General features: G+C 29.7%; 7 protein-coding genes and 1 pseudogene across 8 annotated transcripts; 4 read left to right on the top strand and 4 right to left on the bottom strand.

Moving 5' to 3' along the window:
* Positions 1 to 14,726: 14,726 nt before the first annotated feature.
* On the bottom strand, positions 14,727 to 16,635 carry LOC137822459 (uncharacterized). The gene is made up of 4 exons (XM_068627346.1): positions 16,401 to 16,635; positions 16,238 to 16,352; positions 14,824 to 16,096; positions 14,727 to 14,780 (listed from the first exon to the last, which is right to left on the bottom strand). Exons 1-4 carry the CDS (start codon positions 16,633 to 16,635, stop codon positions 14,727 to 14,729), a joined length of 1,677 nt encoding a protein of 558 aa, XP_068483447.1.
* On the top strand, positions 16,139 to 16,244 carry LOC137823228 (small nucleolar RNA R71; annotated as a pseudogene).
* Positions 16,636 to 19,742: 3,107 nt separating the features above from the next.
* Positions 19,743 to 21,085, top strand: LOC137822782 (uncharacterized). Its single transcript, XM_068627777.1, has one exon. It carries the CDS (start codon positions 19,897 to 19,899, stop codon positions 20,881 to 20,883), a length of 987 nt encoding a protein of 328 aa, XP_068483878.1. The 5' UTR covers positions 19,743 to 19,896; the 3' UTR covers positions 20,884 to 21,085.
* A 17,820-nt stretch (positions 21,086 to 38,905) lies between these two features.
* On the bottom strand, positions 38,906 to 40,731 carry LOC137821303 (phylloplanin-like). Its single transcript, XM_068625821.1, has 2 exons — positions 40,540 to 40,731; positions 38,906 to 39,257 (listed from the first exon to the last, which is right to left on the bottom strand). The coding sequence occupies exons 1-2, from the start codon at positions 40,718 to 40,720 to the stop codon at positions 38,974 to 38,976; spliced, it is 465 nt and encodes a 154-aa protein (XP_068481922.1). The 5' UTR covers positions 40,721 to 40,731; the 3' UTR covers positions 38,906 to 38,973.
* A 4,888-nt stretch (positions 40,732 to 45,619) lies between these two features.
* On the top strand, positions 45,620 to 48,223 carry LOC137821248 (pentatricopeptide repeat-containing protein At5g50990). The gene is made up of 2 exons (XM_068625750.1): positions 45,620 to 45,900; positions 46,020 to 48,223. The coding sequence occupies exons 1-2, from the start codon at positions 45,774 to 45,776 to the stop codon at positions 47,522 to 47,524; spliced, it is 1,632 nt and encodes a 543-aa protein (XP_068481851.1). The 5' UTR covers positions 45,620 to 45,773; the 3' UTR covers positions 47,525 to 48,223.
* Positions 48,041 to 51,261, top strand: LOC137821250 (probable 3-ketoacyl-CoA synthase 21). Its single transcript, XM_068625752.1, has 2 exons — positions 48,041 to 48,155; positions 49,904 to 51,261. Exons 1-2 carry the CDS (start codon positions 48,122 to 48,124, stop codon positions 51,181 to 51,183), a joined length of 1,314 nt encoding a protein of 437 aa, XP_068481853.1. The 5' UTR covers positions 48,041 to 48,121; the 3' UTR covers positions 51,184 to 51,261.
* A 254-nt stretch (positions 51,262 to 51,515) lies between these two features.
* LOC137821249 (protein pleiotropic regulatory locus 1) lies at positions 51,516 to 57,570 on the bottom strand. Its single transcript, XM_068625751.1, has 17 exons — positions 57,334 to 57,570; positions 57,229 to 57,253; positions 56,917 to 57,034; positions 56,075 to 56,156; positions 55,426 to 55,488; positions 55,084 to 55,168; positions 54,339 to 54,431; positions 53,876 to 53,939; positions 53,717 to 53,802; positions 53,510 to 53,611; positions 53,326 to 53,409; positions 52,989 to 53,049; positions 52,838 to 52,904; positions 52,647 to 52,724; positions 52,370 to 52,434; positions 52,113 to 52,190; positions 51,516 to 52,005 (listed from the first exon to the last, which is right to left on the bottom strand). The coding sequence occupies exons 1-17, from the start codon at positions 57,450 to 57,452 to the stop codon at positions 51,833 to 51,835; spliced, it is 1,443 nt and encodes a 480-aa protein (XP_068481852.1). The 5' UTR covers positions 57,453 to 57,570; the 3' UTR covers positions 51,516 to 51,832.
* Positions 57,571 to 58,999: 1,429 nt separating this feature from the next.
* LOC137821247 (putative E3 ubiquitin-protein ligase LIN-1) lies at positions 59,000 to 68,177 on the bottom strand. Of its 2 annotated transcripts, XM_068625749.1 has the most exons (17): positions 67,070 to 68,177; positions 66,327 to 66,399; positions 65,897 to 66,154; positions 65,688 to 65,767; positions 64,068 to 65,207; positions 63,750 to 63,891; positions 63,095 to 63,334; positions 62,692 to 62,986; positions 61,999 to 62,120; positions 61,471 to 61,590; positions 61,243 to 61,374; positions 61,016 to 61,138; positions 60,761 to 60,871; positions 60,543 to 60,689; positions 60,353 to 60,478; positions 59,408 to 59,524; positions 59,000 to 59,316 (listed from the first exon to the last, which is right to left on the bottom strand). In XM_068625749.1, the coding sequence occupies exons 1-17, from the start codon at positions 67,735 to 67,737 to the stop codon at positions 59,299 to 59,301; spliced, it is 3,912 nt and encodes a 1,303-aa protein (XP_068481850.1). In that variant the 5' UTR covers positions 67,738 to 68,177; the 3' UTR covers positions 59,000 to 59,298. The 2 variants fall into 2 exon arrangements, 1 of the variants encoding a protein (XP_068481850.1); XR_011082756.1 differs by lacking the exons at positions 59,000 to 59,316; positions 59,408 to 59,524; positions 60,353 to 60,478; positions 60,543 to 60,689 and having other exon boundaries at positions 61,016 to 61,154.
* Between the last annotated feature and the right edge of the window lie 2,458 nt (positions 68,178 to 70,635).

The raw sequence follows: 70,635 nt of genomic DNA, 5'->3' as shown, positions 1-70,635 counted from the left end.
ATAATTAGTTATTATTTTAATTAAATTAGATATTATTTTACAGACTAAAAATTATTGATATTTAAAAAATTATTAATATCTAATAAATTATTGATATCTAAATTAATTTTTATTATTAATAAAAAATTACAAACTTGTTATGCATCAGAGTGGCGCAGCGGAAGCGTGGTGGGCCCATAACCCACAGGTCCCTGGATCGAAACCAGACTCTGATAGAAAATAAATAGTTTTTACTTATTTATTGTTGGAAACTAAATATCTAATTAAATATCAATTTAGATTCTAATAGTTTTTTAGTTTATAAAATAATATCTATAATTAATAATATTTAATTATTATTTTTATTTAAAACTATTTTATATTTAACGATTTTTTATTATTAAACTACCACTATATATAAGTAAGTTTAAAGTAAATCCATTTTAAACAATAAAAAAAAATTAAAGAAACGAATTTGATGACTAAGTTGTTATTGAGAACTTTATAAACAAATAAATGAAAACAGCAATAAAGTCGTCAGTTTTTAATTAAGCACCAAAAAAATAATAATTGTTTTTGTTTTTTCCTACTTTTATTTGAAATAGGATGATTTTAAGCACAAATGATAACAAAAACTATACTATTACCCCATCATTTTGCTTTTACCGATCTCGTATTCATGATTAAGGAAGAACATGAATCATGAATGTTTAGATTCGTGTATATAAGAGAGTATATGAAGATAGAAAAGCTAATGAGAGATTATTTTTTTTCTTACCGCAAAAAGTAAAGTAAAATCACATAGATGAACAAACTTTTACTTTATTTTTTCTTGGTTAGCATTCATTTTTGTGTGCACACCTTACATGACATGACATGTGAGGATCAAAGAAAGCATTCATGGAAACATTCAAATTTGGAACTTGTTCGGTTAGAGTTCGACTTTCCTCGATCGAGTACAATTTTCCTCTTCGTCTCTTTTAATCTTTTTCGTCTCCTTTTTTCTCTTTCCAATCGACCTTTTATTCTCTCCTTCATGCCTACCTTCCCACGTTCTTTTCCCACTTCGCCTTCTCTTCCAACCCCCTCCTATCATGCCTTCGTGCCCCCTTTTCTAGCAGGATTCGTGACATAATTTTGACTTAGTCAGTTCGACATGGCTTGTCAGCCTCACATTTTGATTGATCAAGCCGATGTGGATTGTCAGGTCAGCCATTTGACCAGTCAAGCCGATGTGGATGGCTAGGTTAACCTTTGGAATGGTCATGTCGACGTGGATGGTCAGGTAAACTTCTGATCCCTGATACCTAATCATCCACTAATATCGGCCCCTTTGACCCTCATGACTTATTTGGACAATACAAAACCAATATTAAAACTTGGAACTAGGTGAACATGATCAATTATCATTTGTAATATACACAACCAATAATCGATTATGTCTTTTTTCAATGGATAATCAATTCTGGATGAATTACAACATGAAAGATAATTTATTAACTGATATATTTTTTAAGCTATAAGTAATTATATAAGACATTTATTCAAATAAAGATTTATCTAATTTTTTTTATGTGAAATTCAAAATTATAAAAATGTAGAAAATAAAGCATAATAGTTTAACAACATATTTTCACTCAATAATCTATTATATACCTTGTCTATAATCGATTATTTTTGTGCACAAACGTTGGAAGAGTTTTTGGTTATGGGTTTGAGGCAATCACTTTCATTGAAGCAAAGTGTGAGAGAGCAACACCAACCAATGGAACCATCAAAACCCTAAACATGTCAATACTTTTGTTGGTCTACAAAATTATTATTAATTGTAACGTTTATCTAATATAATATGTAATGATATTTTTATTTAATATGTTAATGTAGTTTATATCAATACATTAAATTGATTTTTTAATTTAATAGATAATTAAATTTCATAATATTATTAATCATCATATAAGTTAAACATGATAAATATAATATATAATATTAAACATTATAATAATGGTTTTTTTGACCATGATTGGTTATTTTTTTTTTTTTTACCAAAATGGAGTCCATTTAAAAAAAATTACAAATCTAGGCAAGTCGTGCCTAATTGGGACAACTTCATATGCGGAAGTCGTCCCAATTAGGCACGACTTCTGCCATGTCATACTAAAGTCGTGCCAATTTGGTACGACTAGACCCTATCATACTGAAGTCGTGCCAACTTGACACGACTTCTGCCCTGTCATACTAAAGTCGTGCCAACTTGGCATAACTTCTATCATGTCATAATTTTTTTTTTATTTTTTATTTTATTGTTTATATATTGGGTAGTAAGTTATGTAATGTTAAAAATTAATTTATTCTCATCATTACGTGTTCTGTAAAATCATTACTTCTCAAACTATTTATTTTGCAAATTCACAACAATAATTCTCTATTTATTTTCCAAATATAATAATTTTTTATTTATCTATTTATTTCCAAATTCAATAACAATTTTCTTCATTTTTTAATTAATCAAGTTATTGTATTACATTACCGTCAAACATGATCCATACACGATTATCCAATTTTTTGTTCCTTAAAACTAACACTCTTAGAAAATTATGTATCAAATTAATTTTTAACATTACATAACTTACTATCCAGTATATATACAATAAAATTTTTAAAAAATGACGTGGCAGAAGTCGTGCCAAGTTGGCACGACTTCTGTATGACAAGGCAGAAGTCGTGTCAAGTTGACACGACTTCAATATGACGGGGCAGAAGTCATGCCAAGTTGGCACGACTTCAGTATGACAGGGCAGAAGTCGTGCCGAATTGGCACGACTTACTTAAATTTGTAATTTTTTTGAAACGGACCTCATTTTGGTAAAAACAAAAAAAAATAACCCTATTATGGTCAAAAAACTTCTTATAATAATAAAATAAGTTATTAATATTAATAATATAAATATATTAAAAAGATTAAAAAATATAAATAATAATGTTGATTAAAATTATTTTTTTAAATAATAAAAAATTTAATTATAATTAAATAAATTGATTAAATAATATAATAATAACATTTTTTAATTTTATTCTTTTAACAAATATTTAATAATAATATCAATAAAATAATAAAAATCAAATTATAATATAACAAAAATAAATATAGTTATTTATATAAACAATATATAATAATAATATTAATTATAAAAATAATATTATTATTTAAATTTAAATTTAATTATTCAAATATTTCTAAAGATAAGTTTAAATATGTAAACTTAGACTTTTAACTTTTTAAAAACAAATTAAAAATCTGCTCACACAACTATCACATCACTCACAAATTTCAATAAAATTTCTTCACAAATTCATTATAACTTTAAATCGAAACAACTCCTCTTTTTACAATTTCCTTTCAAATCATTCTAAATTTTTTCCCTTAAATTCTTACAAATTTTCTCTTCAATCTAAATACATCCTAAAACATAGTTTGACAATGTATTTTTCTAGGACAATTTCTCCCTCACCTCCTCGTCTCTCATCCTCAAATAAAAAAATGAAATGATGACTTTGTTTTTTTATCCTTTTTATTGATATTCATATTTTTTTTAATTATAGAATTTAGAAAATAAAATTGAATTTCAAATTTTAGAGTTTAATATGTATTTTCTACTGAACTCTAAAATTCAGAAAAAAAAATTGTTTTGTCAATTTTAAAGTGTAGAAAATATTTTTTTTATTCTGAATTCTAGAGTTAGAAAATTCTACAATTTAGATTATAAAATTGTATTCTGATTTTTAAAGTTAGTAAGATCTATGGATTTATAATCTGGAAATTAAAAATAAACTCTACACCTTTTTGACGAAGGATAATTCTAGAATAAAAATATTTATTAAGGTGCAAGTCGAAACTATGGAGGTGGAGGAAGAAATTTCTTGTAGTTCTGAAGTTCAGTAGATTTTGGGCCAAACAATATAGGCCTTAGGGCTACATTTTTCAGGTATTTCAGGGTTCACATTCCATTTAGGACTAACAATATCTAAATTAATTTAAATTAATTCATCCATTATTTTCTCTATCTATGAATTTTTCTCAATTTCTCGACCAGATAAATATTATACAAACATCATTGCCCTGATAAATTTGTGCATAAAACAAAATTAAATACAAATATTCCATTAAATAGATGGTTCTCCAAATATGTGTATTCATTATATTAATCTATTAGATAAAAAAAACAATCGATCCAATTTCATATTTAAAAAAAAAATCTCTAGTTTCTTATATAAGAAATCGTTTTGAGAAACTTAAAACTAAAATATTCAATTGCCCTCACTCATAATTCAAAATTGGTTCAGATTATATCGATAACTTAAGTCAACTGGTATAATATGTGTCCTACTCATTGCACATTTTAAGTCCCTATATTACATCGATTGACTCGAATAATCGATGTAATACGGAAATACATATAACATCGATGAAGCAATCAATGTTATATGTAATTGACATTTTACAACATTCACATCTATACTGGTAATAAGATCGAAATAAAATACTTCATAGAATCAATGTAAAATGTCTTTTTTACACTAATATTTATAGCAAAAAGATAGGCTAATTATAAACTCTCATTAACTTCTTCATACATTTTAGAAATTCATTGTTTAAGTTTTTCTTTTATAAAAGTAATTTTATTATACATTTTTGGAAGCCACTTTTCTAAAACTTTTTCGTTTATCCACATCTTTCTTATATACATTTTATAAGTGTTATTTACTCCAAATTTTATATTGAAAGAAATACCACAACCACTTATATAAACTATGGTTTTGGGATCATGTACCCTATTATTAATATATTTTTTCTGATTATTTTTTTTTTATAAATTAATTATATACCATTTATCCCTTTAATATATCATTGATCGGATTATGTTTCTTTAAATAACATTATAAATTTCATTAAAATATAAAATTTCTAAAAAAATAACCAAATAATTTTTGTAATAAATATTGGACATTGATAAAACTTTTGCAATAATAATATGGTTATAAAGTGAAAAACATTACTTATCTTAAAATAATATAAAACATGAGAAGCAACATTTGAGGTGAAAGGACTTGGAATGTAGGGCACCCTTTCAATCAACTGTGTTCTAGATTTGAGATGGCAACATCTGAATCAGAAAAAGCAAACCCAAAACAACCCTAACTTTTCCAACTTTTGCTATGGCCCCATCACATTCTACCTTCACTATTTCACCACAAATCTCAAATAGGGATTAAAAAAAATCACTAAATAAAAAATATTTTAAAATAATAATAATTAATAATTAATAACTATATTAACTACATTACATATTAATTTAGATATTAGTTTATAAATTTAAAAATTATTTTATATATTAATAATTTTTTAATCTCTAAAATATTATCTAATTTAGTCAATAATTAATTATTATTTTTATCTAAAATTAATTTCCATTTAATAATTTTTTAATAATAATAAATATAACAAACTACCATTTTAATAATTGTGTCTTACATTTTTCTAATTTCATTTTATTCAATCTAAGACGGGGTTGGAAGAGAAAGTGTAAAAAAATGTGTTTATTTATGTGTATTATTTTAATTTTTTTTAAATAAAAGTTTTTATGATAGGCATCACTATGCAACTTAAGATCTCAATTAAGCTGACACATCAAATAACAACAATCATTTGTCATCACATGAAAAACGTATTATTAAAAAAGAAAAAAAATACAAAAAATACGGAGACTAGACCAAAACCCATATGTTAACAAAAACAATACATAGTTAGACTATACATATTCATAAAGAATTCTAAGAACAGACAAGATGTAAGTCTATTATACAAATGAAAAAATTCTCAATGAAAAGATTATAAGCATATTATTTTAATTTAATGTTATCAATATTCATATAAAATATATGGTTTTTTATCCTATGCATTGTTTGTGTTACGTGCCTTAATAATATATGGTAGCATGTTTAAAATTAGTTTTAAAATAATAATTTGATATTTAAGTCTAACCTAAGTTTAATAGTTTTGTAAGGTAAAAATTATTTTAATTTATATATATATATATATATTATCTTATTACTTATTTATGTTTTCTTTTCAATATAAATAAGATTATCACAATGTTAGGTAACGAATACTTCTTGTCCATTAGACAACATTCTTTTATTAATTGCTTAGTTTTTTCTTATGTATGATAAGTATTATAACATATAAAAAAGGAGTTCTTTAGGTACATTACATGTGTGTTGGATAAAACACTTTGTAATTAGAATTTTGTAGTTTATATTTTAATAATTTTATAAAAAAATAATTTATAAAGTTTTTATACATTTTTATATTTTTTGACGAGCGTGATTAATGTAAAAAAAAAAATTATTAAAGACAAAATTAGAAAATTCTCTATTTATAAGAAAAAAAAATGATCATGTACCAAATTTATATTCCGCGACAAGAAAACAGTTGTGTAATGAGAAAAGAAAATGTCTAGCAAAGTCAATGAGTGTGATACTGTAAAATAATTAAATTAATTTATATCTTTGATTTAAATATGTGAAGATTTTTTCTAAGTTGTTTTTCACAACTTGTTGTAAATAAAATTAAATACTTTAAAGCTATATTGTAAAATTAAAAATATTTAAACATTCCATAACATCACATGCATATTGCTGTTAGCAAATAATAATGTTTTATATGCAATATCTTTTCCAATAAAAGTATATGTACATACCCTTGATATATATAAATTAAAAGTTGTTAATACATTTTCTTTAAAAATTAAATTTGAAATATATCACTTAATTTTTATTCATAGCATTTAAAAACGATGTTAATTTTAATGTACAAGTATGGCTTGGAATTCATATTATGTTACCCTAATAATTTATATTTATTTTATATCAACTATATATTATGCCACTATGCGTTTTTTTTTTGCTTTATTTTATCAATTTTGTGTAATAATATATTTTTATTAAATTTTTAAATAAAAATACATATTTTAATGAATTTAATTTTACTATAAGAATATGTCTAAAAAAATATTAAAATTACATCTGGACAATAATTCGAAACAATAGGTGACACAAAGAAGAATGTGTTGGCTAAGGTTCATCAACTATTAAACTAAGATTAAAAGCGTATAAGTTGTAAAGAAATAAACATATGCTTACGTAAATGTTAGAATAAGTTCATTCTCGATATCTTTGCTCAATAATGTGATAATATAGATATTGGAAACTAAAATTTGGGAGTAAAATTAGTTTATTTCTCATGATATTTATATTAATTTCTTTAAAAATTTAATACAATTTAATTTCTTATATTTTAAAAGAATAATGTATGTTCTTAGTCTTTTTAAAAATAAAAATACAATACATTTTGTTGTTATAAAAAAATTAAGTGTCATGGGTTTTAGGAGAGTAAAAGATTCTTCTAAGTTTTAGGAGAGTAAAAGATTCTTCTAACAAGTAATGAACTCTAAAGAAATATATTTCAAAAATTGTAGGAGAATGGTAGAAGGAAAGGAATAAGAAGATCTTTAAGAGCAGTATAATCGATTATATTGAAGTCTTTACAATGGTGCAATTGAAGATATGGTTATGGTAACATCGAAAGTATGTTTAACGTATTTTTCTTACGCGGATTGGTGTCTTGAACCGTTGGTTTGTATCAATATCTATTAAAAAACTTTAGGTGCGACATTTGCAAGGGTTTGTTGTAGGTGGAGTTGTTGTGTGTTTTGTAGACTTGTGTTTATTACAAAGTGGACTTTAAGCCTAATTCAACCCCATAAAATCGACTCATGAGGTTAAGGTTTGCACCCACTTATATACAATGAAATGTTCTCATCTCTAGTCGATGTGGGATCTCCAACACATCCCCTCACGCCGAGAGTGACAGCTCGTGGGATAACATATTATGGGTGGTCTGATAACGGCCCGATAGCGGGTGACATGATAGGTCCAACAAACACTCATTAGAATAGGCTCGAAATGGTTCTGATACCATATAAGAAAATTTGTATGTAAGAAGAAAGAAGACATCAGTAACGAGTCCGATAGAAACCTCGTACAAGGCTTTACCGCCGAGCAAATTCAACAATTGGCAAAGGCTATTTACTCGCTCAATAATAACGGTAAAAGTGACACGTTTGTTAGCGCTGCAGGTCTGCTTGCCCATAACTCGTCTATTAATTCTGCTTTTACAAAACCATGGATTTTGGATAGCAGAGCAACCAATCATTTTGCATCTCATTCACAATTTTTCACACACACTTCATCATAATTTATTCCAAATGTTAATCTGTCCACAGACTCAACTGTGTCCATCTCATCTACAGACACAATTAAATTCAATGATAATATCACTCTCAAAGATGTTCTTTGCGTTCCTTCTTTTAATTTAAATCTCATGTCCGTTAGTAAGATAATCAGTTCACTAAATTGTTGTGTCGTCTCCACATGGTTGCGTTTTGCAGGACTTGGCTACGGGGAGGATGATTGGCTCGGGTAAACAACACACAGACTTATACTACATGTCCCCTCTTCCAAACCAAGCCCACACATCTCAAATTTCGATTGACCCTGATTTATGGCACAAGCGCTTCGGACATCCTTCTCCGATGTGTCTACAACTTGCATCTTCCTTACTACCTATCCCTATCAGTAAAAATCTCATTCTCCATTTAATATATTGCATTGTGACATTTGGGGTCCTCATAAAACCCCAACATCTCTTATACTAGATGTACTTGGTTATTTCTTATGAATCACAAGTTTGAAACCCAACATCTCTTATAATCATTCATTACTTTTGCACAAAATCAATTTTAAACATCTATTAAAACCATCCGCGTTGACAACGAATTGTAATTTATTTCTATGCGTAATTTTTTTCTCAAAAAAGGTATTGAATGTCAACGCAACACTCAACAAAATGGAGTAGTAGAACGCAAACATAGACACATTTTAAACACAACACGAGCCCTCCTATTTCAGTCTCATTTACCATTAGAATTTTGGGAGAATGCGTTTTAACCGTCACATATATCATTAATCTCTTGCTAACACCTTTACTAAAAAAAATAAGTCACCTTTTGAGATGCTATATAATCGTCCACCTTTTGTTATGCAACTGTTGTTTCACCTAAGCAAAAATTTAATTTGCACGCTAGACAGTGCATCTTCATTGGTTATCCTCTCAATAAAAAAACATACAAATTATTTGATATAGATGCCGACACTTTTTTTACAAGTCGGGATGTCATTTTCCATGAAAGTGTTTTCTCATTCTGCCAACAGTCTCAGACACAATCCTCACCTCCATTACAAGTTATTTTGCTCACTATTGACATTATCTTACCCACTCGTATCCAACATTCACTTAATCAACCTTCTTCTCCTACTCATCACAATGCACTTGAACCTCCATCAAACCAACATTTTTCTCCTACTCGTCACAATGCACCTGAACCTTCATCAAACCAACCTTCTTCTCCTACTCGTCACAATGCACCTGAACCTTCATCAAACCAACCTTCTTCTCCTAATCGTCATAATACAGCTGAACCTCTAGTAGACCAACCTTCTTCTCCCATGCCAAGAAGTTTAGCATCCATTACCAAACCTTCTCCAACCGACACCTTCCTGTTCGACGATCCAGTCGCACATCAACCCCACCTTCCTGGCTTCAAGACTGCGTAATGGGATCCCAAGCCAATCATTCGACCACTGTCCAAGATCGGCCAAATGGAACCATGTATTCTATGCATCATTTTCTTTCTAATTCACGATTTTCTTCACATAGTGCATATCTTGCTAACATCACAGCCACCAAAGAACCTCACACTTTGAGGTGTCTCCTCACCATTGCAGCAACCAGAAATTGGTTTACTCACCAGCTAGATGTGCAAAATGTCTTCTTACATGACACATTGCATGAAATTATTTATATGGACTTGCCACCCGAGCATCATCGACAGGGGGAGAACATTGTATATCGACTTAACAAATCCCTTTATGGTCTCAAACAGGCATACCGGACATGGTTTTCAACATTTTTTCACGTGATTAAATCTATAGGATTTCAACAGTCTAAGACATACTACTCTCTATTCACAAGACAAAATAACTCATCATTTACTGCCATTTTGATTTATGTGGATGATATTCTTTTGACAGGAAATGATTTGGCAGAAATTTAGCGTGTTAAAGATTGTCTATTACAACAATTTCGCATTAAAGATCTTGAAGACTTAAAATATTTTCTAGGGATTGATTTTTTCTGTTCCAAAGCTGGTATTTACATGTCACAAAGAAAATATGCGCTTGATATTTTGCAGGATACAGGACTCAGACAGGTGCTCGTCCAGACAAATCCAATGGAGCAATACCTAAAACTCACACTAGACGATGGAGAGTTATTAAAGGATCCAATCAAATATAGGTGACTCGTTGGACGACTGATATACCTCATGATTACTCGCCTTGACATAGCATTTTCGGTTCGGACCCTAAGTCAATATATACAGGATCCACAAAAAGCTCATTCGGATGCTGCAATTCGAGTCCTAAAGTACATCAAAGGATTGCTATTGCCATCCGGAAACAATCTGACATTGATAGTTTATTGCGACTCAGAGTGGGGAGGCTGTCAAAAAACTCGGAGATCAGTATCTGGGTATTGCATTTTTCTTGGTTCTTTTATTATCTCATGGAAGTAAAAAAAAAAAAAGACAAACGTATCAAGATCATCAGCGGGAGCAGAATACTGCGCGATTGTCAATACTTGTTTGGAGATAGTTTGGTTGCGATATCTGCCACATTGTGCGAGAAAAATTACAAGTCGGATAATCAGTCATTCATATGCATATGTACCGACACAGTACCATCTCGCAGATATTTTTACGAAGGCACTAGGCAAGGAACAATCTTTGACACTGCGATACAAGTTGGGTTCATGATCTTCACCTACCAACTTGAGGGAAGTATTAAGAAAATAATAATTATCAAACTATACGCAATTATTGTATGCAATATTGTACGATATGTACGATATTGTACCCAATTATATGCAATTAATTAATAATGATAGAATCTCATGATGAGTGGATCTCTGCCTAATGAGATTGTAATTTGGAGGGAGAAAGTCTCCCTACACTAATATATATGTGGGTACTATGATAGAGTAAGTTTTTGTAGATTATGCTATTTAGTTTTAGTTAGAAGGTGGTTTTTTTAGAGTTAGACTTAACTATGCCTTATTGTATAAGGGTTGGGTATCTCTGAAATATCTCTATTAATTTATTTATTTTTTGATAAAAAACTATGAAAAAAAATTATAATTTATTTGATTAATTCATACATCTTTTCAAACAACTCTTGCATGACATATACGAAGAAGCTAAGAATTATTTAATTGACACATTTACCTTTCTTACAAAATCTTTGTTTTTTTGAGATTATCCTTGCAAACTAACAACAAGTGTTTTAAAATTCCATTTGAAAGAAATGAAATATATTTGAGGAAAATATTTTTAATATTTTTTTTTAATCTTTAATCCATTTCTCTTGTCAATCCTTCTCTATATTCGTGATGTTATATATTAATCTTTTCTTCTTGATTTCTCCTCTTGTGTTATAGTTGCTCCATCTTCTTATAACATAAAAAAAACTTACTTAATTCAAAATTATAATCAATTATAATAAATTTATTATTTGTCATTTTATATTTCATGACCATAAATAAACAAATAATTATCATACACAAAAATATAATTTTAAAAAGGATTATATAAATATATATCCTTATAAACTAAAAATAATGATATATTATTTTTTTTCATTTATCTTATATATTTTTTAATAGAGGAATTGAAAAGGTAGAGTTGAGATGTATGAAGTTGTGAAAAATAAAAAGGATATGGATGTTGTAGGATAGGGGTGCATTGTTTATCTTGATGCTATTAACCATTTCTTGTTCCCTTCATTTATCACTTTATTGCATCAAACTCATAACCACAACATGTGATTATATGAATAAACTCCACACTTCACTCTCATGAACATGTTCTTGCATTTTTGTCTTTTGCTTTTGGATGCCTTTGCCAAATTAATGGTCACCAACAATTCAACCTTTGTTTTCTTTGGAATGGAAACTTTTGAACAATCACTCATTCTTATCAAAATAAAATAATTATCAAAATCAAAATAATTAGTTATTATTTAATTGAATTAGAGATCATTTTATAAACTAAAAAAACTATTGGTATCGAAAATAATTTCTATTATTAATAAAAATTTATAAAATAATTTTAAATTTGTATTTAACCATTAACTATTAAGATTTTAACTATCTATCTCTTTATATTCTAAATTAGTCTCTATTTGTCTTTTAGAGACTAATTTAAAATCTAAAATATTAGTCGCTAAAACTTAAGTAGCCAACTTATATACAAATTTAGAAACTATTTTATAAATTTTTATTAATAATATAAATCACTTTAAATATGAATATTTTTTAGTTTTTAAATTTATATATAATTTAGTTAATATAGTAACTATTTATTTCTATAAATTTATTACTAATTGATATTTTTTTAAATGAATGATATGACACATTTTTATACTTTAGGTTGAGTAGTCTAATGTATTTAGAGCATGTATTCCTTTAATGTTCTTATAAATTATTAGAGTTTTTAATTTTGGTATAAGGATTGAGATATTTTTAAAGTATTTATTTTATTTATTTTTGGTTGATAAAAAAAATGCACTATTCACTAGGTTGCTAATATAGATTTCTAAATAGTATGATTTCATATCACAAAGTTTATTCTCCAAATTATTTTATTATGATGTGTTACAAAATCATTATAAATAATCTATGATATAATTGATGACTTTTTACGGCAAGTGCACCGCGTTTGTCAAAAGTAATAATTGTCCCTAAGGACGGATATCGATCCCACAAAGAACAGTGAATTATTGAGTACAATAATCGCTAAATATAAAAACAGAACAATTAAAAGAGTTTTGAATTAATTGTGTTGGCACTGATCAATAAGAAAACAAACAAAGAATTAGTTGTTTCAATTGGAAAAATAAGGATTAGTTTCATCTCTCTCACTCTCAAGTATTTTGATTAGCATGTCAAATATAGATAATTATAGACACAATCAATTTCCAGGATCAAATCAAAACAAATAAATGACAATTCATCAAGGAATATCTTCTCATATTCTCACGGGTAAGTGTTTGTTTCTCTCTATTTTCACTGAATCATAACAAATCACAGTTGCTTTTCATTTCATCTTCAAATCACAAACATATTAGAAACATGAATCTTGAGGTCTTTTCCAGGGTTGTAATGAGGTTGGGCTTCCAAAAAATATTGGTTTTTCTTAGATAACAAAATGCACATATTAAAGAAGAAGAACATATCTACAATTCAATTATAGAGAATATATATGTTATCTAATTACCACTTTCTTTCGATGTCACCTTTTCCCTCATTTTCTTTTTGACTTTTCATGATTTTCATGAAATTTTTCTATCTTTCTTTTCTATTTATTTTTCTTCTTCTGTTCCTTTTTTTTTTCTTTTCAATAATAGGAAAAGATTCTTCCTATTTTCAACTTTTTGACTTTCACAATCAGAACCAACATTCCCTTTTCTATAAGTATTGCATTTATGTTCTCCTTCCTTAAACATGCTAAAGGGTAGGAAATTATATCAATAAAGGTTAAGGTGCAATATTAACAAAAAAATTCTTGGCCCAAAGGGGATAAAAAAAAATGGAATTCTAATATAAAGGTTGGCTTTTTGGCCCTGGCTCCTAATTAACACAAACAAATGCCTCAAACATCTTCATGCTCTTTTATAATGCAACAAAAATAAAAATTAAGCAACCACAACTGTCAATTCATCAGTAAAACTCTCAAACTGTTTAAGGTTCACACACTCACTTGGTTTAATTGGTCTAATTCCTTTTTGTCTTGTCATTATCTGTCCTAATCAATCATCCTGTTAAATTTATGTATCATACTTTTAACTACATTTGAATAAGGATTCAATCTAATTTTCTTTTCTAACCTGTGTCTAATTCATCTCACTATTTAATATTTAAACACAAGTTCTTTTTTCCACAATTCAAAATTAATATTCTAGTTCTTTTTTATTTGAGAAAAATAAACTAGAAAGCAAACAAATTAAAACTGGAAATTTATTCAAGAAAGAAAATTCAAAACCTAAAACTAACAAACTATAAAAAAAACAACAAATTTATTCAAAATACAAAATAAGCAATTAAAACAAACTAAAAAAAAGCAAATAAACAAAAAACAAAATAACCGAAAAATAAAATAAAATAAATAAAAACTAAACAGAAAATAAAATTTAAATAATTTAAAAGAAAAGAGAATTAGATAGATAAAACCATATTTTTGCTCAATCCTCTCTTCTTAAGAAGTCATCCAGCTTTTTGTTAAAATCTTTATCTATAATCTTGCTTCATTTGCTGGATCTGCCCCCTTGACTAATAGAACCTGTCCTCAGGTCAAAATACATAACCTGCAAAATGATTAGGAGGCATACAAGATTTTTTTTATTTTTATTTTTTTGAAAAATAAAATAAACAAAGATAACAACATAAAACTAAAATGTGGACTGGGTTGCCTCCCAGTAAGCGCTCGTTTAACGTCATCTAGCTTGACGCCTGTTTATTTCAAGATGGACAACTCTCTTTGTTGCATCATTCTGTACACATTCTTCTCCTGCATTAAAATTTTTATGACCATAAAAAAGATTTAAAGTTACCTCCTCATCTTGAGTTCTAACTTGAAGTTCTCCTTTGTCGACATCAACTATGATTCTAGCAGTCTTCATAAAGGGTCTTCCAAGTATCAAGGGAACCTCCTCATCTTCTTTCATGTCCATCACAACAAAATCCACAGGGAATGTGAATTTATCCACCTTGACGAGAACATCTTCAACCACACCATATGGATACTTGGTTACTTGATCAGCTAGCTTTAAAGTCATCTTGGTGGGTTTAATCTCCAAATCCCCTATTTTCTTCAGCATTGCCAAAGGAATTATATTTACGCTTGCTCCCAAATCCAATAAAGCATTGGCTACTAATAAAGCACCTATAGACACGGGAAGGTTAAAACTCCCTGGGTCCTTGAATTTTTTAGGCAAGCCTTTTTGAATAATGACATTGTATCCATCCTCCAGCTCTATATTTCTTTCTTCAATATAACTCCTATTCTTTCGAAATCTTTCAAATGTTGAATCTTGCTTCAAATTTCCTGCAAAATAATTTTTAGGGAGCAATTTATCAAAGAATTTTCTTTCCTTCTCTTTTTTTGAAGGAGAATGAGGATATGATAAATCTTTTTCAAGAACTCCTATCTCCTTATTTTCACTTTTCCTCTTTATTTTTTCCTCCTCACTTCTCTCTTTCTCATCTCTCTTCCCCTTTGTCTCATCTTTTTCTTCTTGTTCAGCAACTACATTATCGCAATGCTCTTTTGAATTGGTTTGGCTATTGACTGAAAACTGGCCATTTTGTTCCTCTGGAATTTGTGCAATTTGTTTGGTCAGTTGTCCCATCTGGATCTTTATGCTCCTAATCATGGCCATGCTATTGTCCTGCGCTTTCACAATATTGTCCTGCGCGCTCACAATCTTTGTCAGAGCGTCTTCAACTTTATTCATTCTTTCAAGCATGGATGGATCCTCAACTTCAGGTGAATTGTTCTGATAAAAACAGTGACCATTAGGATGAACATCTCCACAAAAATCACACCTGATTGACTGACTTTGGCTTTGAGATGAATGAACAACATATAATTGTTGGGGCAATTTAGCCATTTGTGCAGTTAGTTGCTCAATCTGCTGTGTCAGAATCTTATTTTTAGCCAAGAGTGCATCTTCTAACAACCCTTTATTATGAAGATCTTGTCCATCATGTTGGGCTTTATAATCAGTTGATGCCAATGCATCAATAATTATTGTCGCTTGTTCTACATCAAGGGCCATCATTGTGCCATCAGCTGCAACATCTAGGAGCATCTTTATGTCAGATCTGAGACCATTCAGGAATATGCTCAGTTGAGCAATATCTTCAAACCCATGATTTGGGCATTTTCTCAATATCATCTTAAATCTTTCCCATGTATCACAAAAGACTTCATTTGCTCCTTGTCTGAACATAGAGATTTCAGACTTTGCTTTGATGTAGCGAGAAATTGGAAAAAATCTTTGCAAAAAATTTTCCTCTACATCCTTCCAGCTAGTGAGGCTCTGATTTGGAAGTGATTTGAGCCATTCCTTAGCCTTTCCTGCCAATGAAAAAGAAAACAAGCGCATATAAACATTTTCAAGATCACCTGATTGAAAACCCATTGTTCCTACCAATTCATAAAACGTATCCAAATGTGAATATGGATCCTCATGTTCCATTGCTGTAAATTGATAGGCACTGATGAGAGTGAGAAAATCGGGATTGATTTCCAAGGCCTTGGCAGTAGTAGGTATTGCAATACTAGAAAAATGTCTTGGTCCTTGGTACATGACATAATCTCCAAGTGTCCTCCTAGGAGGTGGTGCTTGTTGTTCTGTCATGTTGCTTTCTTCCTAAAGCATATTAGTAGAGAAAAAAAAAACAGAGTACTTTTTTTTCTTAAAAATAAATTAAATTAAATTAAATTAAAAAAAAATTGAAATATAAACAAAATAAGTAAAATAAAATAAAAATAACACAAAAAAAATAAAACACTAAAACGACGTTAAGAGAAAAATAACAAATATATTCAAAAAAAAAAAAAAATATAGATAAAATAAAAACTAGAAACAGAATAAAAGAAAACAATAAAAAACAAAAAATAACATACTTAAAAAAAAAAAAAAATAAATACTAAAAATAAAATAAAATAAAGCTAAAAAAACCCTGAAAACTATAATCTAAACTAACTAATATTCTAACTAACTTGCTTACGTAGAAATAAAACTTAAGACTAATAATAAAATATAATTAAAACAAATAAATAACAGTTACGTAAATCTAAATCAAACTACCTAAAATAATCCTAAAAAAAACTAAAATAACATATAATAAAACAAAATCAAAATCAAAACAAAATCAAAACAAAATAAAATAAAAATAAACTAAATTACATAACGTAAAGAAAAGAATATAAAAACAATAACCTTTTAAAAAAAAACAGTAAATCTATACTAAAATCAAAATCAAATCTAATTTTAATAAAATAAACAAAATCAAAACAAATAATAATAATAAAAAAAAATATTTACAATATTTAGGAAATTATACTCAACAAATCAAATCTGTTCCCCGACAACGGCGCCAAAAACTTGATGACTTTTTACGGCAAGTGCACCGCGTTTGTCAAAAGTAATAATTGTCTCTAAGGACGGATATCGATCCCACAAAGAACAGTGAATTATTGAGTACAATAATTGCTAAATATAAAAACAGAACAATTAAAAGAGTTTTAAATTAATTGTGTTGGCACTGATCAATAAGAAAACAAACAAAGAATTAGTTGTTTCAATTGGAAAAATAAGGATTAGTTTCATCTCTCTCACTCTCAAGTATTTTGATTAGCATGTCAATATTAAGTTCTTTGATTGAAATTGATGCCCGTATAAAAATCATTTATATCGATTCCTCGCATATAAAATCCTTAAGAATGTCCCCTAACTATCGATCCCTCGCATAATTATAAGAACAACTTAGAACGAAGCTCAGACGTTTAATAGCAATTAACATTTTTAGTCTATTCCTAGCACTCAAATATGTTAAGTATTGTTGTTTAGGTCCGAACCCTAAAAATACCTCCCGGTCAGATTTAAGATTCTCAATTTGTCACGGAAAATTAAAAGTAAAACAACAATACCAATAATCAATCAAGAACTGAATATTAATATATAAAATATCACCTCAATACATAAGAGTTTAAGTATATTACTCCCAATCCCAAAGGGTAGAATTAGCCACGCATACTTCTATCACCTTCCATTTTCCCAATTGGGTTACAATTCACTCTATGGTGTTTTCCTCTCAATCTGGCACCCTAAGGTTGAGCCTCTAGCCCTCTATTTATCCTAGTTTTCTAGGGTTAGGTTGTTTCCTATGTCGCGCTAATGGGCTAAATGATAAAACATAAAAAAGGCTCAATCTTTCTTTGTATCTTTTTCCATTCTGGGACCTTCTATCTTTATCTTTTTAGCTCAAATCATTCATCTTTAATCCAAATCTTCAATCTTCCTAAGAAATCTGCAATTAACACCAAATTTGAGAATAAAATACTCTTATTCAAATAAAGATCATAAAAAATGTAAAAAGGTATAAATTCATAAATTAGGAATTATTTTATATGTAAATTAGCAATAAATCCTCATAAGTGCCTATATTTTAATATGAAATATTACTGAAATTAGACACTTATCAATAATCAATAGATATAACTTTGTTTCAGATTTCATGAAACAATACTCTCTTTTATGAATTCTGAAGTAAAATGAAAAATTTAAGAATATGTCGGTTTTAGTATTTCACAAATTTGCATCTCTAATTCTCATCATTTACAATTTCTAAATAAATTATTAAAATATCTTCACAATGAATTATTTAATTTTTTAAAATTTTAATAACATATGTTTAATTAAAAATTATTTTTATATTATTTTACTATTATTTTTAATAAAAAAATATTTTATATTCTTTTTAATAAAATGATTAATTACATAAGCAGTTATGATCAAATGATTTTCTTGAAAGACATTTTCCTGTTGAGAAAAGATTAAAATTTAAAGTAATAAATATTTTGGAATAAATTAAAATATTTCAGAAGCTTATAAAATGAATTAGAAGAATTATTATTTACAATCTAGGAGGAAATTGTTATGTACTAATAAGATAAAATAATTGTAAATTATCATTCAACTATAAATTATAAAATAATTGTGTACATATATGTCAAATTAACCTGTTTATTTTTTAGTCTAAATTTACAATATAAAAAAATTAGTAATACTAAACTGAATAAGTTTGATAGTTTTTAAATCAGCATTAAGTTAAGTCAAATTGATCCAATTATTAGGACATATATACCCATATTTTTATACCATTATTATAAAGTGGTGATAGCTTGATAATCTTATCCCATATTAGAATTAAAGAGATAAATATTTTCTATCAAAATAAAACAATTTTAAAACTATATACTAAATAAATAAGAATAGTAAACAATATTTTTTTTATTGTACAATTATTAAAAGATAATATTTTTCTTTGTTGGAGATGTCACATCGACTAGAAATAAGGACATTTCATAATGTATAAATGGGTGCAAACCTCACCTTGACGGTTTTATGGGATTGAATTAGGTTTAAAGTCCTAATAAAAAAATATTAACAAAATATAAGTCATTATTAATCGTGTTGGTCGGTCTGGACCGGCCGAATCAAAATCTCGATGATGTAAATCCTATTTATACAACTATATTTTACCTCTTAAACGATCTCTAACTATATTAAAAATAAGAAACATATTAAAAAATATAAAAATAAGAAACATATTAAAAAATATGGAAGTTTTTAATTTTTTCATACACTTTTTTTTATGTTTTATAAGTATTTAACATGGAGTAATTGTTTGTGGTGGGGGTCTGTCATGGGTTGTCTCATTTGCACTTTTTTTATACATTTTGAAGTCAGTCTTCCACGTGCTTCTGGGGACTCTCCATCACCTTCATTACATATCTCTCTTCTCTCTTCTCCTCAATTTTCAGTGCCATTTTCTTCTCTCTCACACTCCTTTCCTTTCTTCTCCCTGCAACTGTCACAACATTGCAATCAGCCATGGAAGAAGCAGCAAGGCACAACAACAATGAAGTTGCTGATGGAACAATGCAATGCATTCACCACCATCACAGCAACCCTGGGGCCATCTGTGCCTTCTGTCTCCAAGAAAAACTCGACAAGCTTCTCTCTTCCTCTTTCCCTTCTCCTCCTCCTCCTTCTTCTTCTTCTCCTTCTTCTCCTCCTTCCTTCACTCCACCCCCTCCTCCCTCTTCTTCTCTCCCTCTCTCACTCAAAACCAACCACCACACTCCTTTCCTCGTACCAAACAAAAACATCAACACCAAGAACAAGAAACCCTCCACCACCTCCAACTCCTCCTCTTCGGGTAACATAATTTTCAAGCGGAGCAAGTCCACGAGGAGCCACACCCAATTCATCCACCATCACCACGACTTCAGTCCCAGGAAAAAAAACGGTTTTTGGTCTTTTCTGTATCCTTCTTCCAAGGAAGCAAAGAGTGCAAATGGGAAGCAGAGGGAAAAGCAGAGGAAGAGTGATCACGTGATTATGGAAGAGGACACGTGTTTGAGTTCTTCCTCTTCCAAGGTTTGGAGATCTAGATCTGTTGGGTGTGGTAGCAGGAGCTTCTCTGCTGATTTCTTCGAGAGGATCTCTTCTGGCCTCAGCGACTGCACTCTCAGAAGAGTCGAGTCTCAACGCGAAGGAAAACCCAAGGTTGTAGCCTCTGCTTCTTCTTCTTCTTCTTTTGCTGGTGCTGGTGTTGGGAACCATTGCATGAAGGAAAGAGTAAGGTGTGGTGGAATCTTCGGTGGGACTTCGTCGTCGTCCTCTGCATCTTCTTCTTCTTGGGTTTCTTCCACTGTGGATGATGGCAGAGGAAGGAGTTGGGGGTGGGCCTTCGCTAGTCCCATTAGAGCTTTCACCACCAAAGCTTCTTCTTCTTCTTCGAAGAGAGACGCTTCTGATAAGAACGCCACGCCTAACTTATCATCCATTCCTTCTTTGCTCACTGTAAGAGGCTGAACTCAAACTATGAAGAAAAACAGAGAGAGTGTGTTTTGGAGGCTCTGTTTTTGTTTATGCACATTAGCATGCTTCGTTAATATAATATTGTAACACTTTCAAGTTCTAATTTTCTCTCACATTCTTTTTTTTTTTGTTTTGTTTATTGTAGTGTATTGTTGTTCATAGATTATGATTAGTTGAGTGATTCTTCTTTATGATCTATAGACTATGAAATACTCTCTTTATGCCACCATATTTAGTGCAACATATGCATCGATGAAGAGGGAAATTAATTGAAAAAAAGTTTAAAACTGTTATTTTGTCTCAACATTTATAGCGGTTAGTCAATTTCAATTTTCTTTTATTCTCAATATACTACTTTGTTAAAAATGATTCAATTTCTTTTTTTTTATTAGATTAATTCCACATGGACACATGTAAGATGATTTATAAGAGTTGTATGGTAACAAAGAAGTCATCTTTCTCCTTTGGAGTTGCAAAACCAATATAATTTCTCTCATAGTGGGTGAGTAGGAGTTTTGGGGTTAGACTACTGAAAAATAATTTTGGGGTTGTCCTTCCTACAAGTTTAGAGTTACGAAATTTTGTTATGTTAAATTTGAAAAAAAATTTGTATGTTTTTTTTTTTTTTAAATATTAGTTAGATGTGTATATTTGATTCATTTTGTGTTATGACCCTCTTAAAAATCATAGTGAAATTGAAGAATTGGTCGTGTACAATTTTTTCAAATGTTACATTAAAGAAGTTAGTAATGAAAAAAAATGCAATTATGGTGTGACAAAGAAAAAATATATATAATCTAAAAAAAAGTGTAAAGATCTTAAAAAATGGGAACAGTGAGGTTGGTTATGAAAAAGATGCAATTATGGTGTGACAAAGAAACAATATATATAATTTAGAGAAAGGTGAAAAGATGTTAAAAAATGGAAACAATTATTGTTAGTCATAGTGTATTTTGTGGTTGTAGTTAACATAATTATAATGAGATTATAATGAGACATAGTGTATTTTGTGGTGCTAATGTTGTTCAAATTACCATGAGATTGTAAAAGCTAGATCTGATTGTGGTCACATCATGTTTGTATTAAGTATATCAAGTCATGTACCATTTTGTAATGTAATATTTAATGAGTATATATAATCTTTACTATAATTATAAGATTGTTGATATATTTGTATTAAAAAAATATTAAGAGGGGATCAATGAGAACACAAACTTATTATATAAAAGACTATCATAAAGAAGCATACTTAGGTATGTTTGAAGTTCATAACTTTGTATTTGAAAGATATATCCAAATTATCCTACAAATACACTCAAATAAAATAGAGTCATGATATATTGACACTATCATACATTGATACCGTCTGACACTAACACACATTTGACACTGCAGATGTGGCAATGACGTGACAAATTCAAAATAGGGTAGTAACGTGAATGAGCAGTGAGGCGCGAATTTTAAAATAGGGTAAAAAGAATATATTACATCGGTTCGTTGTAACAACCAGTGTAATATATTATTTTTTTTACTCAGAACATATTACATCGGTTAAACCATATAACCAGTGTAATATATGACCCATATTCAAAATCTTTTAGATTTTTTTTTTCATGAAAAGTGGGTGGCCATAAACGTCACATAAGTAACCACTTACAGACACATGAGTAACCACAGTTTTTTGTGTGTGTCAGTACATGTGGAGGAACTTGTGGCTGGGTAACCAGTTCTGGTAGGGTGGGTATCCTGTTTTGCCATAGGTGTAATATATGGCCCATATTACATCGGTTAACCGTCCAACTGGTGTAATATATAGCCCATATTAAAAAAAATTGATTTTTTTTATGAAGAGTGGGTGGTCATAACTGTCACAAAAGTAACCACTTACAAGCACACGGGTAATCAGTTTTGCATGTGCCAAAACATGTAGTTGGGTAACCAGTTTTGATAGGGTGGTTGTAATATATGGCCCATATTACATCAGTTAAGCCATCTAACCGATGTAATATATGACGCATATTACACCGATTAAGTCATCTAACCGGTGTAATATATGTGCTTCTTGTTGCTTCTTTCTCCCCCCCCCCCCCCTTCGACGAGGTCGGTGCTTCTTTCTCTCTTTCGTTCGACCTTCCCGCTTTCACTTTCGCTTTCACACCCGCACTCAAACAATAAACTCTTACAAAACTGCCACATCACTTCCACAAAATTACAAAAAACTCCACTGTCACATCCTCACCCAATGTCACGTCTGCGGTGTCAAGTCCGTGTTAGTTGACAAAGGGGGTCAACAAAACATTTTTCAATAAATATAACTCTCAATAACGCAATTATACTTCAAAATATGTTCGGATAACAAATATATTTGAATATTAGAATTGTAGTTCAAATATGTGAAAAACACAACAAATTAAATACAATAATCACTATAAGAAAATAATTTAATAACAACTAATTTTAGAGAAAAATAATAATTAGTCACTATAGTGACTAAGTTAGATATTATTTTATAAATTAAAAAATTATTGGGATCTAGAGTTTCTAAATATATATCCAACATTAACTACTAATGTTTTAGCTACTAACTACTTCATATTCTAAATAATTTTTAATTTAAAATTAGAAACTAAGTACTGACTTGTCCCTAATTCAAAGACAAAAGAACATGAGAAATACACTAATAATGAAAAGAAGTTTCTTTTTTATTTTTCAAGACATGCGTTGGGAAAATTGCTATGAGGTGTTTGAAAGCCTCAACATTAACCTTATTAATCGGTCTTTTCTCCCTCTCTTATGCTTGTGAAAATGTGCTTGTTGTTGCCTTCCATGTCAGACTTTTCATTTTTTTCCTACAAATTTCTTCCTAAAGTTTGAATACAAACGATGAACACAAAATCATTGATCAACTCCAGGTAAAAGTTCTTGTATTGTTGGCAACAAATGCTTTGAAATTCAAAATATAACACGTAAGATGCGACATATAGGATATGAGATGAGTCTATACAACCTACACCAAATTTACTATTACATACCTTTTGTTGGTCAAATATAAATGTGTTTTGAGACACACACTGCAACACCTCCGAGATTATCTCCATTGCACTTAAAAGTTCACCTCCATAGTACCTTTTAAAAAACAATCCAAACTAATGATAGACCAACATGACAAAAATATGTCTTCAAACATACATAAAACCTCTTGAATATTGGCAAATCATCACTCTCTTCAACTTTGACTTCCATGTTCACACATAATTTGATCTCAACAACTCATGTGCATAAAACCAACCCACTACACGAAATAAGAACGACAAAACCACAACCACAATCGTTACTCTATTACTACAAATTTTATCTCCTAACCACAATCGTTACTCTATTACTACAAATTTTATCTCCTAATCTCGCAAATATTCAACCAACAAAAATTCTAATTTACTTCAATTTTCATAAAATAATTTATTTTTCACCTTAAAAAATAACTAAAAAAATCACATAATATTCATCTAAACTTAAAATATCACATACGATTATGTCTCACTCTAGAATTAATCAGAATAACCCGTTAACAAAATGGACTAAAGTGAGTCATTTAAAAAAAATATAAACTATACTGAGAATTAAAAAACCAACATATCACATTGACTAATTAGGCACATACTCAAATAAAAAATAATATTAAACCTTGAAAAAAATTAAAGTTTTCATTTTTATATTCGCTATCTATATCTTAATGTTCTTGTAATGCAATGCTATGATAAATACACGTAATTACAGTTTCTGTAAAATCACTGTTCACACCTATACAAATGTTTCACTGGTGCAGACGCAATGAAAAAGACTAATAGAGGATTTAATATAACTTTTTAAGTTGTTTTTTTTTATCGAAATTCTTATAAGATGGTAGTGTAATGCTTATAATTTAACAGAAAAAGTATTAAAAATAATATTGCTAAGAAAATCAGAAAAAAAAAACTATCAAAATTTGTTCTTAGTCAAAGTAAGATAATTGATAAGAAATTGTTTTATTTTAAAAGAATAAAAATCAACCTAAACTATTTCTTATTTTTTATTTTATATTATTATTAATAGCTTCTTTCTATAAATTATTAAAAGATAATGCTGTGCTTTATTGAAATATATCCTCAAATATTATGATATATTTTATTTGAATTTAATGGGATTTTAAATGTAATGAATTCGTAACATTATACTTAACTTTTTAGTTTTTAGTATCATAAATATAATAACATGTTTAATATTATTTAACTATTATTATTGTTATTATAGTTTAATAACATCATTGAATAATTAAATCTTAAACCAGTGTTTTCACTATTTTAATATTAAAAACATTTTTCAATGTTTTCGAACTATTAGAAACAAAGATATTTTCATTATATATTATAAATATATAATAAATAGATGCAAACTTCATCTTATAATTAGAAACATTTTTATTATATATTATATATAAATAAATGCAAACTTTATTTTATAAAATTAATACTTTTATACAGAATAAATTGTGGAAAATAGTAAAAGTGGTGGAAGTTTCTATATTTTTTTGTTGGGATTCTTGGTAGCTTCCATCTTGTAAATTGATGAGTAAACAATGATGTGTGATGGTGGCAAAGACATATAATTTGTGATAGTTTCTGTGGAATCACCATTCACATGCATTCACATGTTTGAGTGATTATGCAGAAGGGAGAAGATATATAGAACTACTCATGACCATGTTACTGGTGTTTTGTGTTAATTATAAGCAGATTTTTCCCTTTGGATGCGACTTGTGTGATTGTTATTCTCTTCATATTTTAGTTGATAATCAATTTTTGTTCATGTAAGTTTCCTCAATAGTCAAATGCATGAACATGGTTGCAGATGAAGTTCTAGTGGTCCCAAGATTGCATTAACCAACAAGATCTTGCATTCACTGTTTGTAACATTTATTATATAGGCTTTTGTGGCCAACTAGTTCCACTTCTTCACTTTTTTTTAACATTTTCTCTCCAGTTACACACAGCTGTATACAAATTCTAATACTTTATTGTGATCTCAATCAAAAGAGCTTAAGGAATTTCACAATTCTCTTAAAAGGAATCTGAGTGTGAACAATCTGATGTAAAACTGAATTGTTAATATATTATATTTCAATGTAAATTTTTTATAATAAATCTAGTTATGATTTAAATGTATTTATTTATCTGAAAACTCTGATTGTAGTTTAATTTACCTCTTAAAAATTAGATTTTATCTCATATATTAAAAAACCTCGTAAAACTAGCTTATAAGGTGAGGTTTGTAGGTTTGTACTTATATATTATGAAATTGAAATGTTCTAATTTTTAATCGATGTAGTATCTCCAATACACACCCTTTACGTCGAGGCTACCAACTCGTGAGACTATATATTATGGGTGATCCGATAACAGTTTAATAATGGGTGACCTGATAAGTCTAACAAACAATCGCTAGCATAAGTTCAAAATGACTATGATATCAAATTAAAAAAGTGACTTTAAGCATAACTCAACCTCGAAGCTTGTACCCACTTATATAATATGAAATTTCCTAATCTCTATTCGATGAGATATCCAACACACCCCTTACATCAAAGCTACCAACTTGTGCGTTAGACTATATATGAATGGTCTGATAACGAGTGACTTGATAACATTACAAGAAAATCATGAAATAGAAACCAATTTTAGAGACAAAAAATAGTTAGTTGCTACAGTGACTAAATTAGAGACCATTTTAGAGACTAAAAAAGTTTTTGGTTTCTAAATTGATATCTAATTAGCTACCAAGGTTTTAACTACCAATTAGATATCAGTTTAGATACCAATTAACAATAATAGAAACTAATTTAGAAACCAATTTTTTTTAGTTTCTAAAATTGTCTTTAATTTAGTCACTATAACAACTAATTATTTTTAGTTTTTAAAATTAGTTTATATTTGATGATTTTTTTTAGTGTAAGCCTAACAAATAATATGATCGAAATAACTCTAATATCATAGTGAATTTAATTTCATAGATTTAGAGAAATTAAAAAATTGTTTATTAACATAATTTAAGAAAAGTAAATATTTGGAGGAAGAAAAATGTGAAAATATTGATATTATTTATTATAATTCAGTTATGGGAAACACTGATGTTGATTGATACTAATATATAATGAATATCTAAGATAAGATAAAATATGATGGAGACAATTGTCTCGATGAAAAAAGTACATGTATAGAAGAAGACACACAAAAAGCTGCTTCAAACACACATTTTTTTGGTCCACCTATTTTATTTATAATATAAAGAGAAAATGGTGATTTATTTTATACATCTTCACAAATATTTATTTTATGTTTTTTACTTTTTCTTATCACATTATGTATTATATTCACACTTTTTTTTACATGTATTAAATAAATAGCATAATGTGACTTGGAACCATGTGCACGTTTCACAATCATTATAAATAATTAGTGTCCAAATGAATTGACATTGGGTTCAACTATATTCGATGAAAATAAGTTGAATTTAAAGTTTGATACGAATTTAATATAAGTTCTTTATATTTATTTAATATTTACTCTATTCGTGAATCACTTTATTAAACTAGTTAAACTTAACTTTAAATTATAATTTTTTTATTTATCTACTTCATACATATTATAGAGATGATGTGAAATTTAGTCTTTTTTATATAAATTTCATGTTAGCTATTGTTAACTTTCATGGTACGGGCAGGGATAATAAACAGGTTGGATATTATGGAGGGACTGACTTTTATTTTCGACACTTTTAAAAAAAATATTATGTTTTTTTAAATGAAAATTAATAGTGATTAATGTTTATATAAAATTTTATTTATATTTTTTTATACATTGATTTATTGAAGTATAATTGATATTTATTTTTTATGCAACAAAACTTCTTTCATTATATTTAAATTTATTATTTATTTTTGTCTAAAAAGTGATATAAATAATTATAACCAAGTAAATAGATAAAAAATAAATAAAAAAATTAAAAAGTGGTGGACCAACATGCCTTATAACGAAGTAGGTTACTATTTTCAGTCCGCACAACCTTGACAAACCAGTCCGTCCCACCTCACTTTTAGGCTTCGTTTGGATCCAGGGGTGCCACGTTGGCGACGACGGAAGTCACAACAGCACCCCGTTTGGATCCATGCATGCTAGCGGGTGAATGTGGAAGGAAAGACCAATTTGAGTGAAATGTTGATCTGCGCAAAGATGAAGAGAAAGTTGCACTGTAGAGTGGGAGTGCCAAGTCATCCCAAGCAAGTTACAACGTTGCCCTTGCTTTTGCTGGAATGAAGAGAAACAGTGCCCCTGCGCCCTCTGCATGCATGCCACATGAAGCCATGAGATTCCTGACTTGGCTCAGGAATCGTTTGACTCTCTGTGAATCTGTGAAAGGAGAGTGAATGCAGTGGGTGAGTGGGTGAGGTAGGTGGGCGTGAAGCTGGCTATATAAGAGCATGAATTCCTTCCTCCATTCACAGAAAACCAAAGATACGAGCCATAGAGAGTGCATTGTAGTGTGGTTGGAGAGATTCCTATAAGCCATCTTCGTTTCTGTTAGGATACCTTGTTCATCTCACGTTCTGGGGTTGTTGTTGTGATTCATCTGGGTTAATCTGGTTCATCTAGGTTCGTTCTGAGGTGAGAGCTTTTTCTCTGCAATGGTGCATAATCGATTATGCCTCAATTTGAACCAGTGAGATAATCGATTATGAGGCAGATAATCGATTTTTCAAAGAACATAATCGATTATCTGTAAAAATTTACAGGCATAATCGATTATGTGAAGTGTTGAAAAAGGGCCATAATCGATTATTGTGTGCCATAATCGATTATGCTTTATTTTTTCCTACGAAGATAATCGATTATGCCTGGATAATCAATTATCTTTTCTGTATAACTGAGAGCATAATCGATTATGTTCTATATTTTTCTGAATTCTATGTTTTTTAAATTTTTTTTATGTGATTTTCAGGCAGTGTTCTTTATCCAAAGTTATCCTTGTGCGGCTGTTGTTGCTTATCTTCAGGTTTTTAATTTTTTTTATGTAAAGTTAATTTTTTTAATCCTTGTGCTGTTGTTTTTGATAGGGTTTTCATTTTTGTAGATTAAGCATAATTTATTAATGTTATAATAAAAAACATTATAAAAATGTTGTATTAATTAAAAATAACAGTAAAGTTTAAAGTAGAAATATCATTTTGAGTTATTTTTTTTTTAATTTGTATTTCACATAAATTATTGGTGTTAGAATTAAATGTTAAAAAAAATGTTATAATAATTTAAAAAGTCAGAAAAAGTTTATTTTAGGATTGATAATAAATTATTACAAAGATAAATAAGTTTACAGAATCCAAATAAAAATTAATAATCTGTAATTAATATTATTTTAGATTGTACATAAATTATTACAAAGATAAAAATAAATGTATTTAAAATGAATATTTTTACAAGTGAAAATAGAAATTTTTAATTTGTAGGTTTTTTAAAAAGTAATTGATATTTTAGAAGTGCTATTTTTAATTGATATTTTAATTATAAATGTAGAAAGTAATTATTTATTTCAAAATGAATTGTTTATTAAACAGATTTAAAAAAATTTATTTTGACAGAATGGAATTAAAAATTTTAAAAATATTTTGATAGGGTTTTCATTTTTGTAGATTAAACATAATTTAGTAATGTTATAATAAAAAACATTATAAAAATGTTGTATTAATTAAAAATAACAGTAAAAGTTTAAAGTAGAAATATCATTTTGAGTTATTTTTTTTTAATTTGTATTTCACATAAATTATTGGTGTTAGAATTAAATGTTAAAAAAAATATTATAATAATTTAAAAAGTCAGAAAAAGTTTATTTTAGGATTGATAATAAATTATTACAAAGATAAATAAGTTTATGGAATCCAAATAAAAATTAATAATCTGTAATTAATATTATTTTAGGTTGTACATAAATTATTACAAAGATAAAAATAAATGTATTTAAAATGAATATTTTTACAAGTGGAAATAGAAATTTTTAATTTGTAGGTTTTTTAAAAAGTAATTGATATTTTAGAAGTGCTATTTTTAATTGATATTTTAATTATAAATGTAGAAAGTAATTATTTATTTCAAAATGAATTGTTTATTAAACAGATTTAAAAAAAATTATTTTGACAGAATGAAATTATAAATTTTAAAAATATTTTGATAGGTTTTCATTATAGATGACATCATCATCCCACAAACGTAACAGAACCCGTAAGGGTAAATCTCCAGCACAAGATGTTGACGTTCCTCCTCCTGATTCCAGAAGTTCTTGATTATTCAAGATACTTCAGTACAAATGGTGGTTTTTGAAAAAAAATTTCACGCAAGAGCAGTATTACCACCAAAAGTGATGAATACTCCATTTTTTGCTGGTCCAGGATTTGAATTCCAAAATCTTCTCAATTTGCAAGGTTTACAACCTTTCCTCGGAATTAATCTTATGAGGATTTGGTAAGGGTTTTTTATACAAATGCAAAATTCACACCTGCTGGTCACCTTGCCATTGAGATTTGCGGAAAAATGATACACATCAAAGAAGTGGATTGGATGACCATTGCTCATCTACAGTATGACGGTCTTAAGTTAACCCCGGGACGATCCCTGAGGAAGTGAATTTTGATCGAGCACTAGCACTATCCACCATGATTTGTGAAGATGTTCAAGGTGAAAATCTGAAAAATGTCGGTAGTCTGAAGATGAATGACCGACTGTTGCATTACACATGGGTGCATATCTTGTGCCCTCGAGGAAGCAATTATGCACCACTGCTGAATGAGATATTTTCATGATGTGGTTAATCAAGAATAATGTACGCATTAATTGGCCTCATTACATAATGCAACAGATCATCAAATGTCGGGATAACAAGATGCCTCTCCCATATGCAAATTTGATAACGAGGATCTTGCAGGTGTATGGCTTTGACTTGTCCAATGAACAAGCAATAATCTAGTCTGGAATCATTACTTTGGCAAAAAAAGTATGACAAAATTAAATATATTCCAGGTCAATTGCATATGGCAACTTGGTAGACCCCAACATGCAAACGAAGAAGATGATGAAGAGGATGAATTGCCACCACAAGATGTTGAAGGTGGTCAACCTGAGGAGGAAAACCCCACTCAAAGGGAATTGTTAAATCAAATTTTGTTCGGCATAGAAAAGATGAATACCCGAATGGACAGAATGGAGGTTACTCTGGCTGACATTCGACGTCATCAAGGTCATTGAGTGTGTTATTATTATGTTATTGTCATTGTTATTTTTATTTCTAAGTTTCATGTTGAACATTGATGAATTGTGTTTGTTATTTTTGACGTTGACATTGTTATTGTTAAGGTTTTTTGCTACTTATTTACATAATCATATTGTTTTTAATGCAATTTTTTTACCATCTTATTACTGGGAATGTCTTTTCTTTTTCTAATTAACATTATTATGTTCTTCATGTAATGACTTTATATTATATATTTTGACACCTACTTAATATTCATGTTATATTCTAAATTTCTATTTTCTTTTTAAAATATATTCATTTTGCTATTCATAATAATGGAAATTATTATTAAAATTAATTTTATATATATATATTTGTATATATATAACATAACATAATTTATAAAATCATTTATAATATTAAAATTATGTAAATAAATTAACTTAAATAAAAAATAATTCTTAATTAATAAAATGTTAAATAATATAATTATACTTTAATTTAAAATTATAATTAACTAAAATATGAAATATGATTAATCATTATTTATTCTTTTTTTATATTCAAGGGTAAAATTGTAATCTCACAAATTTTACTATTCAAAATATATTAAAATACTCTCACAACTATCACATCATTCACAATTTCCAATAAACTTTCTTCACACATCCACCATAACATACCCCAATCCAAACAACTTCAACTTTCTTCACACTTCCACTCCCACTCACCCTCAACTTTCCACTCTCACTCACCCTCAACTTTCCACTCCCCCACACCCTCTAATCCAAACACAACCTTAGTGAGCCAGCAGGTCAAGTTAAAACAAATCGGGTTGATCCATTTTGTCATCCCTAAATAAAGTTAGTATATAACATTTTACTTTAATTTGTATGGATTCCATCATATCGCCTCCTTTTAAGATATTTTTACAATTTTTACTTTAATAATTTTTTTTATAAAACTCATTCTCATTAATATTTTATTTGATTATTGACAGAAAAATTGTTATTCTTATAATCAACATCTTATTCAAGATTTGAGTTTTATTTTTTATATAATATTTTAATGAAAAGGTGTTTATCTTATAAAATGTATAACTCCTATAAGAGAGATACTATTGTATGAGTACATGAGGATATATAAGGTTTGTTTGATGGTTTGATGTTAGTTGTAAAATAGTGTATTTAGTATTTATAATGAGTAGATGTAGTATGTGGGCCATTGGGCCCAGTACTTTTTTTCTCGATATATTATTTCGCTATCCTTTGAAATTGGGCTCAGCAATAGAAGGCGACTTTTCAAATTCTATTTTTGGTACTTTGTAGGTCCAAATGTTTTATTTATTAATTTTCACTAGTCTCTATATATGTAAAAACCAAACTAACATATGCTACAAATCACATAACATCTACTTTCTTCCTCAAACTATTTGATAAGGACAATGCAGTTAGAGTTTATAGTTAAAATTAAATGCAAAAATTGAATTCAATAAATGCATGAAAGATTAATAATCCAATTTGTAACGTCCTATATTTTTCCACATTAAAAAAAACTATAATCTATATAAAATATTAAAATGAATATATAAACATGATACGAATATGTCCACAACCCTTTCTTAAAAATATTACAAAACATATCTCTCTTCATAAAACTTTAATCTCTTCATAAAACTTTAATATCTACATAAAGTTAAAACAAATATTCATATTTCAACTAAAATAATTTCATTATCCAGCTTCTCACTGAGGAGGAGGAGCTCAATCACCGGTAACATCATCTGTTCTCGTGTAAATACACGATAATCACAAATAAAGAAATAACACAAAACAAATAACAGGGTAAGCTAGCTATATAAAGCAAAATTCTATAAAATTTCAATTTGAAATTACTAAACATAAATCATTAAGTTTCATACAATTTCTCAAATCATCAAGTGTCGTACAAATTCTCAAATCATCAAGTGTCTATTAAAATTCAATATTCATCTTTCACATGTCAGACTTCGACTGACTCATATAACATAGACACTTGACTCTACTTCCGGAAGACTCGTGTATTGAAATTAGAATCTTGAGACATGCACCTTGTCATACTACTAGTTGCGAATCCACACAACCATGTGCATAATTATCTCAATATCTCATAATCTCATCCACTCATATAACAGGGTAAAATCATATGACCTGAAAGACCAAATTATGTTTCAAACCCCAAACAAAGTCATATGAACCTCCATCGACTCTCACCAACTGAATAACTTCATCTAAGTGATTCCATTATATCAGTAGAGTCAGGATGTCTCATTATGGGTCTAACAGATCAATACACCCTAACAACAATCTCAACACGGTATTTCCTTTCCTGAAAATACTATGTCTTATCTTACTTTCACATCATTGCACACTTCATTTAACACATCAATATACCATTCAATCATAATATATAATTTAAACTTTCTAACAATCCAAATATATCCAAAAAATTATTTAACAATAGTAATCCAAAATAAACTATGCTAAAATAATAATAATAGCAATATCCATATATGTATACAAAATTTTGGATTGATCAAAAATATTTTAGGTTGATCTAAATTACACCAGAGAGCACCCAGTAAATTTGGATTGACCGAAAAGAGTTTAGTTTGATATAAATCACACTAGAGAGCACACAGGAAATTTGGATTGATCGAAAAGAGTTTAGTTTGATCTAAATCACACCAGAGAGCAAACAGGAAATTTGGATTGATCGAAAAGAGTTTAGTTTGATTTAAATCACACCAGAGAGCACCCAAAATAACAAAGTCCCTGCTATAGTTGAAATTACTCTAAATCAACATCAAACAACCCATACTTAACAACATTATAATTGTATAACAAAAGTTTGAGACTGGTGACCACGTCACCCCCACATGCAGATCTTCTAGCCTAGTGTTCTATTAGAAATTAATGTTAGCTTCCCTTACCTGAAATTTAGCATATACTCACTAAGAGCTCCAAATCCACCAAGAACTTAAAGGCAACTTAACCTGCACCACAAAGTCCTAATAAAAAATCTGACTATATCATTAGGACCCTAAGCTAACAGAGATTAACCCTGGAGCCTGGAGTTAAAAAGGTCACATGCAAAGCAAAGACAAAAACAAACGTAACAGGTTCAAAATTTGACTCAAAGATAAGAGCAAAAATGAACTTACTCTATCAGAGATTTTGATCGAGCAGTCTTGTAGTACTCACTGTCAGGAGTCTGAAGGTAGACTCTGATCGTCAAACTGATGAGCGAGGAAGCCAAAATCTTAGAGAGAATGGAGAGAAAAGGAAAAAGAACTTTATAGAGAAATGGTGGTTCTTTTTAAAATGAAACCTGAATAACATAATTTCTATTTATATGCTCTTTTAAATTTAATAATAAAATATTCCGGTGTCATTTTAATTTTACCACTTCTACTCTAAGACTATTTTTCTCAATCCTTACACAATTAATATTTTTTTTTTGCATTTTGGTTAATTACTAATTATAAACTATTATATAATTATAAATATATTAAACAAAAGTAATTTTTGGATATTTCCATATTTCATGCAGTTGGAAGATAGACACATCCTTATAAAAATTCACATTTGCACCTCATCTAGTTTTTTTTTTTGTTTTTTTTAATAAATGACACTTTTTTTTTATATTTTTAGTAATATGGTACTTATCTCGATTAAAATATAAATGAAACTTATTTTTATAATATATTATAAAAAAAATAACACTTTATTAAAACTCTAATAAAAAATTATGAGAACTAAAATTAAAGTTTTGAAATATAAAAAAAAATTATAAACAAAAATTAAATTATTTTGTTCTAATATTCTTTTAGATATTTTTTTAGATGATGATTATATATTAAATTATTTTAACTACACTTAAAGTGTCATAAGTGAGATTAGTTTTTGACCAATTAAGCTAAAGAAAAATAATTGCAAGACCCAATAAAGTGTGTTATCATTTATTGATCCTACAATATCACCTCCTTTATTTTCTTAATAATAGAATTGCAATCTTACTCCTTATATTATTTATATTTATATTTTAATTATTTATATTTATATTAAAATCACATATAAATATAATTTAATAAGTTAATAAATTTAATACTTTATTTATATTTTTTATGATATATAATATATAATATATAATAATTAAATCATTCTATTTGTTTTTTTTTAATATTTTAAATTTTAGAATTTTCTATTTGAGTTTTAAATTAGTATAATATTTTAAAACAAAATAACAAATTTGAATGTCACTATATTAAAAGATAAAATAAGTGGACATCGTTTATTGAAAATACATGAATGTTATTTTATTAAAAACATAAGAGAAATGAGTATATTAGATGAATGTAGCTGTTATTTAGCATGAACTAAGAGGAGATAACTAAAATTATTTATATATTAATTATGATAAATATTTATTATCATTATTGTTGTATCAAAGTGTTTATTGAAATTGTTGTATTGGGTATTACATTGATGGAGAGAATGATTAGTAGTTGGGTGAGATGTCATATTATGGTCCCATTCAACAATTTATGAATAATTACAAATAATTATTAGGTAGAGAATAACTTTTTTATACCAATCTTTCATTAGTGAACAATAGTAAGATATTTTATATATGTAATAAACAAAAAGTACTATTAAATTGATGATACTATTGAATTAATGATGAATAACTTGACTATAAATTATGAGGTTATATAAGATTGTAAATTCTATTGATACATTGAATTAGACCAAAATATCATATGCTAAAAGTCTATCAATATTCTCACATACATGTGAATATAGTTAATGATACTCTATAATTCATGTAACAAATTATTATGGTAATTTTAATAGATTAAATATAAAATAAATAATTCTTTTTTTGGTAAGTGTGAATCCTGATTACTTAATAAATGGTTGTTTAATTAAGTAATCTATACTCACACTATATATACATTTATATTTATATGATCATAATGAGGCTAGTGAGCATTTGAGTTTTTTTGGTATAAAATTTGTTAGTAGATTATTTTCACTGTTCTAAAATAACTGTAATTTTAACTTTTATTGTTTAAAATAAACTGATGTTTCCAGATTTTAAATAAAATAATATTTTCATTTTAAAATATATTATTTTAATATACAGACAATAAAAAGTAGATTTATCTAAAAAAATAAAAAGCTTAATTACCTTTTATCTTATTATGTATTTGTCAACTTTATTCAATTTAGTTTCTTTAGGCTCACTTAAAGATAAAATAATTTGAATTATCATCACGTGAATTTTTATAAGTTTCATAATTTGTAACACAGGTATTATAAATTATATTATACGCAAACTAAAATTGTTAATATTTATTTGGTAATGATTTTAATACTTACTAATTAAATAAAAATAAACTATACGGTTTTATTTTAAAAAACTAAAAGACAATACGGTTGAATATAAATGATTTAATAAACAATATTTTTATTATTATTAGAGAAAGACAATCACATTTTTATATTCACATATATATAATCTTGTAAGAATAATTAAAAAAAAATCGTATACATAGTTATTTTTAAATAAAGAAGGTTGTACAGTCTTTTATTAATTAATTAATTAAAATTAAAGTTATCTAATTAAGAAATGATATAAAGAAAAAAAGTGAATCAGAACTTGAAAGACGTGCCTGGTGAATTTACACGGAAAGAATAAACTGAGCGTGCGCTAAAATCTAACCAAAAAAGAACAAAACACAGAAAGAGAAACAGAAACGATAAGGTTTATAATTGTAAAAACCAAACAAAAACCAAATCTACTTTGTTTATTTGTGATGCATGAAAAAGACAGATAAAAAGCACACAACAAAACTAAAATCACTATGATTTGATTGAAACCAGGTTTCTGGTTTGTGTTGTGTCGTGTTTCTGTGTTTCCCTCTCTACGATGATTTCCCTTTGTGGTTCAAAAGCATCTTTCGGAGCTCCACCGGGTCAATCTCTTCCCTGTGATTAATGGGCCTGTAGTATCCCGTCACTGGGTCTGGGACCCAAGCCGATGAGGCCCCCGATGGGCCCGAACCATTCTTTGCCACACCCTTCTCTATTCCGCTCATACCCCCTCTCGCCGCCGACGTAAAAGAAGAAACATCAGACGCCACTGCGTACCCTCGCCTGCACCATCGCACATAACATAATAATAAATAATAAATAATAAATATCAATAATATTCTCATATTTTTAAATACAAAAAAAAAGATATTAACGAACGTGGTGGAAAAAAAATGTTTAACATGAGAAAAACATGGTGGTGGCATGCAAGAAAGAGGAAGGGAAGGAACCGGTTAAGGGCGAAGGCAAGGGCGCGTTTGGCTTGTGAGATAGATTGCGCCATTATCGGAATGGTTGGTTTGTTGCTGCTGCGAAAGGTGTCGCCGCCGCAGAACGCTTCCGCAGCAGCCACCGCCGATGAACTCTTTCTCTGTAAGGAGGCGCAACACACGTTAGGGTTTTGGTGGCACCTCTTTATATATATCCTCATTCATATTTCAAACACACTTAATATTTAATAATAATAGATACTGTATTCATTTTTAAATTGCTGATATATTAACATTAAAAACATTCACTTTATACCTTAATCAATTAATATTTTTTTTAATTTAAATTTATTATCTTATTATTATAAGTAATATCAAATATATGTTATTTACTGTTATAGTGTCAACAAAATTGGTCTGTACTCGTTTATTTATAACAAGCTTAATTTGCTTTTATTCCCGTAACTTTTTTTTAGTTTTTTATATAAATTTATTGTTTTATATATTAATGTATATATCATTTTTTATTTTAATAAATATAATTTTTTAAAATGTATGAAATAATACAATTAAGTTTTATTTATATTGAAAAGGTATAGGATTTAAAATGAAAAGGAAAGTAATGTTTTTCGAAGTTGACAAGTAATAATATTGAAAACGGAAGCGTAGAGATGTGATGCGTGTGTTTGAAAAGTAACGGAAAACTGCGGAAACAAAACACCGTGGCTGCAAAACCCCGTTTTTAGCGTTGGCTAATATAAAAATGTAATAGATGTATATTCGTATAGTGATAGAAATTAAGATATTTAATAAGAGAAACAAGAGCTTTAATCTCTATATTTTGTTAATTCAATATTCGATAAAACATTAGTATAATATTTGCACCAAAAAATAAATTAAAAAAAAAGCAAAATTCCTAGTACAGAAAGAAAGAAAATTTTTACTAAAAATATTAATAAATAGAAACTAATTTTAGAGAAAAAAATAATTAGTTACTATATATTAAATTATAACTAGTTTAGAGGCTAAATTTTTATAATAATTAACATATATTTAATTAATTAGATACTAATTTAGAAACTATTTATTAATAATAAAAATTATTTTATATACTAATAATTATTTAGTATTTAAAATAATATATAAGTTAGTAAGTAATAATTAATTATTTTTTATTTTTTAAATTATTTTTTATTTAATAATTTTCTGTAGTGAATACGTTTAATAAAAAAAAAAGTTGAAAATAAACATAATTGCACTGAAGGATGGTATCTATTTATCCAAATGCCAAATTTTGATATGGCAAAGGGAAAATTTGAAGTAGAAGAATATAAAAAGGAAAAGTAATTAAGAAGAGAGTAATGAGAGATGGCATGACTTTATTTAATTATAAGTAGTTAATTGTCATGCTAATAATTTGATAATTATTAAGTGGAGGGCACATAGTGAAATCCTGAAGGAATAATCTTAGCAATAGTTTGAGTGGCAACACGATTGATCCCAACAAAGTTTAGGGTTGAAATGAGAGTTCCTGAAGAAGGAAGGTTTGTGTTGCAGTTGCAGAGAGGAGTGGCAACCACCAAGTTGCAGCCATTGAGCAGTGATGAAAGATCCAACAACAATGGATCCATCATCATAGAAAAGTTTCCACCATCATTTGTTGTAGCTTTTGAAAACTCCTTTTCTCCACAAACTAGTTGCACTTCAGCATCTGAAATGTTGTGTTGTTTCTTTTCACTATCAGAGTTGGAACATTGTTCATTCTATCATGCATCAATATACTAAATATGTCTCATTCAAAAAGTAGGATACTTAAACTTCTTTTCATGCATTTTTATTATTAACCTAACTTTTTATATATATATATATATATATATATCCCTATCGTAAGGACACAACTGTCTCTCAATCAAAACTACAGAATAACAATCTCACTAATTAATTAGATTAGTCTAGAGTTAACGATAACAAAATATCATTAAAGATTTATAGAGTCTGACCACACCATTAATTAATTAAGAGTGAAGGTTTAATAGAAAGTTATAAATATAATAAAATTTTTATGATAAAAGATAATGACTTTTTTAGTTCCAAATCTATAAACAAATCAACTGACTTGAGTGTTGTAGTGTAAAAAAAGATATTCTGTATCTAATTGTAAGAATAATATATATTAATTATATTTTCATAGTAATGTAGTAATCGAGATTAGCTTTTAATGGTTGTTATTAATATTATGTCTTTTTATTTAACATTGTTTAATATATTATATTAAAATTTAAATGATATAATTTATTACTGATTTAATGTTAACTACATATATACTGTGAAACTTGTGTTTGTATTAATTCAAAAGATTGGTCCCAATTGAATTCACCTATTCATGTTTTTCCAAATATTTTCTTTTATTATATAAAAATGACGTTTTACAGTAAAATAAATTATTTTAAAATCAAACGACTATATATAATCAATTATAAATAATTTATACTAAAAAAATCATTTAATACTAACTAATTTTAAATAAAAAAATAATTTTAGTAATGTGTGATTAAGTTAGATACTATTTTATAAACTAACAAATTATTGATATATAAAATAATTTTTATCATTAATAAAAATTTATAAAATAGTTTTAAATTAGTATCCAATCTTAACTACCAAAATTTTAACTATTAATTATTTTAGATTATAACTTAATCCTTAACTTAAAATTATAAATAAATCTATAATCTAAAGTAATTAGTAGTTAAAATATTGATAATTAATGTTTGATACCAATTTGAAAACTGTTTTATAAACTTGTATTAATAATAAAAAATACTTTAATTAATTTATAAAATAATATTTAACTTTAGTTAGTAAGTAATTAATTATTTTTTTATCTCTAAATTAATATTATTAAATTATTTTCTCGTAGTCTTATTTTACCAACACAACACATAACTCAAATAAGTAAGAATTGAAAATGAATGGATTATTTGTGGGCTTACTTGGAAAAAGAGGGTTTGAAAGAGCTTTGAGAGGTAGATTATCCTTGGAAGTGCAAAACACAGTCCCTTGAATATTAGTAACAGAAGGAAGAAGAGCAGTGAGAAACCCTAGCTGAGCTTTGGTTTGTGGAATAGCCATTGCAGCAATGAGAAGAAAAGTGATAAAATGTTTGAAACTCATGATGATGATAATGTAATATCATAACATGTGTACATAAACAATTTATACTACAGTGAAGGTGATTCAACATTATTACCACTCACCAATTTGGAATTTTCGTATGCCTGACAAAACCTACATACCTATGCCTTTTACTATAAAACCAAAAATATTATTTTTCATTAACAATCAACTTTTTTTCTATACTTATACAAAAATATTCTTTTTCATTAACAATCAACTTTTTAACATTATGTGAAAAGAATAAAAAAAAAACCACTCACATAAAATTTGGTAGTCTATATGAGATCTCTAATACATCTTTCTCGTATGTGATACTATATATTTATGTAAATTCTTCCTGCACGTCCACATCTTTTATTTGCAGTTTCATACTTTTTTTATCTAACAATATTCTTCTGAATATTCTGGATAGTGTGATGTCTTCTTCTTCATTTTCAAGTGGTGTGGTGGTTACAATGAATGTTGGTGATTGAGGTAAGATTTATGGTGTTTATACCGATAGTAGTATTTTTTCGTTTATTTTTTTGGAAGTCACAAAACTCAGAAAAAAATGTTAAAATCAATCAACTTTTTATAAGGGTGGTATGATAGGGTCAACAAACTCTAATAGCGCTAGGATAAACTCTAAATGACTTTGCTACCATATTAGAAAGTGAACTTTAAACCTAATTCAATCTTATAAAACAAGATTATAAGATGAAGTTAGTCAACGTGTAATCTCCAACATATATTATTAAGAATTTAAAATGATATTAATAGTGAATATATACAACACTTCTTTTGACATTAGGGGTATTTAGAGGTATTTTAACTTCTACTAATGAAATTAAATAAAAAATATATATTGGTAAGAATGGAAATACATTCTAAATTTGAATATGGAGGCTTATAGATACACTTTCACTATGTAAATGTCAACTATATATTGATTCTATTTAAAGAGAATGATGTGATTATAAGAAAAAGATAGAATGTTGTGTGCATATTTGTGTGATAAAAGAAGTAAGTGGGTCTCTATGTGTGGTAATTTTAAAGAGGAATAGTGAGTAGCCACTACTTCTAAATTTTATATGTAATCATCATTCCCATTATCTCATATCACCCACCCTTTCTTTCTATCATTATTTTTTTAGTGGAGTATGAGTAGAATTACACTACTACTCTAATTTTCTACATTAATATGTATGTGTATTTCATGCACATTTTAGATTTTTATAACTTTATAAAAACATTACTAAACAAAATAATAGATGTTAATATCATTAATAATAATTTTTTCCTAAATTAAAGAAATATTATTGTCTAAATTGAGGAAAACTTGTGAAAAAAAAGGTTATCTTTGTTGATGTATGTGTTGAGATTTAAAACTAAATTTAAATTAATTGCGATTACAATATCTTTGAATTCAGTTTATCTAACAAACGAGATATTTTAATTTGATAAAGTATAAGGTTTTAACTCATACGATTAAAAAAAACTATTTGAAAACAATAAATTTTATAAAAAATATGAATTTAAATACTAAAAAATTTCTCCCAACTTTATCAATAATTAGTTTTTATAAAAAAATATCAATAATTTCGAGATTTTCATTAACAAAGTTAAAATATTAAGACATTAAAGCTAACACCACTTAGATTAATTAATGACCTTTTTATTCACTCTATGTATTTAATAACAAAAGATCACATATATATATATATATATATATATAATACATGAATGTAGTAATTATTTCATTCTCTTAATCATGAAAGTGGCACTAAAGTTATGATTTCACTTGCACCCTAAAAGAAAGATAGCACAAAAAAGAAAGTCATCGTTTCACACATAAACTTTGAAAGAAAGTAATTATCATATCATGCACACCAAAAACATTTTTATTTATTTATTTTTAATTTAGTATTCAACCAATAATATATAAACATGTGAGTTCGTATTGTTTTTGTGTAAAATAATTTGGTATTAAAGATCGAAAAATTAAAAAAAGTAAATCTACATGTTTAAAGATTATATTTAACTATTAAAATTTTAGCTATTAACTAATTAATTTAAAAATTATTTATTAATAATAAAAATACCTTTAAATATTAATAAATATTTTTAATTTATAATATAATATCTAATTTAATTAATATAATAAGTAATTATTTTTTTTCTAAAATTAATCTTTAATATTTTGTATGTACTGTGATGATGGGATATGAAAGATCATAATGAAAGGATTTTTACGTTCAAAGGACTTTAAACATAAGTTTGTACTTTCTAAAAAAATTAAACCCAAAGTGATCAATTGAAAAAAACACATAAATTATGTTGAATTAAACTGTATTCCTAAACATATTGAATATCATCTTATAAAATGCACACAATATTTTTAGGTAGAGAAAAAAAACAATAAGGGATTTTTGTGTGTTTATTTTTTTAAAACATTTAATCAAATAAGTATTTTTTATTTTGTATGTGTTTATTTTGAAAAAAATCTATTTCTATTTATTTCAATAAGCAAATCTTATTTATTTTTAAACAATTAATTGTTTTAAAAAAATTATTCTAAAAATACTTAGTTATATATCAACAATCATGTAGTATTATAAAAGAAGTATAAGAAACCTTTTTGTAACTTTAACAACTAATTACAAGAACCTTGATATTTTACATTTGAACATATCTAACTAGAAAGCTAGCTAATAAGTTACTTATCAATCTTAATTTCTTATAAAAATCTTAGTAGGCTCTACAACCCTTTTTGTTGCAATCCTTTCACAAACCACTTTAGATAACTTATTTCTCATCATCTCCACAAACAAAATATTACTTTTTGTTGGTATTTTTATCTCCCAATTAGCTTTATAAAAACTAATTTGAATAGGTGAATATATTAGAATATGAAGATTTAATGATATATTTTTCATTTTATTCCACCTTTTACTAGCATTAATATCCTATTCATATCCTCCAATCTTATTTAAATCTTCATCCCTTTTATATTTATATTCTATTTTTTTTTCTGCAACTCTTTTTTCTACTCAAACATCTTCTTTCGTCTATATTTTCAAACACATGTCTCCTTCATATAATTTTCTATCTCTTGATTTCGTTGTTTAGACAATAAAAGTAGTATGAGATTACTATAGTGTTTTTAGATAATAAAAGTAGTATGAGATTACTATAGTGTTGTAATTGTGTAAGTAATATATAACACTATAAGAAAAATTATTTTTAAAAAAAGTTATATGTAATATTTATGACGATTTTAATTTCTATTAAATATTGATTCGTGGTTTGTTTTTTTTCTAAAAGATTTAGTGTCACTAACATATTACCAACAATTCTGAAACTCGTGTTATTCTCAATGACTTTAAAATCTAGTTATTTTCGACAATTTTAAAATTCGTGATTTTCAACGGTTTTGAAACTCCCATTATTTTTAATGGTTTTGAAATTCTGCAACTTTCAATAGTTTCAAACTTCCACTAATTTCAGAGTTTTCAATAGTATGAGATGAATTAGATTATAATTTTCAATAATATGAGATGAATTAGATTGTAATGGTGAAAAAGTTCAAAATTTCATTTTATTCTCATCATATAACTTCATAATTGTATGATTTTCAAACCATCTAGACCAATTTATCTTCCCATATACTTTTTTAAATTCATCCACCACTTTGATAAATTTTTATTTGTCCTTTGTGTGAACACTTCATCCCCCATATTTAGATTGAATAATTTACACCCTGATGAATTTTATTCATGATCCATTACCCATATCTATTTTTCAAGTAAAGTCTTGTTAAACATTATTCAATATTTTACCATTAACCCTTTATATTTCTTTATTATATTACTGGGTATGATTATTATAACTCAAGTAGAAGTAACCCATCACTTATTTCAACACTTATTTAACTAAATATACAATAAATATATTTTTAAATTGACCACATATTTATAAAATAAAAAAATCTTAAATTTTAACTAGCTTTTTAATTCTAATTAAATTGTTTGATTCGTGGAAAACAATTTTAAGAGATATTATAGTGATAATATAATAATTTTGTTGGGTGTATTTTGTTTTTGAAATATATAATTGATTTTTGAGTCAATATTAAATCTTCTTTAAATCTAAATCATATGTTTTTTTTTTAAGAATGAATGTTTTGTGAATTTTGAGTTAATGTCAACTAAATAAAAAGACCAGAATATTATCTTACTCTAAAAAAACACACAGTAATAGAAAAAAAAGCAGGTAAATAATAACTCACTTGCATAATAATTAGAAGAAAATATTTTTTTAATATTCAACAATACTATACACATTACAAGAAAATTATTAAATATAAACTAATTTTAGAGACTAAAATAATTAGTTATTATTTGATTAAATTGGATATCATTTTATAAATAAAAAATTATTAATATCTAAAGTATCTATTATTAATAAAAAATTATAAAATAATTTTAAATTGATATCTAATCATTAGTTACCAGGTGTTAACTACTTACTACATTATATTTTAAATTAGTTTTTATTAATTTTTTAGAAATTAATTTAAAATATAAAATATTAGTGTTAAAACTTAAATAGCTAATTTATATATCAATTTAAAAATTATTTTATTTTTTTTATTAATAATAAAAATCAAAATTTTTTAGTCTTTGCATTATGATATAATTTAGCGAATATAGTGACTAATTATTTTAAATTTCTAAATTTAATTATTATTTAATAATTTTTTTTAGTGACATAAAATAAAAAATTATAGTTGATTGAAATTTATTTTTAAAAAACCTAAAATTGCAAGGATGTCCTCATTTCATAAGTTTCAGTTGTTCTAATTTCAATTAATTTCACTGTGAATGTTTTTATCTTAAAACCAATGTTATGTTCTACGAAATGAATCCTTAATTTTCTCGCAAGAAAATCTTAGTTCATTCCAAAAAAACATGAACGAAAACACTTCCACTGTAAAATAAAATAAACATTTTTGAAAACGAAGAAGTGTGATCAATTAACTAAACTAATGGGTGATGAATGAAATGCGAAGATGATAAGTTCACGACATGGAAAAAGCAAGTTTGGTTGTTTTGGTAAATCATGGAACAATTTTCATTATTCCTTTCATTCCCTCTCATCATCATCATCAACATTTCACAATTCATTCACAGCCACAGGTACCCATACACTCTGATTTTCCCATTTCACACTTTCAAGTTGAAGGGCACACACAAAATTGCATCTTTTTTCATTGCAGAACGCTTCATTCAATCGTTTTTGTTTTTTTTTTTTTCAGATCCCACAGTACTGCACCGAGTTCTCCGAAGCTGCAGAGATTCTATGGATTTAAAAACTGCCACTAAAACCCATTCAAGAGTTGTTGTGCTTGGCCTTGCCACTTACCCTTCTCTTGTGTCATCTCTCATATCAACCTATGCTCGTTGCCACCAACCGGACATTGCCCTTCACGTTTTCTCCAATGTTTTGGACCTCTTCAGCAGGAATCTGGTGATTGAGAGTTTGATGAAAGGGGGGCAATGTGATGTTGCCAAGAAGATGTTTGGAAAAATGCCTGTGAGAGATGTGGTCACTTGGAACTCCATGGTTGGAGGTTACGTCAAAAACTCGCGCTTCTTGGATGCATTGAACCTTTTCCGGAGGATGCTGAGTTGCAAGGTTGAGCCTGATGGGTTCACCTTTGCTTCTGTGGTCACTGCATGTGCACGCCTTGGGGCTCTTTGCAATGCCAAGTGGGTGCATGGTTTGATGGCTGAGGAGAGGGTTGAGCTGAATTATATATTGAGTGCTGCTTTGATTGACATGTATGCTAAGTGTGGTAGGATTGATGTTTCAAGACAGGTTTTTGAGGAGGTTGTGCGTGATCATGTGTCGATTTGGAATGCTATGATTAATGGGTTGGCAATTCACGGGCTTGTAATGGATGTGACTCTCCTTTTTTCAAGGATGGAGATAGAGGGTGTTTTGCCAGATTCTGTTACTTTTATTGGGATTCTGACTGCTTGTAGCCATTGTGGATTGGTTGAAGAAGGCCGCAAGTATTTTGATATGATGCAGAACCGTTTCATGATTCAGCCAGAGCTGGAGCATTATGGAGCCATGGTTGATCTATTGGGACGAGCAGGGCTAATGGAAGAGGCCTATGCTCTGATTAAGGCGATGCCTATGGAGCCTGATGTTGTTATATGGAGAGCACTTTTGAGTGCTTGTAGAATATACAGAAAGAAAGAACTTGGCGAAGTTGCGATTGCAAATGTCTCTCGCCTAGAGAGTGGAGACTTTGTGCTGTTGTCAAATATGTATTGCTCTTTAAAGAACTGGGATAGTGCTGAGAGGGTGAGACAGAGGATGAAAATGGGAGGGATTCAGAAAAACCGTGGTAAAAGTTGGATTGAATTGGGGGACAGCATTCACACATTCAATGCAGCTGATCATTCACATGCAGAAATCAAATCAATATACCGAGTGCTGGAAGGTTTGATCCAAAGAGCTAAGTTGGAGGGATTCACACCATTGACAGATCTGGTTTTGATGGACGTGTCCGAAGAGGAAAAGGAGGAAAATTTAACATTTCACAGTGAGAAGTTAGCCTTGGCCTATGGGGTCCTGAAAAGTAGCCCTGGAACCAAAATCAGGATTTCTAAAAACCTGCGTATCTGTCTTGACTGTCACAATTGGATTAAAACTGTATCAAAAATACTAAACAGAGAGATCATTGTGAGGGATCGAATTCGTTTTCACCAATTCGAAGGTGGTGTGTGTTCTTGCAGAGACTACTGGTAGAGAGTTAGTTCTTGGTTGCATGGTTGAGTGACTCTCTTATGCACATACTGATTTAGAAGAAAGTCTCTAAGATGTGTGAGAAGGGATGAACACCAAGTCCCTTATGCACCAAAGTAATAGCTTATCTCTCCACAAGATACAAACACTATAATAGTATCCACTTACATCTTTAGCATACCTGTTAACTTTGAACAAGATAAAGTAACAACCATTTTGAACATTGTTTTTGCCTCACAGTGGTTCTAAGTTGCTACTCAGTAAATATGATGGGCAAAGTGAGCCAGGATACCAAATGGAAGCTATTGTGGTAAACTGACTTTTAAGTCAGTAATAACTCAGTCAAATGCCTAGGGCAGGTGGCATAGCTCTTAATCATACTTGAAGTTCTTACTGGTGGTGTATAATATACACCACATTCTAAGTTCAATGATTATTGTTAGTTCTCCAGGATCATATACTAGGAGAGGACAATATTTTTTCTAGAGTTAATTTGTATTTAAAATGCTGTAATTTCAGAATCTGCAAGACCTGCACTCCTCCCTAGGTAATGGTTGCAATAAGGAGGTAGAAGTATCCATGAAAATAACATGAGAGAGAATGAATGAGATTTTCAGACGTCATGTTCTTGCAGGTAACATGAAATTCATTTCTTTAACATGCTGAATGGGTGGCATTACCAACCTCTCACTGTTAGTTTTACCACTTCTTGTTGTGACTCCTATCTTATTCAGCCCTCTTGATTTTGACTCATGTGAGTATTATCTTTTGGACAGTACCAATACGTTTAACAGTTGCAGGGTATGCTAGGTTTATACAAGAAAGAAAGGAATAGAAATTGAAATTATATTTTAGGTTGTTTAATAGAAGAAAAAAAAATAACAGAAAGGTAAAAAAATTCTTTCTTTTAATTTAGTTGTATACAAGTGAAAAGAAAAAAAAAAGTGTATAAAATGACATAAATATTCATATTAAGAATAAAAAAAATGATATTTTGTTCTTTGTATTAAAAAAAATCTTGAATTTTTATTTTCCTTGTAATGCATCCCAACCTTGTGAAATAAATGAAGTATTAAAAATATTGAAAACTATGAAACCATGCAACATGTGTTCGAAAGATAGTGTTGTTAGCATTTCTCTCAAATATTTTATTATGGTGAAGGATTTGCTGATTAAAAAAAATTCAAACTCATTTTTGGATGAGTACATCATAGATTATTGGCAAAGTTTGAAGTGTATAATGAAAGTTTAATTGTTTTTTGGTAATTGATTAGTGTGTTCTGATAATTTACAAAGACTAACATTTAAGGATTGTGTAGATCACATGTATAGTTATTATAAATTTAGGTAAAAAAAATTTGGATGGTGAGAAGGCATGTAGCTAGGTAACTTATTGACTTATGGTATATTGATTTTAGAAAGAAAAGGTACTATGTTGATTAGTCTCTCTCGTATTTAAATATTGAAAAATATTTTTTACACAAAAAAAATTAAAAAAATTAAATTTAGAGAAAAAAAAATATTATGCACTATATTAATTAAACTAGATATTAATTTAGAAACTAAAAGTTATTTATATTTAAAGTGATTTCTATTATTAATAAAAAATTATAAAATAATTTTTAAATTAATATATAAATTAGTCACCTAAGTTTTAACTACTAATATTTTATATTCTAAATTAGTAAGTAGTTAAAATTTTGATAATAAATGGTTAAATACCAATTTATAAATTATTTTATAAATTTTTATTAATAATATAAACTAGTTTAGATACGAATAATTTTTTTTTTAGTTTATAAAATGATTTTTAATTTATTTAATAGTAATTAATTATTTTAATATTTAAAATTAGTTTCTATTTAATGATTTTATTGTAGTGTTAATAAAAAGTTAGACGACAAAATATTTTTGTTGTTGCTTCCATCAATTCCACACAACTTTGTTTGGCTCAAAGGTAAAGGAAGTTAGGGAAAAGAAAAAAATAAGTGAAATTTGAATTGAAGAATAGATAAAAGGAATTTCCTTTTATTTTTACCTTGAGAAAGAAAAACCATTTAGGGAAAAAAAATGGAAAACTCCTTGCATGACATGATTTTACCGGACACAACGCCATTATTTAGGAAAGCACTAAAAGAATGGCATGCTAAGCTCTGTCCACATTTTCCTCTTCCACTGGACTCTCTCTTTTCATGCCAAACCATCTGTTATGATAACATCTCATAACTCCATATAATCACCACAAGCCAAAACAAATTAATTTCAAACTTCTAAGTTCTAAAAAGATGGAACCTCACAGTTTGTGTTGCTCATTGGAAATATTTGCACAACATATCAACACTATCACTGAGCTTATTATCTCACCTTGTCATTGTTTTGCAGTGCTTTTGGTTGCATGTCTAGCAACCCTCTATGCTGCATGCAGAAGAAAAGCACCAATATATTTGATGGACTTCAGCTGCTACTGTCCACCCAGTTCTTATAGGCTACCACTGGCCATGTTTGAAGAGAATCAACTTTATGATGGCATGGATCCAGAGGCTGTTGCTTTCCAATGCAAGATCATGGCCAAATCAGGATTCAGTGAGCTAACATCCATTTCTCCATCTCTTGCACAGATACCCAAAATCAAGGCTCTGTCCTTTGCCATTGAGGAGGCTGAGACAATCATGTGTTCAGTGATCAAAAACCTGTTTGAGAAAAACAAGATAAACCCTAAAACCATTGACATACTCATCACTAATAGTAGTGTCTTCTGCCCCACCCCATCTCTTAGTGCCATGGTGGTTAACAAGTTCAGAATGAGGAGCAACATCATGAGTTTCAACCTATCTGGTATGGGATGCAGTGCTGGAATTATTTCAATGAGTCTAGCTAAAGACTTGTTGAGAGTTCATAGGAACTCACTAGCTTTAATAGTAAGCACAGAGACTCTGAGTCTGAATTGGTACACAGGTAAAGTCCCTTCTATGCTGCTATCCAATTGTCTATTCAGAATGGGTGGGGCAGCTATATTGATGTCTAGTAGGGTCCAAGATAAGCACAAGGCAAAGTATAAACTACAGCATATTGTTAGAACAATCACTGCACAGGATGATGAATCCCATGGCTGTGTTTACCAACAAGGGGATCCAGAGGACAAAGAAGGCGTATCCATATCAAAGAGCATTGTCAATGTGTCTGGAGATGCACTGAAGAAAAATATAGCTTCACTAGGACCATTGGTTCTACCTCTGAGGGAGCAATTCTTGTATTTATTTTCTATTATTTGTCGCAAAATGTGGAGTACAAGAAGGATAAGCATCTATACTCCAAATTTCAACCTTGCTTTTGAGCATTTCTGTATACATTCAGGGGGAAGAGCCATCATTCAAGCAGTTGAAAGAAACTTAAGGCTAAGGAAACAGGACGTCGAGCCATCAACCATGACTCTCTACAGGTTTGGGAATATTTCATCATCTTCAATTTGGTATGAGCTTAGCTACATAGAAGCAAAAGGGAGGATGAAATGTGGGGATAGGGTGTGGCAAATTGCCTTTGGAAGTGGATTCAAGTGTAACAGTGCAGTGTGGAAATGTGTATGTGACATGAAGCCAAACACCGCCACTGCATGGAGGGATACAATTCACTTGTACCCTGTGGATATTATGAGAACAAACTGAAAATACAGATCGTTGTATACCAAATTAGTATAGTGCTCATAATGCTTCAACTTCCTCATGTGTAGAGTAGGTGACAAAGTTAAGTTGCAATACTTTCCCCTTGACTCTTTCTAGATTAAATTAAAGCATAAACCCTATATTTAAAAGTAATGCATATATTTCTCTAGATCAATGGTGACGGGTATAATGGGATTAATCAGACACGATATGGTCATCCCAAACTCGCAAAGTAAAAAGCTAGAGATTCGTACAAATCAAGCCCATATTTGGACATCATCAATGCCCAATTTGGTTAAGTTTTTCAGTAAATATGTATCAAAATAAATAATAAATTAAAAAAAATCAGAGTTCAAATCGATTTATATACTACTTTTAACTTCATCTAAAGCTCTCGTTTAACTTCTCCAAAACTAAAATACGAGACTCAATTCAATTCTACAAAGAGTCTATTCAACAAAATTGCAAAGCTATTAAGATACACATGGATCTATGTAGGAATGGTCATACAAGCAATCCAATGATACAAAATTGACAACAAAAGGCTGTTTATATAGAACTCAGAATCACCCCAACAAGTGCATTTACACCAGGACCTCCAATCTGTGTATTGGCAGAATGAATAGCCTGAGATGTGATACCAGGAGAATGTCTAGAATCGACGGATGTCTTTAGGAGGCCTGAAGTTAAGGGGGTGGGTTTCTGGGGTGGCACTCTCATCTTCTTTCCACATTTTTATCGTCTTGTCAGCTTCGCATGTTATAAGCCTTGAACCAGTCATATCATAGGTACAAGCATAAATACCAGCTTCACTGTCGAGTGATCCTGTCAGGGAAAGGAAAGAAATATAGTATTAGACTTGTCAATCTCGTGGGTATGATAGAACTACTTAGCATCAAACTAAACATCCAAGAGCAGCCATAGATGCATACCAGGCTGCACAATGGTTTGGGCTTGCTGGAAATTGTGACCACTCTTCCAATCCCAGAACCACATACTGCCATTGTCACCTTCAACCAGGAGAACAAAGGGCATAAAGATTAATGCAAGGGACACAGAATATCCATATCAAATTCTTCAGTATGATGCAATAAGTCAAGATTACGGAGCATTACTCCCTATATCATGACCATGAAAAATTGGGACAAGGATTAGTTGAATTTATTCTATTAAACTTATTTCCGAATACCTCCAGTAACCATCACACCCTCCTCATTGACAGCCATTGCATTGATGATAGTTTTCTGTTGAGAGCTGCAGATAAAGCAGATTAACGAGAAGACATCAATTATTTCAGCAATATATTTCCAACTAAATCTATCAAGAAGTATAATTGAACTTGAATATTTAGACAACTGATATAAACAAAATCTTCCTGCTTTTGCGTTTTGTCCCCCAACCTACCCAAGCATTCATTAATGATTTCTAATAACATAAATTTGGTAAAAATAAGTTTATGAACTCACAGCATATTGTGAAAAAATTCTCCCTTTGGAAGGCTGAACTTTTTAATATTGTCAGCTGAAGCAGATGCAAAAGATTGCCTGCAGCCAACAAAAAACAAAAGACAGTGAGAAGATAATACAATAACAAATTTAAATAGCCATACATATTTTATCATTCTTTAAGTAATAATCAACTGATATCAACCACATACTCTTTGGGATGTTGGGCCATTGCTCGAACAGATTTTTTATGGTTTGTGAGAGTTAACATTGTTTTTCCTGGATGAATGCATCACATGTCAGATTGAGCACATAATCACTACACAGATAAGCAAGAACTTGGAAAATAAATTCATAAATTACCATATCTTAGGTCCCACATCTTGATGGTAGTGTCGTGTGAACCCGTAACAACTTGGGGATCCTGTAAAAGAAATAAGAGCAGAATAAGGCCTCTGAAGAGCAAGTAAAACAAGATTAAAACATAGAAAAATGAAGACATCAATCTTAATGACAGTCTGCTTTCACATTTATCATATCAAGGAACCAAGGACTATACAAATCTGATAATCTGCATACCAGTCTTACAGATATTAGTATGTCGGAGTACAAAACTTGACAGCATGTATATAGAATATGCAACATTGTGGCACAACTAAATATAAAATAAATGATATAGAACACAGTAGAATCTGCATACCGTCGGCCGTGTAAACACAGAGCAAACAGTGTTATCATGACCTGAAAGAGCATGAATCTGCATTTTACTACGTATATCCCAAACCTGGAAATTTAGAATTAGCAAAGCATAAATATGATTTTTCTATTTCTCAATAACACCTTTGACAAATATTCTATAATGTAACTGTCAATAAAATCCATACCCGGCAGACAGAATCACGTCCTCCAGTTAGCAAAACATCAATAGTGGGATGAAGTGCCAAGCAATAAACACCACTCAAATGACCATGATAAGACCTAATAACCTAAAGACAAAATCATGTAATTTAGTATCCTGTTATTTGATGGAGTTCCAGCAATGGCTGAAATATTCAGCCCCAGAAAAACTAATACTGAAATGAAAATTTGACCTTATTCTGTTCAAGATCCCAGCATTTAACTTGTTTATCATCACCGGCAGAGAACATGTATGTATGCCTGTTGCTAACAGCAAGCCCTGTTAAAGAAGACATTGTTATTATTACCTTATCATAATTGCTGCCACCACGAATAAGACTTTTGTATCTTACCTCTAACTTGTTCAATGTGGCCTGTTAATGTGAGCTTTAACACTCCACTTGCCAAGTCCCATATCTGCCCAAAAGAACAACTTAGCAAAAAACCATCTAAAGTTTTGAAAAGTGCATAAGATTTTTTAGCTTCAATTGGTAGCAAGTTCAGGGTAACAACACACCAAATACTTTTTAATAAATGAATAATTAACACAAGACCTAACTGAAGGAAAAGAGCAACCTCATAAGGTCAAAGTAATTTTGTGAAGGCATTGAATATGCTCTAATAGCCAAAAAAGATATGCAGCAGATGTAAATTTGAAACTGGAAACATTTATAAAAAGGAGGGGCAGTTGAGATTTAAATATAAACAAAAGTAACCAACGTAATTAACGATTCAACATGACCCACTAAGTTCTCATTCTTACAATCACGCCTTCTCATAACAAGCTACTATAGCATGCATTTTGTGATCAAATACCTTGATAGTTCGATCTGCTGAACCAGTACAAAACCATGTGTTACTGGGATCAAGTGCAACAGATCTCACCCATCCCAAGTGACCGCTGATGACCTACACGAAACATATCAAGGTTCAAATCATTTCAACTCAAACTATATCAAAAGCATTACTATTTAAATTATGTAAGTCAGACCTAATTAGAGCGAAAGACTAACAGAATCAAGACAATAACATAGACACCAATTATTTTTAAAATTGAAATTTGCTAAGCTGAATGGAACCACAAATGCTTGAAAAATTGCATTCCTACAGCAAAAGAACTATATCCAGATACACCACAAAATGGCCTCCAACACTGCAAGAATTAAATAATTATTCTTCTTTAAGAGAAAAATGGGTTGTATGGCACAACCCAACCCAAGCAAACTGAGCTAGGATTATGTTTGTTGGTCTTTCATCTTCAGACTTCTCTATCATCACAAACCACAGTCAATAGAGTTGTTGACCTTCAAGTTTGTAAATAAAGAATACGCTTGAAATAATTGATATATCTCTTATTACAGGTGTTGAAGTAATCACAATCATAATAGGGTGGTAAGAAAAATAGACTTTGCAAATTCAACTAAATAACTATGAACTTTAAGAAATATCTTTTGTTTTAAATTCAACTAATTCTAGTGAGCAAATCTTCATAGATGTATTCTGTTTTCACTAAAAAAAATGAAATAAAAAACGCAAATAAAGTCCATGTTGAGGTTTGTACCCTGTAGTTCTTCCATGGTGCATGCCATATAGGACGTGGCCATTTACTTGGCATTCTTTCCATCAAAGCAGATGTTGATAAGTTCCTGTAAAGTAGAACTCATAGCAGTTTAGTCAAAATGTCCGTTCGAATGTCAATCCTAAAGACATACATAAAGTCCTACATTGGCAGGAAAAAACATAAACATATCGATAGCGAAAATACACAAGATAGTGGACAAAACGAACAAAATGAGCATAAGTCTCTTAGAAAAATATAACGTAACAATGACAGCTACAAGTAACAAATTAACTATCTTGGGATCTCTTTAAACTATAAAAAGCATCAAGAGAAAGCATGAACCTCTCAGAAGAACCAGAGGCAGAAATGACTGCTGTACTTTTGCTCTGCAAGCCAGTATCATTCCTGTAAAGGAAAGGAAGAACAAAAATATAAAAACCAAAAGTCTTCAATGACAACAATTCAAAAACTTAGCATGTTGTGTGAGACAATTCATGCTTCAATTTTATAAGTTATTGCTATCCTTTCTACATGGCACAAAATTACAATTTATGTGACTTCAAGAAATCATATTAAAATCTCTGAAGTAAGCAAAAATCAAAATGAAAGAAAAGACAAATGGAACAGTACATTTCTCAACATATGGAATCCCAATTATTTTTCTTTCGAAAATAAAAAGTCACTCATCAGCAAACTTCGTCATTTTTCCCAAAGTAAACAATTTCTTGTTATATTGAAAACTGAATAGGTTCTTCAAAGAATATTTTAGGATATTCATGATTCATTATTAAACTTTAGCAAGCAGAATATATGATTCAGATCTTTGCTGCTATATAGACTAATACGTCAGAAATAAATTCTCAAATAATTGAAGAACTATGAAGAAAAAATATGACAAGCATGAGCCAAACAGACTATTTATGAATAAAAAAATGCTCCTCAGGTCTAGATGCAAAAAAATTCATGAAAAAATGGAGGAAAGTATTCTTACGATGTTGTGGATGGCATAGCTGGACCAACAACCAAGGCATTTTGCGATCCTCCTTTCTGAAAATTTTTGGAATCTGTGGGACCTGTTAAATAATAAGAAACAGTATCAACATGTTGACCAGTAACAACAAGGTTCTCTTAAAATTATTGAGGAATAATTACATGGAAAAATGTTGAAAACACTAGAGATAAGACACAATTAAATTTTCAAGAGATGGGGATTATATTTTGGGGCAAGGCAGAGTTGGAAGAAACATAATATACAAGAAGACATACCAACCTCTTCCCAAATGTAAAAATTGTGTACATCATAAGTTCATATAACAAAGAGGGAGAGGGGGGTGTAAGAAAAACATCAGTTCAAGAGTCAAGAGTTATGTAAAGACACCCACAACAGGAGTTTGCATTCTTTAAATATATAGCTATACATTTTCTGTTTTCATAAACATTTTTTAACATTGATTACAACAAGGACATCAATTTCAAATCTGCAACCTTGTTCTTAACAAATCTTCTTATGGGGAAAGGATTTTTCCTAACTTCTGGGACTTGGGTGAGCATGTCTCTACATATTTCACCCTCAAAAGCCAAAATATATACTAAAGTACTAAAATACCAGAAAAAAAATATATATAGACAGCAATGTAAAAACTCTAACACACACAACACAGCACAGCAACATTACAATCACAGCAATGTAATACAGACATTGGCTATGCCAAACTATAACTTAATCACAAACAACATAAAATTGGCTGAGAAACTACAAAAACCCTAAAATCAATTCAAAAACTATCCTACAACTAAATAGCCAATCCACATATCCTTAGACAAGTAAGGCACCTGGAAGAGCAAGAACATTAGAAGGCCCTGCTTGTTGAGCGCGATCCTGTGCAGCAGAATTTCCTTGATGAGCAGGCTCATTGGCAGTGCTTTTGATTCCAGCATACTCCAAGCTAACCTAATTTTCATTCCAAACAACACAACAAAACAACTACCACAGTTCACAATCCAAACATTCAAAAGTCCAAAAACACTCACAATAACCCAATCCACATCCATCTTCGTACCCTAGGGTTTAAGGAGAAAACTCAACGAAATCAAACTCAACTCGCAATTAAAGATTCAGATTAAGTAACAAACTAACTAACTAACCTTATGGCTAATGCGAATTCTTTTGCTGCAATAAAAAATTGAAAGCATTAATCAGTGACGAGTGTGAGAGATTACGGAAAGAGCGAGAAGGCAAAGAAGCGAAACCTGTCAGCATCGGGAGGAGCAAGGTGAGCGTGAATGGGAGAGAAGAGATCGAGAGCGCGCTTCAGAGACTTGAAGCTTAGCTTCTTCAGGGACTGTGGCTCAACGGACTCCACCTCCATTTACGTCGTCGTTTCCGTCTAGGGTTTTACACAAAAACCACTCTCGGAGGAACGCTAGCTACCCACCACACCTCGTCTTTCTTAGTTCAACATAACACTCTTTTTCTCCTTAGATGCACCAATTCAGTTTTATTTCTTTATTATTTTTAAAAAATAATATATATATATATATAAAATAATTTGGACATAAATTATTTTAAATATAATTACCTGTTTGTAAATTGTTTGAATCAACAAATTTAGACATAAAATGAATTCAAATATTATATGCATGAATTAAAAGATATTAAAATTAATACATGTAAGAATTAAAACAAAATGATAAGTACTGGAACCAAAATAGTTATGTTAAAAAAAATTAACTCACTGGTTAATGATACAAGCAGAAATTTCCATAATTACTTGAAAATTTGGAATTCAAAAAATAGTTCATGGAGACTTATGGAATAAATTACTGTGTTCTGAAAATAAAATTTTAAAATAGAATTAAAACTCAATTTTATTTAAAAATAAATAATTTCAGAATGCAAAAACTATGAAAAAAAAAATCTATAAATGCTGTCAGTAGAAATATTTTTATCCATATCTCCTATTTATTTAAGAACATTTTTATCATTTCAATATACATCAGATACACGTTCAAATTTGATCAATTAATTGCGCATAATTTTGTATATAAAAAATAAAATTCACTAATGATATACTTGTGAACTAAAAAAATTATAACTCAACTTTTATTTTTCTCATTTGAATTATTTTGTTTCTTCCTTTAACTGGCAAAAAATATAAATTAAATAAAATATATAATTTTATATGATTATTTATAGGCAAAATAGGTTTTTAATGCATTTAAATATAATTAAATTTGGTTTTAATCTTTTAAATCTATTAATTTTAACCCTCATAATATGTATTTAAATATGTAATGACATATTAATTTAAAATAATTATTGATATAACAAAGTTAGATACATTTGGTCATCATTAACTGATCAGTAGAGCCATATAAAATAAAAATGTTTTGAAAACTAAACCCAATAAAATAATTTCTGTGAGTGCTAAAATCTCACAGTTAGATTTTCCTACAAGTAATTTTTAGCAATTAAAAACTGTTTTCCTCATAATGTATTATAAAAGGAAAATCTTAAATATTATTTTTTTTTCTTAGTAAGGAACATAACATTAGTTATTATTTTATATTTTTTTAAAGAATAATATTTTATTCTTTTTAAAAATTAGTATTAGTGGTAAATTAAAAATTTAATATTTTACCATCAGGGTTTATTACACTTGTTTTAATCTTAAGTTTTGATATGTAATAACAAATTAATAGAATTAGTGTTAAGAAGTGAACTTTTAAGATTTACACCCAGAGCCTCTAACCTCTAGTCGATGTAGAATCTTTAACACTGTTTTTATGTTGAGACTACTAACTCATATGTAGAAATATATGTTATGGATGTTCCGATAACTATCTGATAAGAGGTGACACGATCTCCAACACTTAGAAATTATGTGTTTTGAAAGGAAAATTATGAAGTTCATGATTGAAAGGAATAATATCACCTTGGTATTTGATATACAACATTTCCTGTACACAGAAGACACTCAAAACTATTCACATTGGTTTTCAATCAAAATGTATATTTATATCTTTGCTATAGCCATCCTTGATGCAAAACTTGTACTTAAGCTAAGCCTTTGGCTGTTGCAATCTTCTTGGCATCACAAGGTGGTTTTGCAATGGCATCACAACATTACTGCATTTCAGATCCTTTGTTGTAATACTTGGCCAAAAGGTTGGAACTTGAAAGGATATGTTTGTACAAACAGCAAGTTGCTCATCCTACAGAGGGATCCAACCCTGTTGATCATATAATTGAGGAGTTTGGATGAGAACAATGTCACATGTAAACATTGTTTTGTTGAAATAAATAAATAGAAAGAGCTTTTACCTTGATTAGTCCCGTCTCAGTACCACACAAAATGATGTCATTGGCTGCAAGGATGCTTGTTATCTTGCTTCCTGCTGATATTCTCCCCAACTTTTTTGGTGTCCCTCTCAACCATATCTGGTTTGGGAAGTTAATTTCAGTTTAAGAAGCTATCTTGTTATCATTTGCTTAAGAGGGTAAAAATCAAGGTGAAAATTCAAATGGATCGGTTATGCTGGTTATTTTTTTGCATGTTTGTATAAAGTTCTGCTTAAGTACTTGCAGAAAAAGGAAATAAGAAAGCAAAACAAAATCAATTTATTATATGTTCAATTCCATCTAACCATATTAGAGTAAATGGTCCAACATATATACTTGTGAACCTATCAGTATTACTTGTGACCCTATCAGCATGCAGTTGAATCGTGAAGAATTAGAGAGTTTATATTTTGAATAGTGAATTGTATCACGAATAGTAAGATTAATAAACATTTAAAAAAATATAACATAACATTTAAAAGAAGGTATAACATAAAAATATAATTAATAATCACAACCATGTTTATAAAAGAGTGGTTCTATTACTAATCAGATTAGGTTAATATTATAATGGTTGGATTGGGCTGGATTATATGCCCAACTACTTTATTAAATGAAAGAAAAAATTAAAATTAGTGTTTTTATAAAACCAATTCAAGTGATCCGACCCGGTTCACACCTAAACCCAAAATAAGACCCAAGCTACGATATGGAACCATTTCGTGATTCATACTATCTGTGATACGATTCACACGATACAATTGTGATACGAGGTAAAAACGATTATTCTTACTATTTGTATCGCGCGGGCATCTGGAACAGTATCGTATAGTACGATTCGTATCGTGAATCGTATGATACTTACTACCAGTTCAGTTCTTTATGTATATCCAGTGTCTATAATTGATAATTTTTCATTAGATATACCTGAATGTGGTTTGGTGAAGAGCTGGAGATTAGGTACAAGAAGTCTTCTACCACCTCCATGGCCACCACATTATCTCCTTTGTCAGTAAGAATTGAAAGCTTTGGTTTCCTAGTTCTTTTCCATTCCTGTGTAATCCATCCATGTCAGGAGACATCAAGGTTTTTCTTGAGCTCAGGTTGTGATTCTCACCTTGAATGTAGTGCCTTCAACTTGTTTATTTGCACTATAGAGCCAGTCTCTATATGCTACAACTGCATTGATGGGCTTACTTTGCTTCCTCCAACTCCTTGTAGGGGGTTTGATCTCTAGTTCACGGTTGTGTGTTGTGGAATACTCCTGAAACAATACCATGTCATGCTTGCAGTTTATTTGGTTCTAGAATGTATGCCAAACAACAAAACACTAACCTGTATGCTTGAATCTGTGCATCCAATATACAACTTTCCTTGAGCCACTGTCATGCACTTCACATTCTTGCCTTTGAGAATATCTCTGGTCACTCTTGATTCATTAACTAGCTGCAAATGGTTAAAAAGATAAATGAATAGTTCCAACTTTCATTAGCTGGTTATAGAGAGGATCTGGTGGGGTATGTGCGTGTGATTTTGCTTTCTTCAGTGGAACATTTATCTGACAAATTATGGGAAGTTTTGAAGCATCACCTTTAGTCCCTGGCTTTCTGTAATGGCAAAAACTGTTTCACCATGTGCCCGCAAATGATGAATTGGTTCCTTCAATACTATAACTTCAACACATTCCAGCTTTCTCTGGATCATTTTCCACACCTATTTTATGTATGTTCTTATAAAATAATCAGTTCATTTTTGTTACTAGAGGTCTTGGTAGAGAAATAGAAAGTGGTGACCTTGTAAAGGGTGTGCAATCTTACCCTTATGGTTTTATCAGTGGATCCACTTATAAGGCAGTCAGATGGTTCATAAAGTGAAAAGCATGTCACTGACTTCTTGTGCTCCTTAATGTCCCACACAAGACTTGCTGAGTGCCCCCTAATATCCCAAACCTGTGACTCGATGAATGTATAACATGATTTAGCATGTAGTCTATAGATATAAAATATACACCACATGAATGATGAATCAGATAATGTGCTTTTTACCTTGATTGTTCCATCTGAATACCCACTGAACAGCAATCCCTTGAAGTAGATGAGGGAGCAAACTGCTAAACTGAAGCTGCAACCTGCCTCAAGGATTTGTGTGTGAACGCAAGAAATACGCTGCTCTTACCACCAACATGATTTGGGTGATGTCAAAAAATAAATCATTTAGTAGTGCTAACTATGCTAAATAAATAGGCAGCAAGGTTGTAAGAAATTCAAGAATAAGCTCCTAGATATTTAGTCCTCTTTTAGCCCTCACCATGTTTATTTTACCCCACATTACCAATTTTGTATCTTTTACTTAAATGCTACACCCTTAAACTATTCCTCTATTAGCTTCAAAAGTCCTTATATTTTCAGTTAAAATGGAGGTGATAATGAAAATCCCCCCACCATGTTGGCCTTAGACTGCTGACATACATACTTTTGGCATCAATCATGTTAATTATGGGAACTTTACAAAAATTCTGTACTTATAGAATATTCATGCAAGTGTTCAAACTTAGTACATGAATGAGTACTCACTGATATGTTTGGGAGCAAGAAATCGGCTACTCTATGTAATTCCTCAGCCATCCAAATAACATTTGAAAGGCGCCTTAGTGATTCCTTTACTCCTTCTGAGAAATGCATTAGTTTTTGTTTCCCTACATGTAAAACAGTGTCTGACTTAATTGAGAAAATGGATAATTCTTGATCAGGAAGTACTCTATCATTCATAAACATAAGAATGAGAAAGGCAAACATAGCAAAGCTTTCATGCTTATAATCAACAGGTACAAAATGTCTTTTTTTTTATAAAAACTTTCATGTTAGACATCACTATATAACTTGACATCTCAGTTAGGCTAACATCTCAAGTAACAACAATCATCTGTCATCACATGAAAAAAGTATTATTAAAAAAAAAGAACACAAAAAAAATATGGAGGGATTAGACCAAAACTCATATGTTAACAAAAACAATACATAGGTAGACTATACCTATTCATAAAGAATTCTAGGAACAGACTATATGAAAGCCTATTATACCAATGAAATGATTCTTTATGAATAAATCCTAAATTAGCTAACCTATCAGCACACACATTCCCTTTATGAAAAATATGAGTAACCATAAACCTAGTCTTCCCACAGTAACATGTACAAAATGTCTTTGTTTATAACTATTTTATGTTTATTTATAGGGTATGACATAAACCTTGTTGAGGACAATACCTTTTCCCGAGGCATAGTTAAACATGCACATACATGCTAGAAGTCTTTCCTCCAACTCCATCCCAGGGTGCAGAAACTGCTCAACTCCACTTAGTATAATCTCAGATGCAGAATAACTGATGCTGTCAGGACTTTTTGATATATGACATCCAAGCCAAGCAATTGCTACAAGGCAATCTCTAGAAACCCTCTTTATCTTGCTTCTAAGAACCCTATCTAAAGTATGGAAGACAGAATCCCCAAGACTTATGATACATTTGGCAATTTTACTGCACCACAAATCTGTGCTAGTATCCTGCATGTAATGAAATTTATGAATCTCCTTAAACATGTTACACAGCACGGTTCATGCTGTCATGCATATGCTTTGAACATGCACACACACAGCATTTTGGAAGCTTACCTGTAGACTCTGATCCAACCAGTTGAAGTTCTTTATCATATTCTGGTGATAGGGAGAGGTCAAACCTGTCTTTCTCAACAACCATGCAGTTGTATATGGTTCTCCTGTCCAAGAAAATGTACCAGCCAGATTTGATAGAATGGAAGCAGATAATATCTGCTCTGAGCTTTCTTCTGATGTCATTGCCCTGAGAAGGATCTGCACTGCTTCTTCTCTAAACACGGCTTTATCAGGAGAGTTCTGCATTATAGTTTTGTTTTGTTAGTAATTAAAGGCTTCAAGTTTCACATACTATCTTACCAGAGTCATTTGGTCAAATTTATATATCGGAGTCTAAGATTTTCATAAAAATAAAATTCTAAACATCAAGTAATTTCAATTAGAACTGAGATATTTTTCAGTGACTTTATACCAAATATATCATTGAGTGACTTCAAAGTTTACAAACTTCTAATTTTGAGATACACATGATATATTCTCCTTTTGACAAATATTTTTTTTGCTCAATATTAATTATGAACACACAGTAAATTAACTAAATGAAATGGAATGTTCATGTACTATGCAACAATATGGCTTAATTTTTTTTTTCCTCGTGGAAATTATTGAAATTCATGAACTGTAGACTTATATTTTTCTGAATTTTAACAATTACCAGTATGTCTAACTGAAGCAAAAAATTTGCTGCTAAAAGTTGGTGATCAGGTTGTAACTGATGTGCACAATGCATTAGTATCTGCATAATATTGATGCTTCTTTCTTGCTGCACACGTTGCAGCAGACTAATAGCTGATGATCTGAAAAATAAAATTGAAAATAGTAACAGAAAACTCTCTGAACTCTCTGAACAAGGATTACAACAAATATATGAACAAGCCATATCAGCAATTTGTTAAATACATATATGCTGCAAGTATTACTCAACTATATTCAAATAAACATGAATTGAAGATATGGTTGCATAGTTATATACCGTGGTATACAAAGGATTTCCTGAAAAAATTCTAGAGCAGTGCATTTGGCGCGGATGTTTTCCGACTGCAAAAGGTGGATAAAGGGAGCAAGTGGAGTGAATTGCGATACATACTTTCTGCACTGAGGATCATACTGCATGCATTTTATAAGAATGGTGGTTAAAGAGAAAAATTCTTCTAGATTATCATTCCTGGCAACTTCTAGAAATCCACTGAGAACATGAGGAGAACTGATGGTAGCCAAATGCATGTTATTTGTGGCATAGTCAAATGAAGTTACTAGCTCTTCAATGATCATCAAGGATGCAGCATGAGGTGTCAAAAGAAGTGACTCTGGCCTATTCTTGTAACTGTTTGAAGTGCATACAATCTCCACTAATATTGGCAGAAGTTCCAATGTTTTTATATCTATAGGTGAAGGATTTATTAAATAGATTAGAATTGCTGCCTCATGGACATTTTGTTTTAGAGCACTTGCCAAATCACACAACCTTAAACCTTTCTTCTTGACATCTTCTATGATTGACTTGTTCCTTGAAATTATTGTTGTCAGAATAGACACTGATGCTCTTATTTTTCTTTCCTCTTTGGAAGTAGAGATAGCTATTAGCAGCTCATCCAAAATCACATCCTTTAAGGAAGCATAAGTGGCGCCTGATGAACTAATCAAGCTCTCATAAATTGATGCAATGTCTACAGTATATTCTTCATCACATTTTCCTAATACCTCTGAATAATGTAGTTCTGTAACTCTCCTTTCAGTCAGTTCTGACAAGTCTTGCAGGGAATATCTTCTGGAGTTTGAACAAAGTTCATCAAACTTTCCTAGGCTATACAATCTTTGTATCTCAGAGTTTTCATGCCTTTTCTGGCTGGGCCTATGTTTGCAAGCAGGTGTAAATGTTACATGATCAAACAATTTTTTTGGCTGTGATGCATCCTCATTTAATTCATCCACTCCAAGACAATTTAAGGGAGTAAGTCCAGTTTTATCTCTGTATTTTGAGATAGATAAAGCAATATCTTCTATGGACCTGTTGAATCTGCTAGAATCAAGCTTAATTATGTTTCTCTTGTCCAACTGCTCTTGAATGGGATGTTGATGAGTTTGAGGCAAACCAGAGTGTTGTTGTAGCTTCCTGTGAAGGTCAGTTACACGAAATTCCATGAGACAACTATAAACTATAGTCACTACAAGAAAATCATTAAATAGAAACCAAAAATAATTCATTGTTATATTCACTAAATTAGATATTATGACTAAAAAAAAATTTTGTTTTTTAAATTAGTTTCTATTATTGATAAATAGTTTCTAAATTAGTATCTAATTAGCTACTAAAGTTTTTGCTACCAAATTTAGAATCTAAATAACTGGTAGTTAAAACCTTGGTAGCTAATTGATACCAATCTAAAAACTATTTATCAATAATAGAAACTAATTTAAAAACTAATAATTTTTTTAGTATCTAAAATAATATCTAATTTAGTCAGTATATCAACTCATTATTTTTAGTCTCTAAAATTTGTTTTTATTTAATGATATTCTAGTAGTGAGTGTAGAGCTACATTAGATTTGACATGAAGTTTGAGAAAAAAAAAAGACTATTAAGGAGCCAAACCAGTTGTGAATTTCTGGTGGTAGATCATCTGCTTTAGTTATTGTGGTTTGTATATAAATTTTTCTGTCATCCACATTTTCCTGAATATGAACATATGAGTTAACAATAAAAACTTATTTTTAGCTTATAAGGTCAAAATTTGACAAACAAACATATTTTAAGAGGTTACTACTTGTCAATAAGAAATCTTTTGAAAAGTTAGCACTAACCATGTCCTTTCTGGCTCTAAAATCCTTAAAGAATGCATCCACTGACACTGGTGTCTTAGAGTGTGTTTCTATCATCATATCTTTGAAACATTTGATACTTGAAATTGTTTGGTTCTCTTTGCTTTGATACTCAACTGACTTAAGTTGTTTAAGGGCCTTCTTATCACCTTCATATTCAGCAACATCCATGAATTGTTTTGACTCATGTTCCATTGCATGCATCACATCTTGAGAATCAAATGGATGAACCTTTTTATACTGCATTCTCATAACAAAGAATTTAGGGGAACAGGAAAGAAAAGTTGTTGATGCATCTATGATCTAACATTGTAAGTTTCCACTTGTATACAATAAAATATTGAAGTGTTTAATTGAAATGAATTTTGTCATTCCATTGCCAGTAAAAGAAATAAATAAGAACAAAGCTTACCATATTGCAACTTTTCAATCTTGATTCATTGTGAACTGAAGTGGAAGAAACACAGCTAGTGTTTGGTACATCCCTGTTCGTAATAGTAACTTAATTTTAGATGAAACAGTACCATTCCAAAAATCTAATGTCTGTACTTCAACAAACAGTATCTTATGTCAGTTTTGTATTTCTTTCCTTTGATATTCCTACTTCTCCTTTTATCTGTATTCTGTCTTTAATTATTAGAAAAACAATTATGGATCATGACTGAAATTATTCTATTGCATTCATTAAATGTGTGACATTTTAAACCTATTTAAGAAAAAAAGAGGTATAAACAATTGAACATAGTATCATTCTATTCCACCCCTTTTCATCCATTCAAACATAGCCTCAAAGTCTAGCTCTCAAGTCCTAGAACTTCACGTGGTTTACATTTTTCTGCATACTTTTTGCCTCTTTCAGTTGAAACGTGTTTGAGAAAGAAATGTACCGTGTTGGAGCTCTAGTTCATGTGATTGAGTTCACATGAGTCTCTTTACCAACATTAAATTGGCTGAAAGTCCCTGTCAAATATAAACTTGAATTTTGCTAAATGCCTAAATCTAATCACTTTTCTAAGCCACAACAAAAAACACTGCATTTTAAGGTTTTAGAGCCTAGTTTTTTCCTCAAACTATGGGACTTCAGAACACACCAGGTTCCACTTATTGAGCATTGTTTGAATGTGCATTAAGTTGAAGAGCAAGGTTTAATCTTACACAGAAGGTGGTGATTGTTTGCTGCAGTAACTGCGCCACCATGGAGTCTCTCCATAAAGCATGACCTGGTAATACACCAGACACTCCTTGTACCTCCTTGCCACCTCCCTAATTGCTCCATCCATTTCATCCTCAGAAGACACAGATTCCAAACTTCTACTGCTGCAGTTACCCTGCATCATGTGAATGCTAGATTGGGGGAAAAGACTTTCACAAAGTTCTGCCGCAAATTCTGTCCAAACAAGCCTTGGTGAGACCAACACTGCTTGGAGAAAATGCAGTGCAGCCTGCCACTCATCTCCCTGAAGCTTCCTAACCACTGAGAGGTAAAAGTAGGAGCAGCACACTAAGTAACGGTTTGGAATTGTGGCTGTGACCTCTTCCTCATCAAGCATTGCAGGCACCTGAAGCATTTGTTCTGAGTTCATCAGCCTGAAGGATCTATCTTCTGGCTGTTGAGCTTGAATTGCAGCCTCAATGCTGTCAATGCCCCAGTAAAGATTAGACAACACTGACTGCTCAGAGAATTCAAAGAATTCCTGCTTTTGAATCCTTAACTTGGAGGTGCATCTCAGTTTCAGACCATTCCTGGTCTTCTCATCTACCAAGGTGTCTTGAATGAACCTGTTGATAGAAACAAGCACCCATATGTATTTGAGGTCTAACATCTCATATACCCTTTTTGGAAACTTGTTCAGAAGTAAAGAATCACGTTTAGTTATGACTTTTAGCTTCTTAAAATCACATCTGAAACGTGAAACCAACTCTGATAATGGTATCAGTGAGGGATATGAAATTGAAGAGGAAGTGGGAGCCCTGTGATGATTGGAAATGCTGATATTGTTGAGTACTTTGGTGTTGAATATGAGAAGTTGTGTATGTGATTAGATTATAGGTAGAGGTTTAGCATCTGGTAGCAGTTTCCTCCCGTGACTGTTTTCAGCAAGATTCCAAGTTTCATTGGACCCTTTAATCTTCTATTGCTTTCAGACAAAAAAGAGACCGTTGTCTTTCCTTCAGTGGGAAAAGTTCCAAAATAATGAACATTATAGTGCTCCACTTCACGTGTACCTTATCACTATGGCTTTTCTTTCTCTCTACGTTTTTCAATTGCCGACTTCTCCTTCGTGCTATATTAAGAAATGATAAAAATATACTTTTAACTCAATCACATAAAATCGACTTATTAAATAAAATTTGCATTCACTTATATACTATAAAAATGCTTTAATCTCTGGCCGATATCGTACATGGTTTAGGACTTGTTAATAAGTGTAAGTGTATGCATGCTTAGCTTTGTTCAATCATTTATGTGCTGTGCATGTGCAGTAGCTAGACACACATCACAGGAAAGAGGTGAAATCTAGTACACGCTAAGAATCCTGTAGGGAAACTAGGTTGTCATGTCATCTTAGGTTGAATTATTTGCTCCACTAGTGGTTCATTTGATGATCACACACATGCACAAACTTTGTGCTAAAGGCCCTGAAAACTCAAATATTCAATTTACATTTACATGCACATTTTATTAACATGCATTTTCAAATTGCATTCTCAATGTCCTTGGCCTAGGAGGACACAAAATCGTGTATATTCTCTTGCAAAACTTTTATTATCTTCTTAGTTTTTGGCAAACTGATCAATCCTTTGAGATGGCACTGTTGTAAGATTGTGCTTGGATTTTTGTACCTTTACCTGTGGTCCTGTGAACATTGAATTGTTGGTAAAAATGACTGTAACATCCCAACGAATACAGTTACAAGCTTCATTGGGGTTTGAGTTAACAGCTTATTAAGCACTTATTTAGGGTAAACCTAACCAAACACACTTACTTTAATATAAGTACCTAATAATTATAAAGTATTAAGATGTGAATTTTAAACCACAACTCAACCTTATAAAGTTTGTTTGGATAATGATAGAAGAAGATGTAGTGGAAGTCATGAGTAAAGAATTAGCTCGTGATACCGTACCAAGAATTGAACTTTAAGTTTAACTCAACTTTATCAAGATGTTTATATGATAAGGTTTGTACCCACTTTATAAACTATGAAATATCATTATTTCTAGTTGACGTGGAACCTGCGACAGAGCAAGATATGTAGCACAGACACTGATACGGACACTAATACAACACGGACACGAAGATATGTACAATCTCTAAAATGTAAAACACGGGAACACATATCTATATATTATATAATTATGAATTATATAAAGTTTTTTTTACCATCGATAAAGCAATATATACAAGAATGAATTATATAAAGTGACAATAAAGCTTTATGTGCACAAATATGTTTCGGTTTTTTCTAGCAGAAAGATGTCTCTCATGGCTGGTTCAAAAATATTTGTTCCTTATTTTTATAATAATAATAATAATTTATATAACAAGTTTGAGTTTTTAGAAGATTAATATATCTTTCCTTTTTAAAATTGTGTTATAATTGTTAGAAATCCAACAAATATTTTTTTGAATTGAACACTTCACTAATACGTGTCTTACGGGTGTCGGTGTTCGATACGCATGTCCGACACATACACGCTATTTAAAAGGTGTATTTGAACCTCGTAGGCAAAAGGTCTTCACAACATGATATTTTTATTTTGAAAGTAAAACTAGGATAAATCAAATTTTTAATTAAAATTTGGTTAAGTGATATTTGAACATACCAACATGGCTCCAAACATGCAAAACAAAGTTGTTGTGAAAGTTTCCTAAAATAGTGTTTGTCCGAAATGTAGGAAGTGAAGATCATGTTACCCTTTAAACAAGAGTGGAAGTAAACATTGGTTTAGTCTGAAATTGAGAATAAGGTCCATTTAAAAGAAAGTTAGGAATAGGAGAATAGAGTGACGTAGATGCATCTGCAAACAAAAACATGAGTAGTTGTTATGTCAATTTAGAAGTTGGAAGTATTGTGGAGAAATGTGTCTCTAAGGTGGACTTACCATAAACTTGATTCTTTGACAACTGTCTCCTCGTGCCTCCACAGAGACTATGTTGACCTGTCAGGACAAGTTTCATCATTTCCTCTCTAATCATGCATTCTTAACTTCACAGTGTCATTCCTACTGCAACATTCTGCTTTCAAACCTTCTCAAAGGAAAAAATAATTTTTCTAGTTTTTCTTGTTTAGTTTTTTTTTAATTGTGTTTACAGATTTCACATCAGTTAGAGATTATGATATTTTATTTAATAAATTATTAAAACAAGTTATCAGTTAGAGATTATGATATTTTATTTAATAAATTATTAAAACAAGTTATGGATAATATGAGAATTTAGCCTAAATACACTTTGTTATATCATGAAATTAGAAGTTCAAATGGTCGGTTACCCAGACAGCCTAAAGTCCTTTCAGTAAAAAAGTGACAGTCACGTCACATCATAAATTAAGAGCATTAATTATTGATTAGGAATTATAAAGCGTGATTAAACATCCATTAGATCTGTCTTAATCATTATGACAGGATAAGGCCTAATAGAACAATATAAATAAAAGAGAACCCTCATATCGAAAAGGAATGTTATTTTGAATTTTAAACTAGACTACCAAAATTGA

The sequence above is a fragment of the Phaseolus vulgaris genome, chromosome 9, assembly GCF_000499845.2.
Source record: "Phaseolus vulgaris cultivar G19833 chromosome 9, P. vulgaris v2.0, whole genome shotgun sequence".
NCBI classification, from domain to species: Eukaryota; Viridiplantae; Streptophyta; class Magnoliopsida; order Fabales; family Fabaceae; genus Phaseolus; species Phaseolus vulgaris.
This window is presented reverse-complemented; position numbering and strand designations above follow the sequence as displayed.

Bases quoted from the DNA above. Each gene is read 5' to 3' on its own strand.
- LOC137821248 (XM_068625750.1), top strand. From the start codon at position 45,774: ATGATAAGTTCACGACATGGAAAAAGCAAGTTTGGTTGTTTTGGTAAA. The intron at 45,901-46,019 runs GTACCCATACAC...TTTTTTTTTCAG, and splicing joins CAATTCATTCACAGCCACAG to ATCCCACAGTACTGCACCGA.
- LOC137821249 (XM_068625751.1), bottom strand. From the start codon at position 57,452: ATGGAGGTGGAGTCCGTTGAGCCACAGTCCCTGAAGAAGCTAAGCTTC. The intron at 53,410-53,509 runs GTATGGATTTTA...CTAAATTTCCAG, and splicing joins GACGTGATTCTGTCTGCCGG to GTTTGGGATATACGTAGTAA. The intron at 53,050-53,325 runs GTATGCAGATTC...TTTCTTTTACAG, and splicing joins CTGTGTTTACACGGCCGACG to GATCCCCAAGTTGTTACGGG.
- LOC137821250 (XM_068625752.1), top strand. From the start codon at position 48,122: ATGAATGAGATTTTCAGACGTCATGTTCTTGCAG. The intron at 48,156-49,903 runs GTAACATGAAAT...ATTGTTTTGCAG, and splicing joins CAGACGTCATGTTCTTGCAG to TGCTTTTGGTTGCATGTCTA.
- LOC137821303 (XM_068625821.1), bottom strand. From the start codon at position 40,720: ATGAGTTTCAAACATTTTATCACTTTTCTTCTCATTGCTGCAATGGCT. The intron at 39,258-40,539 runs GTAAGCCCACAA...ACAACATTTCAG, and splicing joins TTCAAACCCTCTTTTTCCAA to ATGCTGAAGTGCAACTAGTT.
- LOC137821247 (XM_068625749.1), bottom strand. From the start codon at position 67,737: ATGTTAGACCTCAAATACATATGGGTGCTTGTTTCTATCAACAGGTTC. The intron at 65,208-65,687 runs GTTTGGCTCCTT...TGACCTTCACAG, and splicing joins CCACCAGAAATTCACAACTG to GAAGCTACAACAACACTCTG. The intron at 60,690-60,760 runs GTTAGTGTTTTG...GTATTGTTTCAG, and splicing joins GCACAGATTCAAGCATACAG to GAGTATTCCACAACACACAA.
- LOC137822782 (XM_068627777.1), top strand. From the start codon at position 19,897: ATGGAAGAAGCAGCAAGGCACAACAACAATGAAGTTGCTGATGGAACA.
- LOC137822459 (XM_068627346.1), bottom strand. From the start codon at position 16,635: ATGACAGAACAACAAGCACCACCTCCTAGGAGGACACTTGGAGATTAT. The intron at 16,353-16,400 runs GTGATCTTGAAA...TTTCATTGGCAG, and splicing joins AACAATGGGTTTTCAATCAG to GAAAGGCTAAGGAATGGCTC. The intron at 16,097-16,237 runs GTCTGAAATCTC...GAATGGTCTCAG, and splicing joins TCTCGCTACATCAAAGCAAA to ATCTGACATAAAGATGCTCC.